Genomic DNA, 72,089 nt, shown 5'->3' on the forward strand with positions numbered 1-72,089 from the left:
TTGTTTTTTTTTAACATAAGCAGCAATTATACATTCAGGACTGAGCTAACAGTGTACATTTCCCACATGTTCTCTGTTGGATTTAGGCCCAGACTTTGACTTGGCCGCTCCGACACATCGACATGCTTCAATCAAAAACGTTTCATTTTAGCTCCATCCTGACATTCAGGCTCGTCGTGCTGCCGGGACGTTGGACCTCCATCTCCATCTGAAGTCCTTCACAGCCTCTGACAGGTTTTTATTTTCCAGTGTTGCATGTATGCTACACCAGCCATCTTCTCCATGATGCTGCCACTACCGTACATTACAGTGGGGACGGAATGAAGCGTTAATCTCAACTGATCTCATCTGACAAGATGTGATTTTGAGTTTAAATAAAATCTGGGTGAAATATGCTTGTTTTGAGATGTTTATTTTTTTTCTTTGCATTATATTGACAGAGGTGACATCAGGAAGTTTAAATGCTTTTGGTATTTTTTTTTCTCTACATTTTATTCACTTTTTTTTTATATCGGAAAGGTACCAGGAAGCAAAGGAAATGATAACCTCAAGCAGTCACAATATATTGAGGAGAGAGTTAATAATGTATGTAAATTAAGGTACAACAGAGGAAAAATACATTTTGTACGCTCACAGTGAAGCTTTTAGACTAAATTATAAATGGAGATTTACCACAGACTGAAAACTTTCAGTTAAATTGGGATTGCTAAAAATTGAAAAAGCAGATTTATTTTTTATTACATCTCAAATTAATTAGGTGAAAATGTTTGAGGACTTTCTTTAACAAACTGCCTCATTAGAGCACAGGCCAAAGTTTTTTTCAAATTAGAGTTGGGATGTGGAACAGTAAAACAAATTGTGGGCAATTTGTACTTCAGAAACTAATCCGAGAGATAACATAATTAGGCACAAGCACTAGTAAACAAATCATCTCATTATCCGTCCCTAGCACATCGTATTATGTCTACTACAGCAATATACATGATGATTCTTATTGGGTGCTAGAAAAAAGAAAAAAAAGTACAATATGGCTCTAAAATTCATGTTTTTACTGGTTTCATCAAAACTACAGAGTGTCCTAAAGTCAGCCTACAGTACAGATAACCAGGAAGCAGGTTGGGGTGGGGCGCTGGTCGTCTTCCCACAGTCTGCTTCCACTTTTCTGGCATGAAATAAAAACAAATCTCAGTCCATTGGGGTGCGCTCTCGCTTCTTCCCTTCCTTCTTTTGCTTCTTTGCATCTGCAAGAAAGGACAAACAGAGTAAATATAGTTATAGTCCTTCCCCATAACGGCTTCACCGCCAGAGGTGACACCTTTGAAATGAGGAAAAATCCTATTGTCTCCATGAAGAGGAGCCGCGCTCCGTCTCTGATCGTAACAACCGTACAGGTTTTAATCAGCTAGTTTGCCTCTGTGAATGTTTTGTACTGTGACCCACTTTACACTGATGAGACGGATCTGCTGGGTTTATGTAAAACAGGTTTAGTGTTGAGTGGCACCTGGCAGCCATGTCTTTTCCTTTGTGAGCTCTGCGTGTAAGCAGACAGCGACGTTACCTTTAAGTTTATTACTTCATGAAGTTTCTTGCATGTCAAATAGTCTCTTGTTTTATTCCAATTTCTAAAGATTAGTTTATCTAGAGGCAGGTGATTTTATTACTAGAGAAATATAAAAAGGTACACGTAAAAAGTTTAAGTCCGATCTCAAGAAACGCAGACATTTTATGAAACATTTATAAAAGGACGTGCATTAAAAATAAATCCACTTTTTTTTTTGTTTTCTGGTTCTCATCTCATGCAACAAAAATATCTGGCTGCAGCACAACGGATTTACCACATCAGTAAAATTCAATAAAACATTACAAACATTGTTGAGAGGTGCTTGAAGACTCTTCTGGGGTTTTTTTTTTATGTTAGTGGCACAAATAAAAGAATAAAAATGATCAAAAAATATGTGTAGTTCAACTGATTTAATCCTTTAAACAAGTTGGCATTTTTATCAGCAAACTCAAAGAGTTTTATTTTGGAAAACAAAAGGCAGAAACAAAACTTTTCTATGTATTTCTGAGAAATAAGAACCCACCAATTGGAAGGCTAACATTTTCTACTGCAACGTTAAGGAAGGACTGGTGTCTGTGACCAGTAGCTACACTCTGGACCAATCATCAGGCAACAACAGACCACCACAAATAGGACCAACAGCTATAAAGACCCCTATGGGGATTTAAACAGGTGAGAGAACAAAGGCAGAACATGCAAACTCTATGCAGGAAGGCCTGAGCTAGCACTATGTAGCACTCTGGGAACTCAGGACCTTCTTGCTGCGAGGAAACGGCGATAACTGTGCTACCGCGCAGCATCGTGGAAATTACTTCTGCATCCTCTCCCCTCTTCCTCCTCCCACCGGGAAGAAGGGCATCTTCACACCAGAAGGTGCGCACTCGCTCTGGACGAACATGCAAATAAGCAACGGGAAACTTGTTCAATTAAGGGCGAGTCGTAAATCACGTCGAACTGTTTATTTTCTTTTTCCCCAAGCGCTCGTGTCACCCGTGAGAAGTGAGATGGTGAGTAATATTGCCCGCGTTCTGGACCGGCACTGCAACAGAGCGTCGCTTTGCAAACTGAACGCAGCAAGAAAGTCAAGCGCAGAGACAAAGCAAATGAACTTTTTTTTTTATAAAACCACTGCCGTTCTGCAGTTGGAGATCTGGACATGACTTTAGGTCGTCTTCTTCAGTAACTGTCATGGCGTCTCTGGGGCCGTCTCTCCTAACACAGGGGTCATCGGATTTCTGTCGTGAAGCTTTTGGTGTCAAGACCGCCGTGTTAATGCTGTTCGATCTACTTCAGAGACATCCGAAGTCATTCCCGGGTCGGTGTGCTGGACGTTTCAGTGGTTTCTATGGTTCTGGTTCATTAGCAGTTCCCTGGAAAACTTGATGATGATTTAAATGGCTGAGAAGTTCCTGCTGTCAAAGTTTGAAGTGGCTTATAAAACATGGAGAACACCGCAGCTTCACACCACTGCCCTTTTGAATTCCTTCACCTTAATATTAAAATGTATTTTCTGTTTTTACAATGATTAATCCTTAAATCGCATCTTCCCTCTTTAACACTTTTTACCAAACCTAGCACAAACCACTGGCAGATGAGTGAAATGCCAAATGAGTCACTGTGCAGCACCTTCATTAAGGTCTTTTTAAACTTCCAACTAGCAGTGGAATAAATTGAGCGGATCTAATTAATGAGTTTCAATCTCTAATGAAAGAAGATGATGTATGGAATCGTCTGGAAACATGGTGGTAATATAGAAATACTTAAACCCTAAATTAATGTTCATATGCAGGGATTATGTTGAAAGGACACCTCCACACCTCGCAAATCCTTTAATAACATGCTGGCAGGCAGTTTGGAGCTGCAGCAACTTATGCTCCATCAGTGAGATGTGAGCGGCGCTGCCTCCACCTTTTAACATTCTCGCCGCGCGTCGCTCAGAAAATCTCCAGGAAATCTTTTCTTTTCGGCTGCCAGCTTTCCGCGGGGAGCAGAATTTAGATGCACAAGGTGCTCTCGAGCATGCAAATACTGAAATTGCTACGGCGCCCCGTTTGATTGCTTGCTTTAATTTGTTGGAATGTTTTCCGTCCCTTTCTCCCCCCCATGCCGACCCCTCCTCTCGTTTTTTGTGTCAGCATATTCTGCTCCCCGGAGAGGGAAAGGATTCGCTCTCACACGTCGTTCTCTCCGCTCCATGTGAGATAGGGACTCTCACTCAGGAGGCTCGAGTGCATTCTGCCACATTTGCAAGTCGGATGTCACAGCATCTCTTTGCTTTTCGAACGCAGTGGGAGTCAAGATGGTGTTACTTTTTACAGCTCAAACATGTCCGGAGCCAGACGCTTTCCTCCTGCCGTTTCAGAAAGACAGAAGTAAAAACCGGACGTCGTTTGCTTGAACATTTACTGTAGGCTAGGATTCAGTCTTTTTCAGGAATATCTTGTAAAGTTCTTTTTAAAATCTTGATTCGTTTTGACTGGACTGATAGAAATGCCTCCAGAAATCGTCAAGCGAGTGAAATTACTGACAACTTGGATTCTGTGCTTCTTTACTCTCGTCTTTCCAAATCCTCTCAAGGCTAAAATGTTGTCTTTGCACCTCTTTCTTCCACTTAACTTTCCTTGACTCAACAACCTGAACCCCCTGTTTTAACTGAAATCGATTCATTTTCAATATTTTAATTTGCAAAGCTAAAATGATGGGGACATTAAATGTCCGTTCTCATCCGTTGGTCATTTCGTTTCCTGGTTGAAGTGCTAAAAGGGATCTATTTAAGATAACAGACACATGCTGTAGCTGCAGTTGCCGTATTTCATGTTGATCACCACTGGGCTGTCACAGTGAGGCAGGAGATTAGAGCTAAACCCAGGGACCAGTGCCAAATATAATTAAAGGCCAATTTAGTTGGTTTATTAATGTAAAGTGATAACATTTGAGCCTGAACTTTGCCTTAACAGGAGCTTTATTTCCCCCCAGTGGTTCCTTGGCTCTGTGACTGGAACATCACATCTATTCGTTACAATAAAAATGTTAAAAAAAATGTTTTCTGAATTTGGATAGTTAAACTTGAGCTTTTTCCCCCTCTTGGCAGTTTCCAGGGCCATGGCTCGCTACCTTCTGTAACCAGGTGCTCTGTAAGCAGTCATACAACGTGCATTGGCTGTGGAAGCATGTTTTTGACTTTTCAAGTCTGAACACCACCTGCTTATTCAGAAGGAGGCACAAGTGTGCTCTGCACAATTTTTAAAGATTGCCATATTTATCCAAAGACTTTTGTTAAATTCAAAAACCAAATCTGGGGTCCAAATGTTCCCCCCCTGCTCCATGCTGCGCGCTCTCCTGTTCAGCTCAATGAAGAGAGATTTCTTCAGGAACTCGTGTCTCATTTCTGTCCGTGTCTGCTCTTTGTTTTGCTCCATGTGGTCTCTCTTTCGCCTGGAAAGGACAGGAAAGATACGCAACTCTGGGTCTCGTACGACTCCGGTGGGACTCTCAAGCGTATCCTCCTTTGGGGTGTGCAAATGACAAATTTGCCTCCTTTCGCAGAGACCCGCTGCCATCTCCAAACCTCAACGTTGATGCTCGGAATCGCTGGTTTTCACAGAAGATCTGTCCGGCTGCGGGAAGCCAAACATTTAATTTACTTTTTCTGATCCCACTGCTGAAGATTACATTTGTAATATCGTCACACTCTCTTTATTTTGAACCAAGTAGCCTTTCCGCTTCCCATGGCTTATCTTCCAACAGACAGTTACGAGAAATCACCCTTCCTGCAGACAGCTTCCCACCGACTGCATCTCTTCGTCTGGACCTCTGTCGTCCCTGCTTTGCTTCTCCTTTCACCTCAGCTCTCACACCTCTAAGATTGTCACTTTGCATCCAGGCAGTCGGCCCTTGCGAGAAGTGATGTAAACAGGTGGACCTGGAGTGTAACACAAACTCAAACTCAGTCTGATCTTCAGTCACACTTACAGAAAGGTTTACCTTTTCTTTTAAGTCCCAGTGCATCCTGGTTTGACTCTTACAAAGTCAAACCATGATTCTACAAGCTGCTTAATCAATGGGCGTACTTAGTTTTGTTTTTTCACCGACACTTTATCAGGCTAAAGTTTGCCATATGTTGTATTTTTATGAAAAGAAAAAGGGAAATTACACAGATGGCACATAGGTCAAATTTCCTTAAAAGCTTCTCAAACAACATGACCATAAAACCCAACTCAACCCAAACAGGACAGACGTTAAACGGTCCAGAGCTCTGCAAACCGCCACAGAGGATTTCACACCACCTCGGGTTTGAAATGAGCCTCCCTGATTGTGGTTATTTGATGAAGCGACAGTAAGGTTAGGCAAACTCTTTGTGCAAACTCTGTGTCAGCTGCTGAGCGTGATAAACGCGGCTTATTGCCATTGGCAACATTTCCAGACTCATGATAATTCTGTTTAGACAATGGGGAATTGGCAGTGGCTAATTTACATCCTTTTTTGCAGAATTTACAAGCAGCTCTGACCCACAGTGAATCCATTGCTTCTTGCCAGCTTCATACCAGACAGTAACGTATCCTACGAGTGTTCACATGATTGCATTTTTACCCATTAGGTCAATACTTGTTGCTACTGAAGTTTTTTTGATTACTCTCCATTTACCACAGAAAATCACAAGTAGAAACTCACTTTGTTCCAGAGTTCAGTGAGTTTGACATGGCTGAGGAAAGCTAAAAGCCTGTAATTACAGCTGAATAGTGAGTTAACTATCTCAGTCCGGGTTTAATCCTGTCACTCAAAGCTTCAGCTTCACAGTAAAGTAGGAGGATTTCCTTCTGCGTGACGGGGAATTGAATGTGAATGCAAATCACACATGACATTGCCTGAGATTAAATCATTTGCAAGGGTTTGTTGGATTTAGCAAAGATGCAATCAGCGCACGATGTCTGAGGAGACAAGGCGAGAATCCACTGAACTCGCACAGTAATTATCAGGAGAGACGGTGGAAGTTCAGTCCTGATGCAAGTCGATACATATTCTGATGCACAATCATTCTAATTAAAAAGAAATCCAGGAATCTTTTGACCAACGTGCGACGAGCAAAACAAAACCTCGTCATCGGCAGCCGCTGCTCAGCACTTTGGTAGAAGAAAGAGAGAAAAACAAACGGTAAACCCACTGAGCTAACATTTAAAATATAGTTATGTATTATAAGTCAAAGGAGCTTCAGTCTCCTTTGTTCTTTTCTGAAGTGTTGCTCAAAGTAACAGTGATGTAACACTGTGGTAAACACGGAACAGGCTCATATTTTTTAATGTGTTGTTGACAAAAATATAGAGGAGGAAAACATTTTCACAAGAAAAACAACTAAAGTTTCAACATTGCATTTGTTTATTGAAGTCCACAGATTTTAAACAACTTCCAAATGATCCGTTTGCTGATTTAACACTTTTTGATAAAATTAATAAATGTGATTTAAGAAACAGATTCTAGTTCAGATACTGGGTTTTCACTCTTTTTTTAAAAAAAAAAAAAAAAAAAGGTGCAAATTTGCTTTATTTGCAGAGCAATCTTTTTCAAGTTGACAACCTGTGGCGCTTCTAGACCAAATTTACAAGCAGGGGCCCGGGGCCCCACTTATTTTCTCTCATGAGCGCATAGGAAAAAAGAACAAACAAAAAAGTGAACCAATAATAAAAAAAGTACCCTGCCAGAGCTGCAGGTTGCAGACCTCTGATCTAACTGATGAAAACTCAATAGAGTTGAAGCTAAAAGTGCAACAACTCCATTTTTAATTAGAACCGTGAAGCTAAAACTGAAATTGACCCATGGGATTATGGTTACAGTTCCAGCTCAAATAATCACAAGAGATTGATGTAGTGTCATCTCTTCAGTACAGAGGCTATAAGTCGGGTCAGGACAGATCCTACAGGGACACTGGCCCCAGTTGGCCCCCATCCAGGACCGCTCATGTTGACAACTGATGCTACCAACACTGATCCATTTAAAAAGTAGCATGGTAAGCTTTCAGAAGTTCATTCTAATTGTGTTAGCTCTTGATCAGCTCTCAATAAAACAGACCCATAATTATCCAGCTCTGGACAATCAGATAGTCCTCCATACTTTTCCTACTTGTACAGAATGCCTGTAAATTTATATCACTAGAAACTGAAAACCTGCAAGATGCTATAGAAGAAATGCAAATAAAAGCTAATCTTGCACAGTTTGATTCATCGTTTTGCTAAGTCAGCCTGCTGCAAAAGCTGCTTCATTACATTCATTTAGATTCCACCCAAGCTTTGTTTTTGCTTTTGAAGCTCAGCAGTTAAACTAATTTTCTTTTCTGCCAGAGACAGACATTTGTTCCACATGATTTCTGGGAATCATCATAGCTTCTGACAGGCTTGTCGTGTCCAGCGAGGGCTCCCGTTTTATCCGGCAATCATTTCTTCGCTTCCACAGCTTACCTTGCAGCTTGGGCTTGGAAATTTTCCCGCATGGCTTGGTTGCCGTGACGGTGGCAGAGCAGGTCGCATCCATGAGCGCTCGCTTCAGTACCCCGGTCCTGTTCTTCTTCCCCGTCGCCAGGTCACACTCCCCCCAGTCCTGGAACTCGTACTTGCATTCCCCTGAAGCAAACGCAGGAATCAGATCTCAGCATTTCAAAGAGCAAATAAAAGGAGAGAATCTTGTAAAAAATAAAATGAATTTGACTGGAAGAACCTCTCAGAGCTCATGGATTTGTGTTTAATGGCTGCTTGATGAGTAACTGGTTCAGGTGGAGCTCTTCTCGACAACAGAAGATGATTCTCAGTGCAGAAGCAGACGGGACCTCTGCGTTTTGATCTTACATTTGCTATATGATGAAACCTAACAACAGATGGATGTAATCAAAAGCAACCTGGAGAAATAACACAGAAACAACCTATAGCTACATATGTAGAGAAAACCTCTTCATATGAAAGCAATTAAAGATGCAAGATTGCTTCTGAAAACGCCATTAGCTGCTGGTGTGTGCTGTAAAAGTGGGCTTACAGAGGATGTGTGTGTGTGTGTGTGTACATAAGTGTTTGTGTTCTATAAGGCCAAGCTTCTCATCTCTCCTCTTGCATTATTTTGCTGCCAGTCCGGCCAGGCTCCCTGGAGGCTGTGACACTCATTCGTCAGCTTCCTCTCACATGAAAGGCCGTGTCACCGCAGCCGAGATCCCAGAGTGCTCATCAGAGCTGGGGGGGGAGGAGAGGCGAGGCAGCGCAGGGCAGGAGAGCAGAGAGAGGGAGTGACAGGGCCATTGTTGCAGGAATCCAACAGGGACTTCCTGAGCAACCAACTTTGAAAGCCGTGTTCCCCTCGCAACCATGATTTATGCCAGAGACAGACAGAGATATCCCACTTGTAGCGGATTTATCGGGAAGCTGTGCTACATTTCGAAGGGCCACATGCAGCATGCCGGGTTGCAAAGGTATTCACACACCTTTAACTTTTTGACTTTTTTTTTTTAAGTAGTGCATAAATGTGCGCCGAGAGGGAAACTGTAAATTGTTTCATTTTCGTTTAGACGCCCCCCGCCGTTCGTCTGGGTTTGTCTCCACACGCTTCGCACATCTCGACACAGAAGTGTTTCTTCCTATTTTATTTATTAATATTTTTGCATAATATCAGTTAGATTGCAAGACAACTGTCTCTGGAGTTATCAGTTTTCAAGTCCTGGTCTAGATTCTCAAATTCAATTAGCTCTGGACTTTCACAGAGAACAAAATAAAACATGAATGGAAAACAGAATAATTTATCTACTGTCATTTTACGACGTCCTTCCAAATCTCAAGTCTTTTAGATCTCCTAAAAGCTTTCTCTAACTCTGAACAGCTTCCCTGTCTCTGCTGATGAAAATCCTCCCCACAGCATGACGCTGCCACCACCAGTGTCACCGTAGAGACAGGGTGGAGGCAGCGTCATAATTATGGTCTCTTCTTGTGGTGGTGACAGGATCATGCTCAGTTTCTAAGAAAGGAAATCAAAAATACTTTACACCCTTTTTGTATCACTTAAATCAAAGACTGCTATTTCTGCATGTAAGCTTCATAACTGGCTGTTCAGAAATGAATCAAAGGTTTGGAAATTATTAAATATGATTAGTTGAGTATTCTTGTTGTACTGTATAGTTCTTTATTTTACCTTCATAAGTGTAAGATATGAATGTAAATGTTTTTCTACAATTTTCTGACAAGTACTTTATCATTTCTGTTGTGGCAGAGAGTTTAAATCAGAGAGAAATAAACCTTTCTCTGTAGCAAGACATTGTTTCTGTCGTTACGCAACTGTTTAGCTTCGCTGATCTTACCTCAAATTAAAAATAATTCCATCGTCTTTTTTAACTATTAAATATCATAAAAAAGTTCAATTGAAGTCTATGAATGAATGTTTATGTGTACATAATTACATTAATTGGGGTTATGAAGTTTGTGTCCACTTTATATTAAAAGATATCTTAAATAAATAGAAACCAGGAATGTCATTAGGTTTAAACTTTTAAGCTTCACAGAGTGGCTGCGGTGCATTGTGGGAGCGTTCAGAGTGTTTGTGACCTCCGTCAGTCCGTCAGTCGTCCCCGAGGCGCCTGACTCCTTATTTTGGGTTCACTTAGTGAAAACGATGACTCTGCAGAATTATTCGCAGCTACCTCTTTTGACTTTATGCTGTGTTGTACTTTTAAAAAACTTTAAATGTCAATTAAAGCTGGAAAATAAAAACGGCTGCCATACAGCATGCAGTAAAAAAAGGCAATAAAATCTGTAATAAAAGAAAAGCAAAAACATTAAAGTGGAAATTTATTACAAATAGGCTTGTTTTAAATGGTAAATATGTTGATTAAAACTGACAAAGTCAATAAAACTGATTATGTTGTTGCTGCTGCTCCTTTGTAAACAACTTTTCTTCCAAGTTAGAATAAAAAAAATAAAAAAAAACGCCTTCGTATTGGAGTGATTTTGACAAAAGGTAAATGCCAGTGGCCTGACAGCTGGTCAGTATCTCCAAAAACTGCAGGTTAAACTGCAGTTTTGTCAGACAGGTTAAAGAAAAGTTGTTTTTTTCAGAAATTATTTGGCTTTTCATTCTGTCGTATCCGGTTATTTGTGCAGAAGAATTTAAACTGACTAGTGTTAGTCTTAAAAGGCCAAAGCCCATCTGAAATGAGACTTTCCCAGGGCTTCATTCATCTAGCAACCACCACCCCTTGAAGGCACAATAAAAATAAATTATTATGGTTTAAAACTTTCGCTCTCTGAAGAGAATAATTTGCTTAGCAGTGCAGAATCTAAATGCTGCTGCAGGCTGCACTGCGAAATTGCAGACTCCAAATGTATTTTTTTGTGCAAGCAGACCTGGAGTGTTGTGGTATATCAGAGTAAGCAGTGATGGTTCTGAATGTGTGCGGCGTTAACATTATGGGAAATCCTGATCCTGCAGGCGCTTCCAGTTCAGGACGGGTTGTTTTAAAAGAATCCGTTCCAGGTCAGGATGCCGCCATGTTGACTGGCCTTCCAGCTGGTTCTCATCACATATGTTCCAGTAACTGCAGCATCTTTACCACAAACATGGGAATGTTGATCTATTTCCATTTAATCTTCTCTAGCAACCTTCCTCTGAAGTCTGGATCTATGTAACTTAGTGCTATCCTTTCAAAACTTTTGCTTTTCATCATTCCTGATGGTTTGCTTCCAAAGCCTTTCAGGTTTTAACTTGGGAACAAAAGTCTCCCAGGTTTTGTCACCGTTAGAGATTTCAGCTTCACAGATCTCACACTGTGATCTCCCTCGGTGCAAGAACAATGTGTTGGACAACTTCCGCTGTTTAGATAAGCTAGAAATATGAAAAGGCGAGTGAATGTGCCTTCCACAGCGGCGACACTTGTGGATTGTCAAAATTTGTCCAGAGATTTATGGACCTGCCAAACCCCATTCATGGTGGTTCCATTTACACAAGGTAAAAACAATGCCTGCTACTCTGCTGTGCTGGTAATGACGATGTTGGATGGTTATTTCCATGACAATGCATCATATTCTCAGCAGACATTGCTGTTGTACCTCTAATTAGCTAGCTTATGCATTCCTGTTCTGAAAATGAGGCCATTGTTTGTCTGAATGACACGTAACAATGGATTATGATGGGGAGTGGAGCAACAAATGGAAATCATGTACTTGTACAAGGGTGGGATTCTCTGGGTATGTTAGTCAATAACTAAAATATGATGAATATTAAGCTGCGGGTATTTTGTTTCACAATTTCTAGATTTGATGTTAACGTGAGTAAACTAATGAGGAAATGAGCCTTTAAAAGAAAAATTCTTATGTTTTGCTTTTTTTATTTTCCCAGAATAAAATTCCATCGAAAAACAAAAAATCCCTCAAGGCCAAAGTATTAGTATTGTTAATGCTAAACAATGTCAAGATAACAGGAGATGAATATTATTATTATTATTTAACAGACGTGAACAACACCCAGTGAATAGGTGCATGTAGGACAACAAGTGCTCCAGCAAACAGCAGGAACTGAGGAAGAGGAAGTTTATAAAAGCCGTGGAGGTAATTAGAAAAACTACAACCAGCTGAGTCTAATCAACAAGATGGCTGCAGCTGAGTGAGAGGCAAAAAAAATGACAAATGAACGACATCATGAACAAAAGGGGATCTAATATACAAAAAGGAGTAAAGAAAAAACAGACACAATACAAAAAGTAAATATCAAAAACAAAATAGAAACAAAACCAAATGGAACCAAACGCAAATTTCATACAAACTCTAGTATAATTCTCAGTGAAGCATTTTTAAATTTATATTTTACTTTAACTAAGTTGATCCAAATTTCCCAAAGGGAGTCTATGACTTTTACGATTTTCCCAGCCTGTCAGAACATATTCTGTTCTATAACGGTAAATATTATAAAGTCTAAAAAACTGCTGGGACTGTAAATTCATTTCTTTGCTCAGAAATCTTAATAGATTTGGATCCACTGTCCACGTTGTGACAGCAGAATTGTCACCAATTACTTTTGTAAAAGCAATTATTTCTCAACAAAGAACTGAATAAATGTACGCAAAGTAATAACTGCATTTTTCTAGACGTATTAGCGCGAGACAACATTTCTGCAATTCAAGATTGATCTATTTTAGCGCTTTGCCACTGATGCTAACAAAACTGTCCACATCTCTGGACTCAAGAAGAGATATTTCACCTCCAAACTTCTTCTTCCAGTTGCAGGGGATCTTGCAGCGCTGGGTCTTGATGGTCTGCTTGCAGTCGGTTCCCGTGCGCGTCCCTTCCCTGGTGCCCAGGCCGCAGTCACCCTCGTTGGCGACGCACACGCTCCACTGCCAATCCCCACAGTCAGATTTGCGCTCCTTCCTTCCTGTTCGGATAACAGACGTTGGAGACGCAGATGTGCTAAAAGCTGAGAAGCTTCTCGTCTGAATTATTTTGTGGTTCGGTGCGACAACACAGGAGAAAATCAGATTCGAGTCTCGTTTATAGTTTTAAAGTAAGTAGTTTTTAAATTGTATATTTTTGTCCATGTCTCTTCCAAACAGGTGCAAAAATTTCAACTTTTATTGTGTGTATTAGAAAAATATATTCTTTGACTTTTTTATTTTTTATTTTACAAAAAGTAATCCAAGATTGAAGTTCTCCTTTTTGTTCATCTATAACTTTCTTCTTACATCAATGTTTTTAATGCTTACATTTTAAAATGAAAATAAAAACAACATTAATTTCCTCTGTCTGCTGTATTTTTGTAATTGCTTCAGGTCTTTGCACTAATTTCCAATGCAAATAAACTTTTCCCCTCCAATTTAAACCAGCTTAAATTTATTTCCTTTACCCAGGAGGAACATTTCAGACTTATTTTCTCTTTGTTGCAAATCACAGTTTATTCTAAACTTTCACAAGAGACCAATTACTTCAACCTAAAACTTTTTTGGGATTTTATTTATTTATTTTTTTTTTAAGTTGTGCCCTGGTAAATTAATCACCCAGAAAGTGGAAGTCCTGCATGTGTATTTCTTAATTTGGTCCAAATTGCTTCGTTATATCACAAGTGCGCTGACAGGTTGCAGTAATCACCTTGTTTTTCCGCTTTCCCTCCTTCGGCTGCCATCACCGTCAGCACCAGGAGCGCCAGCACGGCCACCTGCGTCCACAGCTTCTGTCCAGTCATTCTTGAAAACAGACACATGAAAAGTATTGTTAACAGCCTCCCCAAAGAGACAAACATGGACTTTAAAAGGTCGATGTTTTGGGGGAACATGGAGGTGAGCAAGAGTCGTCCAAAGTCTTTAGAGAGCCGAGGAAAGCCTGGAGCGTTTCCAGCTCCTCCGTCTTATCTGGAGCCACTGTGCCGGCCTCCAACATCAACGTTTTGATTGTCAGCACAGCAGTCGCAATGACAGTCACACGTGTGTGTGTGTGTGTGTGTGTGTGTGTGTCGATCTGAGCTTGTCACTGTCACATAAAGCCATCACTCCGGTCCCATTTAAAACCTCCGCCTGCCCTCAGGCTACATGGAATGCAAGAGTTTAAAACCTGCTTGAAGCTTTGGATTGTATCGGTTTTAATCGGGTGATGTTGGAGGCCCGGTGGTCAGCACCACTGCCTTACAGCAGGACTGGTTCTGCAGGGGCATAAGATGCTCTCTCCACGTACCTGGGCTCCTCTCACAGCCCAGAAACACAACGGCTAAGCTAACCTGTTAGCGAAGTGGAAACATTTCACACAGACATGAACATTAATAGTGTTTTACTTTTTGTTTTTCATCCTAGCTGAAGAGTTCAAACATGCATTTCAACAAATGCATGTTTGAACTCTTAATAATTTTTATTTATTTCGGTTCAAACTAGGCATGAATGTATTTCCAGATTTTCTATTGATGTTCCACTGATTGGTCAATAGGTGGCAGTATATAGCATGACTTATGGATGGCAATATAACTTCTTATGCAAATAAAAACAATAATGAACTATTTTGAGTACCAGAACCAAAAACATGTTAGGTCTTTGTACAACTAATTCAAACTGAAGATGTGTTGATAAGGAATATTCAGCTCACAGAAATACACTTCACTTCCCTCACTGACAAAATGATATTCTGGTCTGATCACAAGCGTCAGGTCAAGTTTCTAACCACAGCATTTTTTAAACTGATTGGCAAATCAGTTTAAAAAAAACAAACAAAAAAACTCAGAAAACTCTCAATCCTTGTTCCTCCTACTGCTGTCAGTCACTTACAGAATCACTTGCAGAATCGCCTCTCATGCCACGTAGGTTATCTTGCTGTTTAAAAGAATATGAGCTTTCTGACATTTAAGATGATTTCTATTGTGAAAGAGACTTCAGAGACATTAGAGGCTTCAAAAGATTTCAGTTTGTGGCAGAGTTTCAACCTCCTGCACCTAAACATACAGCGAAATCTACTGTGCAATGCTTTAGATCGAAATATATTTCATGTGTTAGAATGGCCCAGTCAAAGCTCAGACTTAGATTTTTATCAGAAATCTTTAGCTAAGACTTCACAAATGCCATCTGTGCAGTCTGACTGAGTTTCAGGTGTTTTGCAAAGAAAAATGAGACAAAATGCAGCTCTGCAGAGGCACAACCATTAATCACTTCCATAATTTACATTATAACAGGAGTGCGAATTATTGTTGTTGAAAGTTTAAGATATGGTACATTCAACATGTATATTCCTCTACCAATAATCAAACCTAAAGACTTGCCCGTTTTGGGCTTATTAGATGCAACAAAGTGCAAAGTAGCCGTGAGGTTTACGAATGTCGGGAGATTTCACAGCTCCGGCGTCCAGAAGGCTCGCTGACCCGTTCTGCTTTGGCTCCAGGAAAGATTCTACTGCCACGGCGATGACGACAGAACCAGAGACGTCGAGGAAAAAGCAGAACGCGTTTGGATTTATGTCCCCTTGATATCCATCCCCTCCAAAGTGCAGCCAGGATTACTCGTTTACAATCCGTCAATTAAGGAATCAGAATTGCAAACTGCAGTAAACTTTACCTTTTCTTGATTCTTCTGCTGACTTTGAGAACGCCAGGAAGCTGCTGAACGGGACTGCCAAAAAGAATCTGCTGCCTCTGTAAGCACTGCCCTTTCCTTTTTCCTTATTTGTTCTTTTCTTAGTAAGATTCTCCGGCAGACAGGGCTCTCTGAGAGGGAGACAGCATGGGACTCGGGCAATTACCAAGAGTCTGACACCAAAAATGCTCTTTTCCTTTCATGTTCTCGTAGAACAGTTGAGCCTTGCAGGGAAATAATGTGCATTTGTCATTTTTAATCTGTCAAGAGCCGGGTCTCGGTCCTCTGTGATTTCATTCTAGCACTCTGAATAGACATTTGACTTTTTGTTTCAAAGATTTAGTCTGACTACGCATATATTTAAACCTCAAATTCAATTACTGCCAGTTCTTTAAGCACACCTTCTTATTAGAGCTCAGGAAACTCATATTGCTTTGTAAGGTGTCGCCGGTACTTTTTCTGCTCCTGAAAAGCCATTTGAATCCTCCGCATGATGGAATTTATTCTTTTCTATTTTTGGCAGCTCGCAGGAAAATCCAGCTTTGATTAAATACTCAGGCTCTGTCTCCTGCTTTTACTTTAACATTGACTGTGACATAGTCCAAATCGCTCTTCTTCATGAGCAACAAAAAATAAAAAAAACTCCGGTGGAAAGAAGCATATACAATGACTTCTAAGAGTTTCATATAGAAAATCCAATAAAGGCCTCCAGATAAGGATCCGCTTCTATGAAAAAGGAATTTAGTCTTTCAGAAGATAAGAAAGCTTTTTCTCAGTTAGTCACAAGCAGAGCGAGAGGGTGGAGAGCAGAGGAGGAACAGTAAGGGACGACAAATGATGACTTTAAATGAAAACAGTGAGTTCTGCATATTTCCGCTGCGGCTGGAGAGTCACATGGTCTCCTTCTCCGTCAGGTCAGTAAACTAAGACAGCTTTTCTAAAGCATTTAACAAAGTTGGTGTTGGGATCACGCATTGTGCTGAAATGTGTCGTCACTCTGTGTCTGATTTTAATGTCAAAGAGCTGTTTGGTTTCTGACGACAGGCTGAAAAGCCTCTCAGAAAGGAAAAAGCCAAGAAACCAAACTGTGTACAGAGGGACCCATAAGATACTTCCTGTAAACTACACAAAATTATGTTTTTAATAGTAAACAAAATCAAATTATGATTGATGCTGAATGCTACCCAAAAGAGGAAGAGGAATTTGTTTATTCTGAAAACCATAAATAAATACCCAAGACGTTTTCCTGATTTATAGCTGGAAGTTTGTTTTTTTTTATTTTGTCCAGAGTTTCAGCCGAGATTCTGATCCAAATCATAACTCGCTAAGATATCCTAATGACCTGCCTAAGTAGCATGACACAAGATAACCACACTCATTAATCACGACTAAGCTTTCAGCGGATCCCAAAAAATATAGGAAATTGCTGCAGCTGAAGGTGTAGCAAAGCGAAACACTCATAAGTAAATGTCACTGAGTTTCCTGAAGATTGCAGGAAGAGAGAAAACTTTGGGAGTTTGTGTTTTTAGTCAACCTTTTGTTCAGAAAGATAAGACGCTCTGTATTCAGGTGTATATATATTACACACCACGATGGTCTGAGGCAGATCAAAGCAAAAACCCAAAGCTCATTAAAGGAAGCACTGATAGCGTGATTCCTGGGGATGTTCTGATCACAATCTGTCGCAAAATAAATTGCAAAAACTAAAAAAAAAAGGAAAGAAAAACAAAATGTTGCCTCTCCTGCTTACTCTGGAAGTGCCACAGTCTGAAACCTAATAAATAGTGTTTACATGCCACAAGCACCGGAGGCTGAGACATTAGTTTTGTGCTGTTCATCTGTGGCCAATCGACTGGACTTGCAGAAGAAAAAGCACACTTACACATCTGAGTTATACGCTCCCTCTGCAGAGGCTCATTCTTCTTTTTCTTTCTTTTCTTGCCTTTTGAAGCTAATCTGAAATCATTTTCATGAGGCTTTCAGAACAACAGAGCTCTAAATTACAGGAGGTGGATTTTGGCTCCCATTGCAAAAATCTTAACCATATTTTGTCATTTTAGTGACTTCAGGTCAAAACTGAGACGACCATGAAAGAAAACTCTTAATAATAATAATAATAATAATAATAATAATAATAATAATAATAATAATAATAGACACGGTGATGCATTCAAGCAGAAAATTATTAATCGGCAATGACAACTTTCTCTGACACTATATTTCAGTTATTTTTATTGTATATGGATTGGTCAGGATGCTAATAAGTATTGTTATTAATAAACATATTTCTGCTTAATTTCAGGAAATAACCTGAAAGAAGATGAACAGATGAGTTAGCCCTCACTTTTCTCTGTTTAATTTAAGCACAGACAATTAAGAAGAAGCCAATACTGTCACATATCAATGACAAAACAAATAAATAAAATAAATCTCCATGAAACACTCTGCCAATCTAAAGCGCTGCTTTCAGCAGAAACTGTTAGATATGCCGTTAAAAACGGATTTTCTTTTGCACATACACTGTAAATACGTCACATAATGCATGTTTTTCCCCCTCAGTTTCCGATATCAAAATCAAATCAAACAACTTTTCATGTTTCAGTTAAAAACTGAAAACATTGCAGTTTATCAAATGCAAGAAGATTGACAATAGTTTAAGTAAAATTTAAAGTTTGATCGAGTTTCCTCCTGACAGGTCGGTCGTGAGTCTGGTTTGCAGACGCACATATTTTCAGCTGTACCCACAAATTTTCTGTGGGACTGAAAAACATTGACTTTGTTACCCTTAAAGCAATTCCTACTTAATCTGACATCAACTTCTTCATTACGTTTTTATAGCATTTGTAATTTCGTTGATGGGGGACAGTTTCTTGGCTCCATGAACTGACCAATCAGAAAAAAACAAGCCTTCTCACAGGGAAAGGAACTGAACAGCTATATGGGGAAGTTGCACAAAGAAGTCATAAAAATGGATTTTACTGAACTGTGACTAGCGTAAAGCTACTTTAATGAAATCCCAGGATAAAAATATAAAGATGTACATGAGAAATGATACTTGATGAATCAGTTACATGACCCAATAAAAAGGGAGAGAGCTGTTAGCTGCATCAGCTGAGAGAAAAATATATTTTAACTATCATTCCACTACGTCCTCTGGTTTTGGGTTCTTTAATTGAATCCATTGAGCTCTCAGATTAGAATCGGATCATGAAATAAAAAATGCAACCCTCTCTGATGTGTCATGGCCGTAAGCTGACATCTCTGAGGCTGAATGAGGGAGTTTTCTTATTTGTGGTGGTTTGAGTCACTACTTTTGGGCTTTGTCATTTTTGGATTGTGTATTTTATTTTATGTTTGTCCTGTAACTTTGCCTCCACAGGCTTGGTTTAATGTTGTTTTATTCAGTATTTTTGGCTCATTCTTAGGAAATACGCATTGCTGTGGTTTCCTGCGTTATTTTGCTCTTTGATATTGAAAGTAAACTGTTTATTAAAACTTATCTCGTATGAATACAAATACAATATTCATGTATGCATTTAATATTTCTGTGTAGCAGATAAATTATGCATATTTTAATTTCATGCTAAACTTCAGAACATGTAATTTCTAAAACCAAGACCACCATCTCTGTTTGGCTTCAGTCAAGTAATAAAAGCTCTGTCTCTATGCATGGTATTTGTTCCATCTCTCCTACATGCACATAGTAAACAGTACAGAAAAAAAGGTTTCGATTTAATCTGACAAGTATGAAATGATTTGTTTTGTGCCCTTTACTCCCATAAACCTGAATAAAATCCTGCAACACCGATTTACTTCAAAAACCGCCAAATTAGTAAAGGAGCCGATCTGTGGAGGGATTCAACGATCCAAAGTAAAAAGCTGCAAAGGAAAAGTTTAGGTCAATGTACATTTTTGAGTTAAAATGCTCAAGTTCAGACTCCTGGCAACTATTCAGGACTTTGTGATAGTGTTACATAGAATCCCATTAAGAAACATTAAAGTTGATCGTCATAATGGGAAAAATGGAAATGTTTCAAGGGGAAAAAACATACTTTTTTATCAGGCAGCACTTCTCCACTGACAGAGATGAGAACTTCCATTAATAAGACATTAAGATATTAATAGCATACAGCTCAACAACAAACCTACATTAAGAATAAACCAACTGCACCAATGTGTATTTTGCAAAACGTGCGCAGAAAATAAAAAAAACTAAGCAAGCTGCAAACACAACATCTGAAACTGCTGCACTGAGCATTTCTCCTCCATCGGCATTTCCATCTCCTCAGCTTCCAGCAATATTTTGCTTTCCACTTGAGAATACAATAACAACAAAAAAGCCTTATTTAACTCCAACACATTCAGCCCACTTTTAAAACTGAGCAATGCTGTGTTTATGAAGACCAAAATCACCAGCTGGTCCCGACTTAGGAACTAATTAACTTAGAAAGCAGAACTGGTTGGAACAAGTTTTCTGTTTGCTCCTTTGTAAGCTGTGCATATGGCGAACAACCTACAGGATCGGCACCATCACTGCTCTGAAATCTGCTAAGATCCAGCTTGAAAAGAACGCCCTCAGCCACCGGGCCTCTTCACTGCAACAGCTGTGTGGATGCAGCGCAACAATGTAATGTTAGACATTATTAGCAATGCCTGAATCAGCTGAAGAGACAACCATCAGTAGAGACTGAAACGTCTCTGTTGCACTGCAGAAAGCAAAGTCGTCGTTCCAAAACTGACCAGAATCAAAATTCGGTGATCATTTGATCGTTGCTCGTCAAAGTGTCTTCTCTGGTCCATTTTCAACGTTGCTTTAGGGAACATGGAAGACGACAAGAGGGACAACTCAAGAGCCAAAGTCTTCAAAATGAACCAGGACTCCGATCGTACACTGATCTGATTCAGGCTACGTTATGACTCAGGAGACGATAATTGACTGAAGAGTTGAAGAAAGAAAAAGCGTAATACATGAGTCACCTGCCAACTCCCAGTTCTGACGCATCGATAAAACTGATAAAACAGGCCAGATTCTTTTTATTTAGCACAATAAATAAATCATCCCAAATGATCAGTGACGGGCTTCAAGAAATGCTGCAAAAGCTCATAAAATCTTTTGTTTATGACTAATCTAATGTTTTTTATTAAGAAATCCTGAATGGTGGATCTCAACACTAGTTCCTAACTTTAGGTAACTGATGTGCTGATCATATTTTATCCCTGCCAGGCAAATCTTTATGACTTGTTGTCAGGCTTTAAAGCGTTTAAATGGATAACAGGAGAGGAGAAAATATTCACATTCTCTTTGGGAACTCAAGAACGTCAACAATGTGAATGTGTCCATGTCAGGTTTAATTATCTTGAGCATTAAAACATGCAACTGTTTTAGATCTTAAATATAAATATTCACAAAAACACTCCATAGTAGATTTTTACAAACCATTTGTTTGACAATCCAATAGATCTAGTGAAATGAAAGCATTTCACTTGAAAACGGCATAGATGTATAGATGTTTCAGTTGCTAGGTATACCTGGCCAGTAATTGTCCATCCATCCATTGTCTTTAAGTTGTGTGTAACCTGGAGTGCTTCCTAAAAAGTCACCGTTAAGAGGATTACCCGAGACGCTCCGGCTCATCCTGAGGATCCCAAGGTGTCAGAATATTCAGCACGGGTGACATCCAGAGGTCACCATGATCAGAGACTCAAACCATTTAGCTTGTTCCTTTGGATGCAGAGGAGCCACAGTTCTCCTCCAAACGCATCCTGGACGATAAAGCTTATCTGTGAAGCTTCAGCCAGACTACCAGCTTCACGGTAACAGAGATTGCAGCGCCTGCATTACGGCGGACAAGATTCCCGTCCATTCGTCCACTTCTCACTCAATCCTAGGATGACTGAGAGCAAAGATCCAGGATACTGGAGGTAAATGTCCGACCAGGGGGGGCCGCTCTACGTTTTCTGGTGTGATTTTTGTGAACTAGATGAATATAAACTTCCATCCCCTTCCAGAATGAGTAACATGCATTTTATTTTGTCTCCTACTTTAACAATCAATTAATCGACCAACTTATTTGCTAATTGCTCTAAAATTCTCCACTCTCGTTTTCTAAAACATTCTTATTCGCCACTTAGGAATCTAAATGCAAACACTGAAATAAACAAGTTTAATATAAAATGTTTGTTATAGCAGTGTTTAGTGCGCAACAATTCAGCCATAGCAACGGAAAAAGATAAATAACAGATTTGATGTGTGTGCTGTAAGAAGGATCTTAATTTGCTGAATAAACTGAAGGATTCTCTCGATTGTCACATGGAAAATGACGCTTACCTAAGAATCCTCACGATCAGAAGATGGATTAGTTAGTAAGAGGCACAACAGAAATGTTGGTGTGGCTTTTATTGAAGTTGCTGCTGAAAAACAAAGGTGTCTGGATTGACACGGGAGTTGATTGTTTTCTCCTCGACAGGTAATTAAGCCAAACAATATTGATTCAATTTGTAGCAAGCTGGTGGTTGACATTTGAGATGGTTGTTATCTCCAAGCCGACTGCTAAATGTGATAATTGTTTTTTGTTTTTTTTTGTATGTTAGTGTTGCCGTGGCTCATTAAAATGTCAACTGGACAAGCATTTATCTTCTTTTGCGAGGATTTTTCGACCTTTAGAGAGTGATGATTAAATTAATGTGGATAATATGGGAAGGGGGAAGAAGAAAAGTTATTTCTTTGGATGGCGATGATTTGAAAAATAAACAAAATGAAAAGAAATCATTCATGCTAACTCATGTTTTTCTGCGGTTCGTTGTTTATCTTCATTTACAAAGACGACAGCAGTAAGTTCTCGGGGAAAAGTCAGGCAGAAACATCGCTGTGACTCAGAAGAAGAAAGTAAAACGTCTCGTACAGCAGCAGCAGGCACACTAATGAGACTTATTCACCTGTTTTTTCTGCCTGAGCACTTTCTGAACAGAGCCAGCTCAGATGAAACGAGAAGAGTATCGACGACAGAAACGTGGAGGGGCTTTTGAAAGAAGCAGAGACGCAAATAAACAAAACAAAAAAAACAGGAAAAAAGAGCAAAATAAAAAATATAAAGGGCTGTATGCAGAGGCACAGGGCAGAAATATAAATAACCGTAATCATGCAAGAGAAAGCAAAGAAATCGCCGCCGAGTCCAATAACGCCTCCAGGCTTCATAATGACTGTCATTGAAGGAAACCGTTTCCTCTTGGGGCCGAGGGATTCCTTAATTGAGGCGCAGCACCGTTTCTCATGTGTTTAGGTGCAGATGATTAGAGCAAAATGCCAGACATTTCTGACTTGTGTTTTGTAAAGGTCAGACAGTGAGGAGGGGGTGGAGAGGCTCCCTGCTATCGCTCAGAACAGGCCCTGAGGAGCCCCCAGGGAGCCACGCTCCAGAACAAAAACACCATGTGTGGCACGCTGCGTGTGTGTGTGTGTTGAAGAAGGCCAGGTCCTGAGAACAGAGCTAAGTTTTAACAGCAGTGCTGGGCCTGCATAATGATGAAAACATAATAATAAGGGCGAAAAGCAGTCGGTCTGTGAGAGCATCGGAGCTGAAACGGCTCAAATTGAAGAGTTGGGTTTAAGCATGAATGCCTCCGTTTCACTGATCACATCATCCGAACCTCCAAACATCCACTTGTTTGTTTATCCTCACGCTCATCTCAACGCGACTTTTTGTTCCCAGCTCTACTTTAAACTTGGTCTAATTTGGCAGTGTGAACGCCATATCATGCAGTTGAAACAAAAGTTTATTTAGACCCACTTCTTTTTGTTTCAAGTCTGGTAAAAATACCAGAAACAATTTCCGTTTGCTAAATGCCACAATCTTTATCAAAGATTTATTTAATAATGTCTTCAGATTCAGAAGTTTACATACCTTCCCTCAGTATTTAGCATTGCCTTTAAGCTATGTGATGTTTAAGATTTCCTTACAAAAACTTCTCTAACTGGGTCTAACCTCTACTCGGCTACATTCGTGACCTCTGACCCGTTTTTGTTTTGTTTTTTTGTCGATGCTGCCACAACGTTTCACCATGGAGACGGTGTTTAACGTTAGCAGCTGTGCATGCAGGGCCTTGGTCTGGTCTGATCAGAGCACTCTTTATTTTCCATCACAGAAAATGTCCATGAAATGCACTGAAAAAGAAATGAGTACATATGTGACTGTAATCTGAAAAAAACATTCAATGAGTGCTTCACTGGAAATACAGGGCATCGAGATGATTAAGTAAAGATGATAAAAACTTGTTAGCCATGCATTGGTGGTTTCCGTTACTGCTGCTTCGATTGGCTCCATGCACATCATGCACCAAGGGCCGCTGTCCGAATGTTGTGAGTTACAATTTCTGGAACTAATTTTTTAAAAAAATGCTAATATTCCTCCACTATTCTTCCTCAAGGAAAATTATTCATTGTGCAATCAACACACCTCAGTTGGAGATCCTTTAAAAAAAACAACAGGATTCAGTCACAATCAACACATGAAATTCAAAAGCTACTCACAAGCTTATACCCTCTGCACACATGATGCTGCATGGAGGGTGAGAAAGACAGAAAGTTTGACGATTTTAGATAACTGACATAAATGTGCCTATTTTCATCCCATCTATTAATCTGCATTCCTCTCAGTGAAGACAGCCACAGAGAGACACCTGTGCACCGCCTCGCTCCAGGGGACGCCTTATCACCGCTCTTTGTCCTCTTCCCGCCCTCCGCCCCGTCTCCCTCACCCATTTGGATGCTTTTTGTTTTGCTAGAAATAGCCAGGCTTGCTCCCTTCAGATGCTGGCAGGATGGCTGGTGGACCTGTGCAGCCTTGATCCCCCCTGGCAGCGCGCTGACAGCCCAGGAACAGAACTCCATCCCACTCTTTTCCTAAAGCCCCCTCGCTGTTAGCATCAACAGTCGCCACCCCCGTCTCTCCTCTCTCCTGCCTGCTCTCCAAAGGCGCCAATTTAGAGGCGTCTGTTTAATTGAGTGGGCAACGTTTATCCTTAAGTGTATGTGTGCACGTTCCTCCCAGGAACCGACTGAAAGCACCTTGAATCACTTGTTCATTAAAGAATGCTGGATGAGAAAGCTTTTTCACACGGCGTGGGCAGCCCTGTCCGCCTTTTGATTAATCCATCCAGCCTCCCTCTCCTCATGTCTGCCTCCCCCTCTCCGGCTTTCTGTCTCCTCAGTTCCTCAAATCTTGGGAACAAACTTAGCTGAGAATTACACATCAGCTGTCGCCTTCTCCACTTGTGCGCTGCAGTGCAGATGTCTAATAAATGCACCCGTGTTATTCATAGTCCTCTTGGAGGCTGGAACAGACCAACTGCGGCTGCGAACATTTCTCCCATGTGAGAATCGAAGCTTTAGGAGGCGCACATGTATGCAGTGGAAAATCTAAATCATAGTATCATGAGAATTAACACCATATCCTTGGTCCAACACTCTCTGAATCGCCTCATCAGCGTTTCTTTAGCTCTGCTGAGGTCTGACGACAAACCATTCGTTTGATTCAGGTGCGTCTGAAAGTCACAGGATGGACCTGGGCACCTCCACCCACTCTGAGATTTTAATATGATGTGATGCAGACGCCGAGCTCCCTTACAACCCTCATCAAAATGCAGAGAGAGGAGGATGGAAGGATGGATATGAGAAAAATAATGAGGGGAAAAAGACACAATCCAGGCAGGAAGGAAGGTAGAATGAATGGATGAAAGAAGAAAGGGATGAAGGAAGGACAAACAAAGAAATAACAAATGTACAAAGTAAAGAAAGAAATGAGGAAAAGTATAAAGAAAAGAAGAGAGAAGAAAGTAAAGGAGCACAAGAAGGACCAAAAAAGAAAGGAAATACACAGGAAAGGAAGGAAGGAACATGAATGATTGATTATTGGTATGAAGTGGTGAATGTGGCAAAAGAACTAATGGCAGACAACTGAGGAGAAAACTAAAGCAATAACTAAACATGGCCAAAAGAAAAATGACTACATATAAAACTTAAAAACAAAGACAAACACAAGCAATATGACTAAACTACAGGAGCTGCAAAAACAGTCAAAATAAAGAACTGTAATGTGTCGAAACCTATTCAAGAACAATATCATGCAAAACGTGTTTTAATGCAGTAGTCAGGTGTTTCACAGTGTTTACAGCAGCACCATGCTACTGCATGTATTCAGCTCCGTAGGAATGTTTTATTTTGCCAGCACAGAAGCTGACCATCTGAGAGGTCAGCTTCACGTATCTGAGCAAAACCTCAGCAGGAGCACGAGAGGAAGAAACGGCCACAGCGCTGAGATTTTCATTCGGTAAATTTTAGAATCACCACTGCTGTTAAATTTCCCGATTTCGTCACCCGCAGCAGGATTCGCTCAACTCCGCAGAAAACAAAAGCTTTGTTTCAAACGGCTGAAGCGAGCCTCAATCCCCGGCTGCCGCCGTCCGAGGCCTGATGTTCTGCCTCACTCCTACGCTCTACGCAGAGCGGAGGTTCATGTGATTACCTCCAGTTTGTGTCACCTCGTTCCAGCAGGCTTCACTTTTTCCCACGTTCACATTTCAAATTGGTCTCAATGAAACCGACGCAGCAGCACTGCATGCCACACATAATAATAAGCCGTTATTTCGTTCATTACAGCCCTTTTGAAGCTAGCGTCTAAGTCTTTCACATGGGAATGTACCGACGCAAACTAAATAACTCCAAGGATGGAGGTTTAGTGAAAAACTTTCCTCTGGGTTTGACTTGGAGATGAAAACCTGTTCAGATCAAAAATAAGGATTGCTCAGATCTTTGCTAGATCATTAGCCACAGAGGTGTGTGTGTGTGTGTGTGTGTGTTTGTAATACCTTGTGGGGACGATTTTCCTGACATATACTACGTTTCCCCTCGTGGGGACCAGGCTCCGGTCCCCACGAGGGGAAACCCTGTTTTTGGGTCAGGGGTCAGATTTAGGGCTAAGGTATGAATTGAGTTTTGGTTAGGGTTAGGGTTAGGTATGTGATGGATAGGGTTAGGAAAAGGGTAAAGGTCAGGTTTAGGCTGTAGAAATGAATGGAAGTCAATGGAAAGTCCCCACAAAGATAGCAACACAAACATGTGTGTGTGTGTGTGTGTGTGTGGCCCCAGGAGAGTACACACCCTCAGTGGTTATATCAAACTATCACAACTTGCATCAATTTAATAAAATACTGGAAAACAGTGGCAGACAAAGCATTCTTTTGCATCCATCCATTATCTATACCCACTTGTTCTTGTAGCGGGATTTGTCATTTAAACTAAAAAAAACAACAACTTTTCTATCTATCTGTTGCAAACTTTTGGATCTACTCTTATAAAATCAATCAAAACTTGATTTAGTTGGTTTTTATTCAAGCTTTTCTCTCTCTGCACTCAGTAAATAACCTTTAAACACAGGAAGTTTCACCAAAACATCTTCGCACCTGGGTCGACTCATTCACACCGAGTGATATGTTTGGTTTTTCCATCTCATTATCTGGAAAAATATATAGTCTGTCGTATAGTTGCGCAAAAACACACACAAAAAAACATACAATGCAAAACTGTCAAAGAATTAAAAAATGTTGCAATTTGCCTGCAGAGCTTCTGGTGTGTTTGCAGCGAAGCCAGGCAGACAGTCGATGAGGCCAAACAGAGACGTGTACTTGATGAGACGCTTTTTTTTTCTACGTCCTGACGCGAGAGGAGAAGAAAAAAAGAGAGAAAAAGTGAGGGTGGATTACGCTTGTTCACTTTAGCAAAACAAATGCTGTTGGACAGATTTGACAGTTCTTCCAGCTGTCAAGGAGAAGAAATGTTGACAATATTATTGTCACTGCAGGGAAAGACTTTAGATAACGTGGGTGTTGTGCTTCACATACCTATCATTAGGACAATTTTTACTGTGGCGCGTGTTTGAAGTCTTTATATCCTCCACCATAACCTCGTGGCCCTCTTTTAGGCCGTGTGGTAGCAGAACACAGCCTGACTGAGCATTACAAAACCTGGACGGAGGCAAACAGGAGTACAATCTCCTCCAGGCTGCGGCTCACCTCAGATCACACGGCACCAGCAGGAAGAGGGTGGGGGGGGGATAAAAAATAAAAATTTACAGCTCAACATCTGTGAAATGCACGTCACACATCCCCGACCTGTCGGACCCCCCGCATGTGGAGTCGAAAACACCCTATTGGTTTTGCATCTACAGCATCTGCTCTCTGCAGCGGCGTGACGAGCCACATCATCTGGAAATCCATTACGTTTCAGGGATGGCCGCCGCCGAGTAAAACCTTTTAATGGCTAACTTTGGAGATTTGGTGAGAGGTGATTTTCGACAGCTTTTTCTTTTTACATTTGCACTTTTGTCCTCTTCTGTTAGGAGTTTTGTACAGATGGAAAGAAGTAATTGACCTGAGTAAAATGTCAGGGACAATTTCAAATTTGAAATTGGTGTCAAAAACTAAAAGAAAAAGTGAGAAAAGAAAAACATGCTAATGCTATAAAAATAAGGCCTATTGAGTTAAAACATCACATGGTTTGTAAGGATCCCGGTCCTAATTAAAACTAGTATGTAGTGAGGCAAAGTCAGAAGTAAAGATAAGCTATAAATCTTTGTGTTTGTGTTAAATGTTGAGCAGACCAGCACAACTAGAGGGAAAATGAGTTGCAGCTGAAAGATATTTAATGAAGTATAAAGCAAGTAAATATATGAAAAAAATCAAATGTATTGGTTTGTAACCATTTCAATATTTATTTAAAAAGTCTATTTTTAACTCAGTGAATTATAAGTAAACGGTTACGGTGGTTTGTCAAACTGATGTTAGAGTGTAGTTGGACTCCTCTGGGTTAACCGGTCAGATGTTGCGCGTCGTGTCCTGCAGGTTTCAGACGCGTCGTTTGTCCCCACAGAGTTCATTTAAATGGCTAAATCACCTCCTCAACATGTGTTCAGGTTCCACACAGGCCGGGTAATGAACCGATCACTTGATTCAGGTGTGTTGTCCCAGTGTGACGACTAAAACCTGCAGGGTGGGCCTGATCCTAACTGCAGTCACTTTGTCTACGGTTGTGTCATTCTGCCTACCGACTGCTGCCAGGTTCAGCTGACAAATGCAATGTCCCACTGCACTTGTACAACATGATATTAGCTCCACTAATCACTGGTTTTAATCTCCCTTTGCATTTTTTTGGTATCAAGATAATTATCATCTGTTAACATGGAGCTAAAAGATTTGGCCTCCTTTCAAAAGTGCACACTCTTTGGTGCTTCAAGGTCAGCAGACGATTGTATTTAAAATTTCTACTGAATACTAAATATGTAAGGACTCTCAAAGTTAAAGGAAACCTTCATAAGAGTCTAATTTTAAGGCAGAGACGTTTTTTTACAGCAGAAAATCAGTTACATTTGAAATGACAGCTGTAAAGCTGCTCAGGTTCAGATAACAACTGGTAAGAAACGACTCACTGGTCACTTGTGAAGACAGAATAAAAAATGTGAGCCTGTTCACCTCCACACCTCTCCAGATCAGTAAATCATTATTTCATTTCTTTTACAACACTGAGTGGGTGATGTTAATAACTTCCCAGTCCTACCTCCAGTTCTTCCGATGAAAGGTGAAAAAGCAACTAATTTTAGACGACTGAATGGTGCAGAATTATCACACGTGTCGAGACCAGTCTGCTTTTCTTATTAACGTAGAGCAGGCATGTTACTATGAGGGGAGCTGCTCTGGTCTCCTTAGATGTAGCTGTCAGCAGAGGGCTCTCATGATCTATCTGTAACGCCTCTGACCTCTTCTGCAGTAAGAGTGTGGAACATGCACACTTCCTCTTCCCCTGCTCATGCAGACCACTATAAAAAAGTCATTTCTAAGAGTATTAATCATTTGACCGCATTTTTATTACACTTAAACACGTTGGTTCAGTCAGTCATGTTCATTCCCCGTTCATTTTGTGTGTTGTTCAGCAGTGGGGTTGATATTTCTTACCTTTATTGAGTTATTTTATTTTTTTGCAAATATTCACTGGTATTTTAAAATATTGTTTTGGGTTGACCACAACTCTGATCTGTTGCGCCTTCAAATTAAATCTGCCAGGGATAAGAATCACTTATTGTCATGAGTTGGCATCCAGTTTTAATTGCTTAGCTGCAGCAGCAACGGTAAAGTTTGGACATGTTAGCATGCTAGCAAGTTTAACAGCTAACAAGTTTTTATCCGTCTAGATTTGGAGTCTGGTCTGTCGATCGAAGTCCCAATGGTTACAACATTTTGTGCGACTTTTTGTCGTTCGGCCTCAGGTGTGCTAAACCTTAGTTTGGTTGTAGTGTGGAAATCAGACTCACTCGGTGACCTCATCAGCTGCATGCTGGCCTCCACTGGGGGAAAATAGTTACTGCCTGAGGGCGAAGACGCCGAGGAAATGCAGAACTGATTTTTAAGGGAGATTTTCAAAGGTAATTTCATCCGGTCTTCGTCGATGGAAGATGTCAGCCGTATTAGGGCTTCATTTGAAAGTCTCATCCATGTTGACGGGGAGTTTTAGGGTGCGCATCTGCACAGAAATGAGAAAACCCGAGATCCTCCGTTGCTGCTTGTGAATCTGTGTGTCTCCTCATCAACACTCCTTCTGGCAGGCTTTGAATTATCTACACTCATTCCTGCCTAAATTGCTAAAATATGTTAGAAGTTGATCAAACAGAAACAGTAGAGTTTCCTCGATGGGCTGGCGGGGATCCGACATGAAAACAGAGAAAGAACAAAGGCTTCCCGACGGTGTTAAAGATGCCCGGACCACAGAAGCCCATCACAGTTTATTCCATGAAAGACATGAAACACCTGCCAAGTGCAAAAAAACCTCTCAAACGTCAACAACCCAGCCTCCTTCACAAATGGTGTCAAAACGCAGACATTCTTCCGTTTGAGGCATGAAGCCTCCGCTTCACTTCAACTTTATTCTCAAGCTAAAATGCCACAAAGCATCACAAATCATACATCGCATTATTTAAATGAAGTCACTTAATTTGTTTTGGATTCTTACTTACACTTTTTGGTCTCTAGTTGAAGCGTCATGACCAACTTATCAAGAGATTATCAAAGTGATGCATGTTTTTATGTCAAAGTTCATTTCTTTCCAGCCCCACACGTTACTATTTTTTTAATTTTTTTGTTTTGGCTGATGTTTCTGTTGGATATTATTGTCCAATGGATGGAGACATGGACGGACAGACGGACAAGGAGGTACAATCATCCCCACCTGTTCACACTTCAGACTGTGAATAGACTGAAATCCTCTATGATTCTTTTCATAGACGAAATCTGAAATACTAAAAAGAAAATGTAGCTTGGAAAAGGTGAGATACTTTTACTGCCATTTGCAAAGCAGCCAATCCAGGAGCTGCATTTTGTCCCTAGGCTCTGATTGGTTCCAACGTGGATGACTGTAGATATTGTCTTCTGAAGGTTTCCACTGTCCATATTGATGCATTTTAAGGTATTTTAGCTGTTTGAACTATTAAAACAGGCAGTTTTCCTTTTTTCATCATTTGAGTCTGGTCATCACAAATGTCAAGGGCATTAATTATTTTTACTTTTTCAGATTTTGGGGCTAAGAAAACCCCCACTTTTGCATTTTCTTTTGTTCTGCTCACAGCAGCAGCATGGAACCTCGCCTGTTGCCTCTCTCTCCGACTTTTCCCGGCATCCGCTTTATACCCTGAAAAGTCACAAATGCCAACAGGATCTGCTAGGAAGCTGCAAACGCCGATTAAAGCAACCAGTGAGCAACAAATGCACTCATCACATCTGCAAACGACCTCAACAGGCTGCTTTAAAACGCGGCGCTGTCTGTGTGTCTGCGTGTTTATGAGCGTGTGGAAGCAGTCGGCGCAGTCACACAGGAGGGCATGTGCAGCACCACAGACATCCACCGCCTGAGGTCTTCTGACGTCAGCCGGACCGGCTGAGGGGAATTCAATACAAAGCCTCCACACTGCCTAATATATTCAACGATGAAATTGCCTGTCAGTTGTTAGCTTGCGGTTACACTGATTGCTAGAGGTGATACATTCAACAACAAGCAAACTAAAGCATGTTTAATTTCTTTCTTGGTGGAGTTTGTGCACAAATTGTCGATCTTTTCAGATTTTTTCCCCTTGTAAATAAATTTTGGAAATGATATATAAATCATCCATGTGTCTCTTACTGTTAAACCGTCACATAAAATTCAGATGAAACAGTTTAAAAAGTTCTGCTGGAAAAGAGGAGAAAATGATTTTCGGAGGTTTGATTCTCCCAAATAATTACCCCCCCACTTAATGAGCCTATTCAGCTATTAAGAGTTAAAAAGCCTAATATTTAAACCCCATTTTACATTGTAATTCTGAACCTTTAAAATTAGCATGTACAATGAGGCATGGCTTATTCTCTGCGAGCCAACGTCTGTGCTCACACAGTCCATTTCATTGTTTGGAAAATTACACCTCACAGATGGAAACTATCCACCTTTACCTTTCCTCTGGAAAAGCCCATTTCCTCTCATAACAACTCTAACAGCCATATACATCTGTCCAAAAAATATATATATTTGCTCCAGGTTTGTTTACCAGACCATCAGTGAGCTCATGTTGAATGTGACAGAAGATCTAAATAAGTTGGGGGGTTTATTTTGCAGCAGGGACAGATCCAATCATTTTCATAGTAAAGGCAGCAGTTTCACTGAGGAGTTTCTAAACATGCAGTAGATGGGAAATCACATTTCCCCTCTGCAGAAAAACATTGCACAATAAAATATTTAGCCCTTCAAGAATCTATTGTAAATAATAGAAATATAATCAGAAAGATGATTAATGTCTTAAAATTTGTCTTTTATATGTTATTGGTCAAAACTTCCTCAATCATTTACACAAACTTTGCTTTTAGATTTAATTTGGTCCAAGGTATTACTGTGTAGCGTTTGCTTTCCAAAGAAGTTCCCCCTTCTGTGCTTAACCGTGTCTCTCTCCTGACATCACTGAATCAATTTCTGCTCCAAACTTATCGTGCTCATGCTGTATTTCCTCAATTTAAAGCACGTCTGGGTCAACAGGCCCTGCCGTTCTGTCTTTAGGTCCGTCTCTTCCCGTGCTGGAGTCTTGAAGAAACTATTGTTGCTATTGACTTTGAAAACCACTAGTGGATTAAATGCAACACGTATCTTTCCAAAGACTTGGAAATCTGCTTCATTTCCCTACATTTAATCGTGCCTAACTGCTTTTCCCATCGTGTTAACATATATGGTAACGCTGGATGTGATAGTTTAGTCATAACACTTAGTCCATGTGGCAGATCTTTGTGTATTATTTCAGTACTTCTTTTGTCCACAAAAACAAGTGAAAAAGCAGCCAAAACACAACCAGTAAATCTAAATTACTATTGATCAAGCCCACTTTGAATGCCTGCAGCAAACCCTGGCTCCTTGGAGCTAAAGGGTAATAAAGTACAATTTTAGCACAGGCAAAAAAAAAAAGACTAAAGTCTCGAGAGGAGGTAGAGTTTGTCTTGCAGTCCAAAAAGTTGTGGACTTGATTCCAGTTTCCTCCTGCCACCGAACCCCGACTGTCCAACTGATCTGTGAATGAATGTGTGTGTAACTGGGATGAAGTGGCTCTAGTGCAAAGAGCTGAGAGCGATCGGTGTGGGAAGAAAAGAGCTGAATGAATTCAGTCGACTTGCCAATAACTCAGAGTGGAGAGAAAACATTCCAATCTGCCCCAATAAACCAGCAAAGTCATTAAAAAGTATTAAGTCAGTAAATCTTTGAATAATGCATCATGAGCAGAAGGGGCTCACGCAGCAAAGTCACCGGGTTCAATTCCCCACAGCACCGCAGTTTGCATGCTGGTAGCCGGAGAGCATTGATGTCCTTGTCACAGTCCTGACATGTTCTTCTGGTCGGTCAGTTTATTGTCTCCTGAAGCCAAACATGGAAGAAAGAAGGACCTCAGGGCTGGGAGCCCTTCAGATTTACGCTGAACTCAGATTCGCTTCTGTATTTTCAGATGATAAGGTCACTTTGCTGCTAAATTTAACTTTTTAATTCTACAAATGAAGATTTTTTTTAAAGTTCACTTGCGTAAAAAAAGAAAAGAAAAAAGAGCAGTAATGTTGCTCCTCATTTAGTGATATTTGTACCAATGCTCACATGCACTTTCTGCACAAATGTTTGCAAAAAATAATCAAACTTAAGTGGACGACTTTCACCACAACATGAGCAGTTCAGTCCCAGAGGGGAGAAGCCATGTTTATGTGAAAACACTACAGCAGGGCAGAGGGGACACTTATCCTTTTAGACACAAATGCTATCTGAGATTGGAGGGAGGCCAAACAAATACTTGTCATGGTCTCATTTTCATGTAAAAGCACCAAAGGCAAACTGATTAACATTTTTCTCTGCAGACCTTTTCAGTAAAATATCTGCAAATACTGTCAACGTTTATGTAGAAACTTTATGCAACTCCTGCTACCATCAGATAGCATATTACACTGCAGGGGATGTGTATGGAAAAACTGCATTTTAAATATAAATGAATCTGACATTTGGCTGTTTACATCTTCATTTTAGGAGGGATGAGAGAAAATAACCTTCGAGGAAGGATGTGCTAAGGATCCCATGTCCTTGAGCGAAAGCAAAATTATCCAATCAGAAGCATTCGATAAATGGGCATATTAGCTTTGTACAGTAAAAGCAGGATGTTTAATGAAAAGATTAGCAAAGATGAGACCAGAACAAGGCAACATGGCGGAAGGAACCAGGGAAGCAGAAATGAGGATAGACAAGCTTTTATATAGAGGGAGGAATGGAGAACAACATGAGAACCAGACCAGTCAGAGGAAACGGTGCACAGCTGAGGAAGAATGCAGTCAGAGGCAAATGAGGAGATGAATAACAGCTGCGCAGCGAAGTAAAGTTTATTCATAAAGCACTTTTCACTGACACAAAGGTCCCAAAGTGCTGTGCAACATAAATCACAGTTAAGATACACAAAGTACGAAACCGAGCAAGGCTGATGAAAGGTGAAAGGTAGAACAGAGGAGGTAAAGAAATATAAAAAGGCCTCAAACTAACTTTAATAACAGAAACGCTAAACAAAGGAAGCAAATCCAAAACAGAAGCGATGAAAATAAATGAACACAAGAGGAAAATCTAAAATGCCGAGATCTGAGCAAATAAACAATAAAGAAATGATCAAAACCGAACATCAATGAAAGCCCAAGTTCAAACACCAGCATCCGAACAGAAACCTAGAAAAAAAAAAAAAACCTAATCCATTTTTCCTTTTATTTTTCGCCCTATTTTCCATCACAACTCTAGTCATATTTTTGCAACCACTAGTGGCTGTTTTGTGTCTCTTCATGGCCACAAATGTAAAAATGCCTGGTTTCACTGCAGCCATTATTCCTGGCTTTATGCGTCAATTTGTTGATTTCATCTCTCCTGAGGTTTGTGATTTTTTAAAATCATTTTTTAACTAACATGTTAGTTAAAAAATGCAATTATTTAGTGTGGTATTATTGTAGAACTATGTTTTTTTTTTAACTTTTACAAAAATTTCAGTACATATCCTGCTGTTTCTAAAGCAGATCGAAGGACAAACAAGAGCTGGGCAGATGCATGACGACTTGATAAAGTTTAAACGCACAAAGGGTAAAGCATGATGCAGGAGAGGACTCAACAGAACAGGAGTGATGAAGGGGATGAGAAACAGCTGGAGCTACGTCCAGAAGAGACAGATGACATAATGACTGGAGTGAATAAGGAAATAATCAAAGTTCAAACACAGCTGAAACCCAAACACTCCTGAACTGTGACACTTTCCAGGCAAGAATATTTTTGCAAGGCAACGTAACTCCTCCAAAGTTTTACCAAATGGGAGTAAAAGTTTTAAAAGCCCCAATTACTATGGTGGTAGTTTATAGAAAATTACTTGCTTGCTTTTTGAGTCAGGTCCAAGTGGACATTTAAGCTATTACCTATGGGGAATATTGTGGTCAGATTCATTTATCATCTCTTTTGGTTGCCCCCGCCGAGTGCAGACCTAAAATGATTCAAGGACTCAATAATAGAAATTTATAATATGCTTTTGCCTCCCTCTCCCAGGCTGCTGCACTGCCGTCGGCACGGACTCAGCAGCATGTGAACCGCAGCTTTTCCTTGCTCTGCACAACTCTAAGCTCCAGCATGGACACAGGGCAAGGTCGCAGCTCCGGCCCAGTGTTTATGGTCAGATGGAATGTGAACTCTGGGTGAAACAAAACGGAGAAGTTATAATGAGGCATCCCCCCTCTGTTTGCTGTTTGTTTGGACAGACCGGCTGTCTCACAGCACAAGCTGTGGAAGGAATACTAATGCACATGAGTAATGATTCGCTCTCCGTTCCTCCAGATCTTATTTGCCTTTCCTCTCTTTCTTTTTTACCTTTTGCTTCCTCATGGATAAAGTGTTTACAAGAAAAGGACTCAAAATGCATAATGCATGTCTTACCAATGACACATTTAAGGGTATTTAGTCCAAGAAGATGACACAGTTCTGCTAGACGGTCCTGTTCTCTGATCACTCACCGGTGGGTGGACATGAAGCCATCCTTTCTGTTGGGAACCAACGGCCCATCTAATCCTCTCTTCATCCATCATAGGTATTTAACTAATCAAATCCTGGTGCCTCATCATTTGTGCTGCCCCACGGGAAAAAGAAAACTTCCCACAGCAACAGCAATCCCCCCAACAGGGATGATTAAAACCAGCTGAGACTTAACCAAGCATTACACCCCACAGAGAGGAGGAAGGAACTGTTTTTAATCTTTTTTTGTTATTAACTACTTCAGATTTGTCCCTTGAAAAAACTGTCCAGATTATGTATATAAAAATAAAATATAAGGAGGAAAAAAAGGTTTCAATTTTTGTCAAATTATCAAAAATTTGACATTAAATGTGTTGTGTTATGTGTTGCAGTGGAGTGGAACCTTACTATTTATATCATGAAATAATTGTCACTTCCTTTAACCTTAGCTTTGTGTGTGTGTGTGTGTGTGTGTGTGTGTGTGTGTGTGTGTGTGTGTGTGTGTGTGTGTGTGTGTACAAGCATGCAAATAGCAAAAAGAAGTAGAGGAAAATTATTTACAGAATTGATATTGCCTCATCAAAAAATACCTGGAGTCTTGCTTAGATTTTTTGTTTTCCTGCAACTCTGAGAAATCCTTGGATCTCCCATGGCAACCATTCAAAGGTACCCGAACACTTGCTCTCACAAAGCACCACCCATTTCCACAAAGATCCTCCTCCAAGCTGCAGCCTCCAGCTGAGCTTTCACCACACAAAACACCCCTCCCCATGCATTCCCCTGCCAGCTCCTTCAGACTAGTGGCAGCAGCAGTTGGCAAACACCTGGTGGAACGGTGCATCTGCTGTGCTCATCATGCAAACCGCTCCTGTAAGAACGGTTGTAAACGGCACAACTCAGGATAACAGTTACTTGATTGCGCAATGCGTATCTGGAAAATACATAATACAATCTGGTCATTTTTGTGATTTTTAGTCTGTCTGTCTAGAAGCTCAAGAGGTTGAATTTTATCAGTAGGCTCTGCATCTCGGTCTGAGCAGCTTCAATGTGAATAGCTCCGTTTTGTTTTTTGCCTCTTTTATAGCCAACACAAATTTTGACGCCTTGTGAGGTTAAAAATCTCTCTGCCGAAACAATTATAATATCACTAAAACTCTGCTGGCGGGCTGCTGCTCACTCCCACCTTAAACACGGTCGCATTCTCCAAATTATACGAGGGTGCATTGATTGTGCCGATAGATTGCAGCAGTTATGTGGAGCTTTGGCAGCCTATTGGCTTTATTCGGTTTAATACCTTCAGGGTTTACTTGTGAACAATTTAGCAGGGTTCTGCATTAGGAGTTGCTGCATGCTTCCAAGTCGATGCCTCTGCAGCATTTTAACAAGAGCTGTATTCACAGAGGAAGGATCACGTGTGTCCCATTAAACTGACTGTTGCAGTTAATTCGCTCTTGGAATCCAGATGTTTTAAAAGTGATCTTCGACTGCATCTTTGGTACCTTCTGCATCCCAGGTGTTTCCCCATACTGACGTCTCAACCCTCACAAACAACCTTCAGTACTTATATTCCCCCAGGACAGTTTTGCTAAAAAATATAACCCTATTACACCCATGTGCGGTTCTCATTCTGCATTTTTGCTTGTCTCAAACAGTTTGAATGTGGGCCCAGATGAACAATATCACATCTTTGGCTGATATCTAAGAAGAAATTCAGCATATATTATTAAAACATGGATCAGTGAATATGTCAAGAGTCAAGTATGCCCTGCTGTGTTCGATTGCAGAGCTTCACCTGTGCAGAATCACCGTTTTGTTTTCACCGCACTTCTGTTTGACCTCACTCGTTTTATTTTCAGCAGTAACAAGTATTCAACAGAACAGTCTCTGAACCCCTACCTCCGTCCGCAAAAAAACTGCCAGTTATATTGCCACAACCAAACAACACAAAGAAAAGTAAGTCCAAGAAGCCCAAATAGCAGTTTGCTACTTCATATTTGATTCCAAAGCGTAAACTCTGCCCAGATTTCTGCATGTTCTGATATAAAGTACAGGCTGAGCAGATACAGTCCTACCATTCTCTCTTATATCAAACATGTCGAGATGTAGGGATTAATAAATACGTAATGCTTTAGTGCTATCTAGTTGCTCTTCCAACACTTTTCAGTTCCCCTAGGTAACATCTTCGTTATTGGTTTTCTGTTTTTAAGAACAGAAAGACAGCGTAATCACCTCAATTCAAACTAAACGATGGCCAAGGAACAAGGAATCACTCCTTTAAAGGTTGTGCAAGAGGCAAACCTGTAAATATAATGCATGCAAGTCTTCCAAAATGTCTCCACCAGGTTTATAGAGACAAGGAGAAACTGTAAATTTCGCCAGCGCAGTAGCCACTGATCTAGCTTTCTGTAAATGTCTCCACCGCCAAATCTATAGAAGCAAAGAATGAGACAGAAACCTTTAATTCATCCATCTTCTGGCAAAAAGAAATACAAAATTGCAATCCCAAATCACCCCAATGAATAAATCAATCAAAAAAGAATGTGTGGACTACAAGCCATTGTCTTTCTAGATTGAAAGCTTCTATCAGTCAACCTCTGTTTTGAGTTGCAAGAAATACCAAAAAAAGGAATCTATTATCCTGGTGGAGTCTGAGAGAAGTCCTTCCATTAAATGTAAACCTTGTTTTGATGTTCATCTTATTTCTGGCAAGTAAAATCACTAAGTGACTACTGCAGTGGTGAAATTATACCGGGCTTAAACTAGGTTTGTCTGATATTGTTGGAAGTAAGCATAGGTTATGAAGAATTTGTTTGAGTTCTAAGGTAACAGAAAAATCTAATATATTAACTAAATATTACATTGCAGCAATATGTTTACTTCTTAGGTATCGAACCTTACATGCAGCCTTGAGACCTTTACCCTCTCTCTTTTTTAGTCATTTATTGGGAGGTCTGGGAAGTGTTTGTCTGGATCTGGGCATGTGTACAGGTATGGGGCTGCAGAACGAACCACTAATGAGCTGACTCATTACAGAGGAAAGGAAACATGACAGCGAAAAAAAGCACCCTGGAGCTAATCCAGAGAGACCAGCGTCGAGGTGAGGGGGTCAGCTGTGTGTGAGTTGGTGAAGGTTGATTACACACACTCAGTAGAATGTCTATTCTAACACGGTGAAGCTCTAGATGTGATTAAAAAATGGGAAAAGTGGAAAAACTGGAGATATTCTAGAAAAAAATGTAAAGTTGAGAGATAGTAGGGATGTACTTCAACACGTACCCTTTACAAACTTAAGAAAAAATCAGAGCCTTCTCACATTACAGCTCAAGACAAAGGAGATCAACAAGACAGCATTTGTGGTTCAAGACACTCAATGTGTCACACTTGATCATAATGATCAGCTGCTTAATTCATGTCTGAGAACGTTTAATTTTGACATTATTGTTAAGTGCTTTAACAAAATGTTTATTTTTAAAAGCAAAGGAAAGAAGATAACGTGTACACGTTAAAGATTTGAACATACTAATGAACTACAACTCTGTGTTTAAAACCCCTTTGTAGGAAAACTTAGCTAAACATGGGTAATCCTTTTTAATTTACCCTTTTACAGTTGGAGAATTTGCTTTTATTTTGGCCAAAGGAGCACAGAAAAGCAAACAGCTGAAATATATTGTCGGATATTCTTTTAGTTCACTTTTAGTTGCCTGCTATTCTGTCATTTCTGCAGCATGTCTTTGGGAACTGGCTGCTAGACGCATGGCTCATTGACAGGTCTCTTCTTTGGATTCTTTTCCACCTCCTCCTTTCCTCCATTTCTCTCTTTTTTTCCCATCCTCCTTTTCGGTGGAGGCCCTCTGGACCCCATCCTGTTCATCTCACATGTGAAGGGTCAGCGCTTACCTCACAAAAAAATAAACCAGTCTCTCAATGTGAAGACCTTTGTGTATGTCTGGAGTCCGCCTACCCTTCTTCCTCTCTATTTTTTCACTTACTTATGCCCTATAGAGAAGAACTGGCTCCTTTCATGGTGCCTCCCTCCCCCCTGGAGTGGACTTCTGTGGCCCCTAACAGCACATTTCTATGCCTTATTGCTCCGGCTCCTCCATGAAGACCAGTTCAATCAAAGGGGTTGTGAGAACACAGAAGGAAATGAACTGACTTTGTGCTTAAGCACATTGACGTATAGGCAAGATCATGTGGTGAGGTACGTGGGGCAAGCTATTAACAAGAGAATAGGCAAGAATGTGCAAAATGTCACTTAAAGGGCTCTGAGGGTCCATCATGGAGGGAAAATGCCAGGACCTGCTTGGTAGTAAAGCGGTTTTATAAGGTTGACCCTGCTGGTTGTCGTCCAGCTTAATCCTCATTGTGCTCCAACTTCCTGCGGACCAAAGCAGGTTTCTCAATCTCATCTCCACTTCATGTTTAATCACTCCCCTGGCCTTTCATTAGGACCACACCGTGTGTTGATTGTAGAGAAATGAAGCGGACACTTCATTTTAGGCAAGAATGAGCAAGAGGAAGCTTTTGTCCCCTGAAGGAATGCTCATAAGACAGAGAGGAACCCTGTTTGGTCTGACTTTGGTTGCTTTACGAGGCTCTGAATAACGCCATGGCAACGCAAGCAGAAGGTCTCCTGGATCACATGGCGCTGATGCAATTCAGAAGAGAAGGGTTTGTCATTCTAGTCAGGCCTGACCCAAATTACAATATCCTGAGAAAATAAAAGTGGTCTTCATCTACCAGCTTACATGCACAAGCCGACTTAATTGGGTTTGCATATTTTTTGGCTGATAGCAATAATAAACAAACATATGGATGTTTGAAGTCTAATCACTGAGAAAACGGGCCTGTTAATGATTTAACACAACACTGTTTAGCCCATGGCTGCCGGATTATTAGTGCTTTCCAATTGTTTACCCGGTTTGTCTACAAGCCATTCTCCATCTGCGACCGTAATTCTCAACGTTTAAGCTTAATAATCTTTCATTTTCATGTGTTTATTATCTTTTATCAACAGCCTCAAGGATAAATTAAGCTTGACATGGACTAACGGCAAAAACCAATTAGCAGCATGTCCACACAGTTGACCAAAAGGCGAGACGTCAGTACAGATCCAAAAGAGAAACTTTCCTCGTTTAGATTTGGTTAAAGTTCTTTTTTTAAAGTAATTACGGACACGGTTTGAACACCAAGATCCAGATGGGGAGCCTTGAAACCATTTGCAAGAATCAAGACTTGCACAAACTCCAACACTGAGAACTTTTCTGCTTTCTGTGGCTGGTCAAGTAACAATCTCACCAGCTCATCAGACCTGTAAAAGCAACGCCTCTCTGTGTGCATCTAAAAGAAAATCAGAATCCACTTACTTTGCTCTGGAGGTCTGGTAGTTGTATGTCAGGGTTTTGAAGCAATAGTTTCTCAAGACTCTTTATCTGCACCTCTGTCCTGCTGTCCTTTCTCTCCAATACTATTTCCCTTTGTGGGCTGAGCAAACGATGGTTGTGCAGGCTTTTTTTTTTTTTTTTCTTTGGTTAGTACTGCTTGGGTTGAGGGGAGGGTTCTGGGGTGGGGTGTTAAACTCTGGGTTTCCTGACTCGTGATCAAGAGCTCATTACCCCCCAAGGTCACTCCAGGGACGCCCTGCCTGGCACTCCCCGAGACACCGGAGAGAAGAGGGGAGAGGCAGGATGAGAGAGAGAGAGAAAGGGCAGCTAAGAGCCCGAGTGCACAGGGAGATCCATGGGGACCAGGAAGAAGGAGCTGGCAGAGAAGAGACGCAGATAAACAGAGGGAAAAGTGAGACAATGAGCGACACTGATCCAAAGGCCAACGGAGAGGGCAGATAGTCAGCAGGCGTGGGCAAACACAACGGAATGCTGCACGAACCAGTGGAGTCAAACCGCGCTGTTATATAAAATATGGTGTTGTTCCATGGACAAGTGGAAGACAGCCAATCAATGGAGTATTGACCGAAAAGAGAGAAAAAAAAAACTGAGCAAATCTCTGGGTTTGTCTAGTACGAAACACTAATACTTTGTCACATCATATCATTTTTAGTGTTTTTTTCTTAAAATACAGATTCATAACTTTGAATTTTACACCAAGTCTCTTACAGGCACACATCCTGCAAAGTCCCGTCCCACTTTCTCGGCTCTCGGGTGTCGGGACGGGCCTTATATAAGCAATAAGGGTAACACTTTATTTGAAGGGGGGTGAATAAGACTGTCATGACACTGTCATAAACATGTCATAACACCTGTCATGAACATGAATAAGCCTTCATGAATATTTATGACTGTTGTCATAAAGCATCATTCAGTAAATTATGACACTTTTAATACAAAGTTGACATTATTCAAAATGTCTTTGTTATGACAACTTGACATTAACCAGGAAATCATTACTGTTTAAGCTTTACCTTTAATAACATAAAGTTACCTAATTTTTAAAGTGCAATCAGTAATACTTTTATAACAAATTTATATCAGTAATGATTTCTTGGTTAATGTCAAGTTGTAATAACAAAGACATTTTGAATAATGTCAGCTTTGTATTAAAAGTGTCATAATTTACCGAATGACACTTTAACAGTCATAAATATTCCTGATTTCTTATTCATGTTCATGACAGGTGTTATGTCATGTTTATGACAGTGTCATGACAGTCTTATTCACCCCCCTTCAAATAAAGTGTTACCGCAATAAGTGAGCAGGTGATTAAACAGAAATCTAGCATCAGATGTGATTTAGATCTAGCAGATGTTAGCTACTTAAATCAGTTGATTAATTGAAGTTGTTAGCCTCATACTTTGAGCTGCTCATTAAATGATCTAAATTTGCCACCTTCCTGTTCTACTCCTCTCCGATTCCTTCCCAAAGATCTTGTAAAAGAAGCTTGTCAATAAATACAGGATGCTCTCAGGGTGTCGGGAACGGCAGATGGCTGGAAATGGCCCTGCAGAGCGTTTTGTTACGGCTGTGAAAGCCTTGATTGACAGATTACGACACACCCAATCAATAACATGTGCCATTAGCTCTGTCCACAAAGCCCAGTATACTGATGTCGGTTTGCCTTCATAAACTCTCTGAAGTCCACACAAAGAGGAACGGCCTCGCATGCGGCTGCCTCGCCACCCTTGGGGTATTGATTGAGTGCTTTGGATGTTTTAATTCTGCAGTGGATCAGGATGCCTCCAAGAGTCATAAAACACACCTCTTTAGGACCGACAGATCAAAGATTGCTCTTTAGAAGCTATGCACAGCCGTTCATAATGTAAATATTGATCACTATTGGAATTTGTTGTAATATTTACTGAAGTTGGACTAAGATTTGAGACATACAGTCCAAGTCTTATTTTCTGCTACGTAATTTTGCTGTTAAAAGTATGAGGATGCTTGATGTATTTCAAGAGGCTTATATTCATATAAAAAAAAACACAAGTCACACTACTTGATTTTTTTCCCCCCCTCAGAAATAAAATGTAATTTTGAAAGAGAGCAAAACAGGTGCAAAGTTGAAAAAAAAAATATTACTGGGCGAAAGGGCAGTATCACAAAAATGATGAGTAAGAAGGTGCATCCAAACAAGCTTTCATTCTAACTAAATATAAAATGAAAGCAGACACCAGGGTTAAACTGAATCAACTTTTGACAAGATGATCAAACGGCAACAAAAAAGGCATTTTTTAACCGTTTACGTCCATCTCTAGAATCACTACAAAAGATTTTTGTTGGGTGTAAATTATGAAGTGTTGGGAAGCGGAGGATCGTATTGCACTGCTGGGGATTCCACCATCAACTCCATGATGGTCAGTAATTAGTATGACTCATAGCCTCCTGCTGATAAACCCACACTCATCCACACTTCCTGTCAACTCATACATTATAGATTTCAAAACCCCACTCAGCCCCACCAACATGCACAGAGCTTCTCTGGCGATATTTTACCCCGACTGGGAATCCCTGCTTTGTATTCACAGCACTTAAACCTTTTCACACCAAGGTAAATTACAAACACAAACCTAAATGTACTTGCTGAGGTTGTAGAAAGTGGGCTGATTTCACGCAGACTGGAAAACCAACCACTTACTCTCTCAGGCCTGCAGTTGGATTCACTCTTTTATGATAATTAACTTAGCTAATGTAGGTTCTTGGCACCAATATATCATGAGGCTTACAAAGCAAATCATAGAGAATATGCAGGATATACATCTCAGACAAAGGGGGTTTGATGTATGCAGGTCCAAGGAGAAAAGAAAGGCAAGATAAGAAAATCAGAGCATTCTAGCAAAAGGACACTGCTAAGATGGCAAAGATGCAGCAGAAGCAAGAATTCAACCATCTTTACCAAATCAGTTTAATAAAATTACCAACAATAGTCACAATATTCAACTAAATTTCATTGTAGTTTAAATGTGATCCTGTTATCTTTTGAGCAATAAGCCAAACAACGCAAAGTGATGACAGCTCTGAACTCTGGGAAAGCTTTTCTTCAGCAGGGACAGAGGTGCTTATAATGTCTGGAGAACTTCATTTTCCGGAAGGACAACAATCCTGCAATGCAGCGGTTCAAATCAAAGCAAATGTTAGAAAATGGAACAATCAAAGCCCAAACTAAAGACCAATTGAGAGAACTTCAAATTTAGCCATCAATTTTGCAAACAATGGTGTAAACGTTCAGTCTCTAGTTGTGTGACAGCGACAGAAACGTGACTGAACTTTTGCAAATATGCACTACTTAATATTCAAATCCAGACTAAAAACCCACAGCTGCTTTTGAAATATGTTAAAACTATAAAACTAGATTTGATTTTGATTTATTTTTAGTCACAGAATCACAACGTGGAAAAAGTTTGCACAGTTTATGAGGATGTACGCTGGGCACTGCATGGAAATGACAGTACACTCATGAATAGTCACCATTATCTGCCTTTTTTAGTGTTTTCCTTGTATCAAAAGATCAAAGAAAGCTCCACCAGAAATCAAACTAACTAAACACAGAAACCATCTTTATATTAAGTCCAACTGCTGCCTCACTTTTATTCCCCCTAACTGGCTGCTGTCATTATGAGTCTGAACTGAGCAGCGGTCGGAGCTTCAGCAGCGCCTTTCATCCAGCACATGTCCACCGGCAGTTCAATAACGGGAGTGGCAGTGACTGGGCTCCTCTTTGGTACGAGTCTGATGAAACAGAATGAAATCAGCCTGTCAAAGTCGCTCACCACATTCCAACTACAGATTCCGACGGCTCTCCCTCTTCATCCCGTCCTTCCTTAACACAACACACAGATGAGAGTGCCAGGAATTGGCAGAAAAGTCATTTTTCTACACCCTTTTTTTCTTTTTTTTCCCCAAGAAAAAAAGCAAGTATTCAATTTGTGCAACAAGTCTGGGAGGAAATGAAGATTGAATTTATGTCTTCAAGAGAAAGGGAAAATAACTGGTTGAGAATCAAAAAAAAAAAATTTCTGTTGTGAGACAATCAAACGCAGCATATTGGCTCTTCTTATAATATCATATTCATTCGCAGTAAGAACATTGTGCACAAGCAACAAATAGAGCAGCAAATGCCTTGATAGTTTGCCTCAAAGAAAGTAACATGCTGCGCTTCAAAGTACAGACGCCGACGACACACACACACACACACCGACACACACACACACACACACACACACACACACACACACACACGCTGATCATCTGCAGTGCCCTAACTGGCATTTAAATCATAGGTCAACCATATTCTGGGCTAATAAAACAAGTCAAACACGTTTATTTTCACTTTGATCGAAAGTTAGTACTGAAGGGAGTTTCCTGAAACATCTACCTACTTTATTATGAAAAGATGCAAGAAGTTTATGTAGATTTTAATAAAAAATAAAATAAAAATGTTTTCATATTGTGTATGAACAGCACTGTGATAACGTACATGCCACCTTACAGATTTCTGCAGCTTCTGCTCTGTTAAGGGAACACGTCGATATTTTTTTATATTAAACTATGACAGGCTAAGTAAGCAAGCAACGTCGTTTTTAAATGTATATTCCATTCATTGAAAGAAAACTGAACAGCTCAGTCTTGCATGAAATCAATTAAAATGACGGCAATGAGAAATAATGAACCGGCTTAGTTTTTATTTCAGGTTAGATTCGATGGCACGCATAAACTGAACCGATTTTATGTCAAAGTATTAGTTTGAGGATGTAAGAGGTTGCAATCATTTTCTTAAAATTTCTCCAAAAATTGTTTTTTTTTTATCATCATCTTTAGCTAAATTGTTAAGGATGCAATCACATTTAAAATTGGGGGGGGAATGATCACTTCTGTCATGGAACTATAGATGTATTGATAAGTAAAGTGTGCAGTCCAACTGTACCAGACAGTAACTCAATTCCAGTTTTATGCCTATGATTTATAAATTGACTTGATTCCTCCAACTAATAATGCATGATAACTAACAATCACCTCAGTAAATGTGAAATTCATCAAATTCTGAATTCACACTCTTTGTCTCCACCTAATCAGTAATAAACTAATTCCACTATGTTCATTCAATTTCACAAAATCCTCAATTTCATTTATAAGTCAGAAGCTTTTGGTTGAAAACATGCATCTTTGAACAGTAAATTGATTGTTTTTCCAAATAACCTTTTCTGGGGTTTTTTCACTATATTTTGCAAAGTCAAAGACGATTAGATTTTGCAAACTCTGAAGCAATGAATCACCGTTTGTTCATTCAGGACTGCACGTACATTCATATTCAAGTCTTTATGGGATATTTAACCTCATTTCAAAACAATTTAATGGTTATTAGCAATGACACACTTGCAACAGGTTTGTAATGGTTAGAAGGACGATCAGACTGAAACTGAACGACTGTTCCTCCAGTTCCAGAACGCTTCTTTCTAAATGTCAGAGTCTGAAAACTTGGAACCGGTCAAACCAATAGAAATCAATTCCAGTACATGGTTCAATTTTCAGCCCACGCCTCTGAACTTTCTTAGCTGAATAATAATGCAGCTCAGACCAGATAAATCAAACTCAGACTCTCCCTCCGTGTATAAGAATGTCAGGGGGGGAAAAAAGCCTCTCCTGGTGAAGCCCCCTTAAAAGACCACAGAACTTAATTTATGACTGACAATTAATCTGAAGGACCCAAAAAAACCACTCCAGCACGGGCGATGGAGCATGACGGCGCTGGCGAAAACACCCCTTACCCGATTCGTCTCCAAGCCAACACTCTGGCCCCGTCGCCCAGCATTTATCTGCCTCCATACGCTTCCTTGAAAAACTCATTAATCTCTAATGGCTTCATTTGGTGTTCCCAGTATGGCTTGCGTATGTTCTCATTAATGACTTTTCAATCTTGCGGTGTGGAGCAGAGGCGAGATTAGAAAATGTCGTTTTTAATTTTATTTCATAAAGTCACTCCGTCTAAGGAGAGTTTGTGCCGCATGCGAGGTTTCTTGGACGTAACGATGATGTTGCGGAAACGAAGATAATCAGTGTCGCTTAGTCGCCTTGTATGAAAAAAAAAAATAATGAAAAATTTGAGAAATAGAACCATGTTATAAATATTGCATATTGGAGAACATAATAGGACATTTTTACGTGACACACAGTTATAGTCTTGTCCTCAACTGTTGTTGGGATCCTAAATGTTTTCTTTTTTTCTTTTTCTGTACTCCATATTTCATTTCATTCTGTCCAATTCAGAATTTCAGTTGTCAAAACAACCCGGAGCCAGAAAAATGAAAGAAAGTGCGTATACTTGAATGGATCTCAGATGGCAGGTGCACAATGGCTTTGAGGCCTATTAGCGAGGGAATCGCTGTGAGAGAAAACGCTACGCAGACGGCACGACGTGGGCGACACTAAGAGGGAGGTGAAGAAAAACCTAAGTGACATATCATTTTCCCAGCTCTTTTAGGAGTAACTTTGTGTCATTCAAAGAAGAAGAAAAAACATGGAGCTCTGTTCTTAAGCTCAAAGCGCCTTGTGTGTTCTCGGCAGTCACCTTTAACAATAGGATTAGTGCCAGGCTGGATAGTGGGGGGGGGGGAGGCAGAGGAGCGGGGGATGAAAAAAAAAAAAAGGGCCAGGGATCGCTGCTATCACTGATGGAGCCTGAGCCCCTCAGGGTGCTCCTCTCTCTCGTTTTGATTTGTTTTCTTGTCATCCAGTCTGTAGCCAGTGGGCTGCGATATGTTTGCTCGGCACTGGCTCCAGCCTTTTATCTGCCGATTGAGAGACAGAAGTAAGAGGAATAGCTCTGTGACCATGCACTGAACCTGCTTTGTCCAAAGTGGCTCTGACAACAGATCCGCTTTGGTTGCTACAAATCTGATGTTCCTGAGCCTTTGTGCCGATGATGGGAGTTTTTCCTCTCACACATGCAGCACTTTGTGTTTGTACCCCTTTGAAACAATTTGTATTTTGTCACATTTCTGTGTGTCTTTTGGGGATTTCTGCAGTAAATCAACACATTCAAAAACCACTGAAGGAAACGACATGAAAACCTTTGAACGCAACTTCCTACATCAACTTTTAGCAATTGTGCGATTTTCCAGCACTTTCTCCCACAAGTGCTGGAATCACATGCTTGGTTTGGTTGCATTTACCCAGAATCCCCTGCACTACAGTCCATTTCCTGGTCTCCAGCCTGCTTGACATCCAGATATCCATTCTAATCCCACCAGAGTTCAAGTCAACCAAACTGAGGCCTGGTGCTTTAGGCGGACCAGAGTTTGTTCTTTTGGATCTGCATCAACACACATTTACACCTTCATAAAAGAAGCAGACTTTCTACACAAACAAACTAGAGTTTGCTTAAAGCAGACTAAACAGGGCTGGTGTGAATGCATCCTAAATTACACACAGAGGTGGATTTATTTAGGGGTATCCGAGTTAATATCACTTTCATTTGCAGAAAACTTTCCTTACACTTCACAACACGCCTCTAGTTTATGTTTGCCTCTCACAGAGATAATTGTGGTTTCAATGTGGTAAAATCTTAAGTTAAATGAGTATAAATACTTTTGTGAGCACTTCATACCCACTTCTGTGGGATGCAACTTGTCCTTACTGTGGCTTTCTTTTGCGAATTAAAGAAGCAGCAAATAACGTCAGAGTAAAATACCTCTCTCACTCACCCTGCTCGCATTTTTTAAGTACAAGGACAGGCATAGAATCTCAATCGATTGGAAAATAAATTACCAGCGACATCCTGAGCAGAGGGCCGAAGATTAACTGTAACTGCGGCTCAATCTTCGCACAAACGTACGCAACTTTGAAGAAAAAGAACTTGGCTCTGCATCAGAAAGTGTTTGACTGATGGGAAACTTTATGCATTTGTCTCAGTTTTTGACTTTCTCTTGTAACAAACATTTGGTGAGACAGCTTAAAGGTTTGTGATTGGCAGGGGGCCCTCTGCCTCATTTCTCCACTTGTGCACTTCTCTGCAAATCATCCGAGCGTTTAAACACACATCAGCTTAGCAGGCGCTTGTTCTGCCCTTTGCAGGTGCTCACTGTCAGTTCAGGAGGAGGTAAAGTAAATAAAAGTCCACATGACAACAGAGCTCAGACCATCTGCAGCCGGCACTCTGCAGACTGAAGCCTTACTGTTCATCCATAGCTACACACATGATGACAGTGCGTCATCATCAAGTGAAGGGCATGATTAGAAAACAAAAACAGCAGGGAAGTGTCACGAGCTATTAAAATCCCACAACGCATGCACGTCACGTCTACCTGCAGCATTTCAAATGATTTCCTTTAGTTGATAAAATATAATCAGTCTTGATTGAATGTTGTTTTCTTGTTTGTTAATTAGGAGTGTGTTTATCGGCTCGCAAGGCTTAACGATGATGCAAAGAGGAGGCCCTAAAGCAGCACAAAAAAAAGAGGTCTACCAGACGACATTTCAGAAAACTTCAAACAAATGAGCACATGCATGAACGTCTGAGAAAACAGGATCAATTCTGGAAGACATGAATGAAGTAGGTAATGTAACATATGACGCTGCAAGAGGAAGAAATGCTGCTTTAGTTTTCACACATGGCTGTTTGACTTGACTAACAATATTTCCAGCAACCTTTTCGTAAGTGGTAAAGTAGTTCAGTTGAGTTCTCTAAGCCAGCTGACAACCAGTGCACAGCATCACTACTGATGTCACGAAGTGGGGTTGTTGGTGGTGAGGAGAGACGCAGAGAACCCAGGTTATGGTGAAGATAATGAATTTAATGATGAAAATAGCTCAACAGTCCATACAGGCAGCACGGCAGAGACTAGCTCACAGCTAAGTACCGGTAGCAACTGATTCACAGGACTAGACACGAGAGCTGACACTTCCAGGACTTTAACAGTTCTACTGGCGAGTGACGGAAACAAACACAAACCAGGACTTAACAGTTCTACTGGCGCGTGATACAAAGCAAAGACGATGACCAACGACGACAAGGACCCGACGAGGAACACAGACAACAGGAGGGTTTAAATACACACGGGGTAATCAAGGGAATGAGACACACCTGGGGAGCAATCAACGGGGAGGACAGGACAGAGACTCACAGGAACACAGGACTGAACACAGAAAAACTCAAAATAAACAGAAAACCACGGATCATGACAACTGATGATTATTAACCACACAAAACCTGAAAGTTTACTTGAACCTGTACCTGAAAGACAGAGTTAACTTTAAAATCCTCCTGAAAAACTTAAGTTGGGCTTTTTTTTTAAATTTCATATAGAAATAAAAAGCAAAGAAAAAAAGATAAAGCATAGTTTTGGGCAATAATTAAGGGATTAAAACATATAGATAAAATCAAACTTGACCAAAAGTAATTGATTTTCAAACAAAAAGTTAAAATTCAGAAAAGATCCAAAATGTTTTCTGAGTTTTAAACATTCAAACTTGTGATCTCCTGGTAAACGATAAACATCTACAGCTTTCTTCAATATCGTTCTCTCCTGAAAGGAGAAAGCAGACGGCTTTGAAGTACGAACAGCTTTCTGTAACGAAGCGGAAGCTTCTCAGACGAGTTCAAACAGATTGACCACATTTCTAAAGAGAAACAGAAGGTGCTCTGCCACCTTACTGCCTTAAGTGGAGGAGTTAAAGTCGTGTTCATAATAGAGGGCAGAACAGACCGGGTTTCACTTAATGGCGGGTCAGATTCCAAAGTCTTCCATTTTTAATGCAGAATTTTGCCCTGCTCTAAGGGGGTTCATCATCATTTGAAGTGCACGTCTTAAAACGGTCATTTTAGTGGTGATTTGGCTTTGGCTGCAAAGTTAATCCAAGTTAATGCAGTGCTTTGTCTGACGGTGCATGTTAAAGCTATTCCTCCTAAATGTAGCTTATGTTGTCAAACTGCCTCATCTGGCAGCAAAAGCATTTTTGGTCACTTTCTGTTTCTTTATTCGATTCTGCCTGAATGTGTGCATGTATTTAGTTTGCGAGTCTTACTTCTAAGTTCTGTCATGCACACGAATATTGATCCCAGGATGAAAAATTGACCGCTGTGCGCCGCTTGCATTCGGACGTCACGTTTTCTGATTGCCTATATTTGAAAAATGGCTCAAACAAAGCAGCTGCAGGGATCCATGTTTCATTCATGTTTTAGTTAGCTGGATTTTTTCAGCTGAGCAGAACGAGGGGAGCGCCGGTCACATCAACGCCGCCCAGCATACAGATGAGGATGTGTCTGGTCTGAGGCGGGAGCTCTGTGATTCTCCCTTAATGAGGTTCAGCAAAGCCCAAGTCCAAGCAGGTTAAGCTGGCCTTGTTGACCTTTACACCTCATAAGCATCAGTCACTGCAGCCTGACAGACTGCAGAGAGCAGACCGACGCTCCAGAGACTTAATTTGAGGATAACCCAGATTTCACTGGATTTTACAGTTTTCATACCCCTTAAGTTTTTTTCATGCTTTTTTTTTCTGCAAATGAAACCCTGAAAACTGTGGTGTGAATGTTTTTCCATCTTCCCTGGGTCAGTACTTTGTAAAAGCATCTTTCATTTTAGTTACACTGCCAGCTTATATCAGGAACTGTGGTACCTAATCAAGCTTTAAAAACCCTGACATATTGGTTGAAAGCCAAAGAGAGGTTACTTTATCTGTTTTGTTATGGTTTCCCGTCTTTATTGTAACTTGTTGTTTGTGTTAAATAGGTGACGCCTGTATTATAGTCTGTGCTTCCCTTCGAGGGACATCTCTTGTTCTTATACCTGCCTTAGGACAACCAATGAAAATTAGCTGTTGAACTAACTCTTACATATTTACATTGCTGCTTACTGCTGGCATGTTGATTAATGTGCATTGTTTTAATTTAAATAAATGCATAAATTAAAGTATAGAATATGTCTTTACCAGCTTTGATTCAGGTGAAAGGATGCATCTAAATGTTTCAGGATTGCAGCTAACCCACGTCCTTGTATATAAATCAGTCCTTCTCAAGCAACGTTAGCCGCAGTCAAGAGTTTTTATCTTGCAGTTCTCTCTCTGTTTCGCAAATGAATCACATGATGGTTGATTAGATAGAAATTCATTGAAGTAAGCCTCTCAGTTCTGGTGCAATGCCTTGATAAACTTGTAGTCTTCCGCCTCGGGCATCGACTGCTGGAGGGGGCGCTGCTGCAACCAGAAGAAATAACTAAATACAATGAAATGACTAATAGCAGAAATGTGCATTCCTGACTGATGTCCTTTTCTCCTGGTCTGTATTGAAAATAAAGCATTTAAATAATAAAACCTGCCTCCCGATGCCTCCGTTATTCCTTCCTGATGCGCCTCCCACAGCTGGTAATTAAAAGCAGTGAAAATTGAACCTCTACCCATCGTGACAAACCTGAAACAGCTGTGAACTGATGATATCATCCGAGTTTATTTCTTGTGGAGTGTTTCCTCTGTGAATAGGCTGAGAAGAAGCAACACCAGGCATGAAGTGGTTTAGTTTGAACAGCAAGTGAGTCTGCTTAGCTTTTCTGTCAGTCAACTTCCTTCATTTCCTCCCTCTGCATAGAAACGTCTGAATAAAAAATGTTCACATCTTCAGACATGTGAATCCTGTGTTGTCCTTTTATTTATGTAAATCATCACAGAAACCTGCAAAGAATTATGTTTATTTCTGGGTTCGCTTTAGTATTAGTCTGTGTTTAATCTGCCAGTCATTGATAATCATACTTTATGCATTCCCAGGACAGAAATGTATACAGCTCTAAACTGTAATCAATAATTAAAGAATCTCTCTACTATCATTTTTTTAATAATTATTTTTCTTCATAAAAAAAAAAAATCATTCCGCCAGACATCTCCAAAAACAAAAACATAGACACTTTTCCAACTCTGGGATTTATGGTGAAATCAACGAGCGGGAACGAAGGTCTGAAGGGTTATGTAGTTGAAAGTATTAGTCTAGACTGCCTCATTCATTGATTCTTTGTCTGACTGATGTTGGTGCAAGTTGTAGTCCATGACCCCAGTCATGGTGCTGATACTCTGATCCTTACTGGGCTCGGTATTGATAAATCTTTTGCACTGTCTACAGTTGTGCGAAAGCAACCCGTTCATCGGATTTTGCACGTTGCCATGTCTCATCCTAATGCTGCTGTTTACGTGGCATTTTGTCTTTGGTTTCCTAGTTTAACCCAATTGTAGGAAGACCAGAAAAAAAAAAGATTTAATAATAAAAACTAGATAAAAGACATCAGACCAGGGAAGCCTAAATGTACAGAGAAAATAAAACGACTAAGATGCAAAACAATTCATGCATATCACATGTCCAAATCACAACGAGCAGCACAGACAAGTGAACAGCTGCTGACGAGAGAGAGCAGACTCGAACAAACAAGGAACACAGCGTTAGTGAAGATGGCTGTCACAGTAATGGTGGAAAAGAAGCTACGTTTGTTTGTGCTTCCCACATTTCACTTAAATGGAGCAAATCGGTTCTCAAGGCAGAGATGATGCTTCCACATTGATCTCAGATTCTGTTTACGCCATGTTCAGCTGCAGAGCTCCAAGGCTCACTTTTAAAAGTAGACTTTTTTTTTATGTGTCTTTTTCTAAAATCCGTGACTGTAATGGTGCTGATAAAATAAACGTATCAAGATAAACAGATCAGTAAGCATCCCACCCCTCCACCGTTTTAAATTGGGATAAAAATATTCTTAAAACTTTTAGCTAAAGAGAAAAATTTACTGTTTACGGGAGAATTGAAAAAAGGCATTTTTGCAATAAGGGAACCAACTGAAAAAGCTTCCTATTGTTTCAACTGAAAACCTCTCCAAGTTATTAAACAGGAAAAAAAATAAAACCCAGCTCTGCCAAAAAGAACATCAAAGTGGTTTGAAGTTATTAAACTTAATTCAGATTTAACATAAAATTTGCATGAACAATCAGTTGATCCTTTGATATAAAATCCATGCAAATTTGTTTTATTATCTGTTTATAGTCAAATGAAACATAGACACACACAAAAAAAGTTAGCTTTTTTATGCAAATAGTAGCTACCACCAACTTCTGAGCTAATTTGACAACTGCTGCAGCCAGACAAAAACAAAGTAATTCAGATTACTTTTTAGGTTATAAAATGTATTTACCAGTCTCCCATTTTATCTCCCCTCTTTATTTCAAAATAAGATGCTTTTTAAGTTTAGTACATGCACAACTCACGGCTGGAGCGCCACGTTTGGCCATGACCATGACTGCTACTGCAGAGCCGAGGTGAAAAGCACAACCAAGCACTCAATAAGTCCTGACCCATGTCGGGAGTGTGGCGTCGTAGAGCGGGAAACGCCAACACATCGACTCCACATGCCTTACTGTTTCATCAAAACGAATGCAGCCACAAATATCTCCTTCTCCGTGGATCGATGGACAATTACAGACTCTGCTGTGGTTTAAGCACCTCTCCCTGGACGACGAGTCCACTCCTTGCTGCAAGAGTCATAAATAGATTGTGTGTATTATAGACTAAACTAAAGCTATGATATCAAAGCATCTGTAGGTCATGTTTGTTTCATTTAAAAAGATGCCACGTAAACTTGCTGTGGTGGTATTTTTAGAAAGTAGACGTAATGCAGAACAGAGAAGCCTCCTTCAACTAGATGTGACATTCATTAGGCTTAGGCTGCCATGCTGTTAATAATCTTTGAAGAGAAAAGGGGGGGAGAGGGAACCTCAAAGACTTTCAATTGTTCCACCTCGTCCACGATAAACCTGTGATTTTTCAAGCTTAGCGCTCAGGAAGGCCTCATTATGCAATTTCTATCATCAAATGCTCTCAGTCAGGGCCTCTGTTAAAGAGTTGCTGTTTCTCTTTGTCTTGAAAGAAACCGCAATAAAAAAAACCCGTCTTATCAGCTTCTCCACTTGCCCTACAATCCACAACTTCCGAAACCATTTTTTTTTCTCCGCTGCTTTCATAAGCGTATTAAAAGATGTCAAGACATGAAAATCATTAGCCCTTGTTGTCTGACATTTAAATGCAGCCAGTTCTCTGAGTCAGCCAAGGACAGAGTCTTCTTCTTGTCGAAATGTCAGACTAATAAGGCACAAAGAGCCACTGTAATCCAATTTAGTGTTCATCTTTAAGCAAAGGATGCAATCAAAACATTCAGGACGTTCGTATCGCAGCAACATGTCCAAACTTCTTGTCTTGTGTCTTCAAATGTTTTTTGTGTATTTGTTGGTTGCTGGGGAAAACATTTCTTTATTTATATCACAACGGTTTAGAAATGGAGCATACAGGGTTATTGTCCATCCTTTGTTGCCATAGTTGAAGTTTTATCATTTTATTTATTGTCCTGTCTGGTGGTTTAGTAGCAGGTCCTGGTTTACAAATGAAAAGTGCCGAGACACTCTGATCAACCTAAAAACAAAGTTCAAAATGCTTCAGCAATTCCAATACTTATTCTATAGGAAGTAGTGTTTTTTCTAAATATGTTAGTGCGCGTTTGTGATGCTGCACTTCAAAGAGGAATTTATTTTAAACAGCAATAAATATGGAGGCTGTTGTTTCCATTTAAGAAAACGAAAGGCGTGTAGCATATTATAAATAAATATGGGTGAAAGTTGTGTAGTTCTTTCTAAAAAAGGCAGATTTTTTTTTTTTTAATAAGCTCTCAATGTAATAAAATCTGATTTTGGCTGCAAACGAAAGGTCGTGAAATGTGAGCAGGTGGGATCTGATGACAGATGAGATGTGGTGGTGGAGCTGCTGGTGGCCTTGATGGCAGGTCAGTGAGTCGGCATCACTTCTCTGCCAGATCCGTCTTGTACAGTAATAAGGATCTTTACAGGGCTGCTGACTGCCCAGATTACAGGATTACTTCTGTCGTGGACTGTTTGACACCAGGGGGAAAGCTCCAATCCCATTTCTGGCAATGGAGATTTATATTAGCCAAATCCTCCTTGCGGCTCAGATAAGATACATAAATATAATCTCATTGACGCGACACTGGCGGAAATCCTTCGGATGCGTGTCGCTCCAGGGATGATAATTATTCCTGAAGTCTCCTCAGAAACGTCGTGTCAGGCAATGCCCACCTGAACAGATGTTTCTGATTCATCTTTGAAGAGCTCTCTGTCCTTTCGTGACCATTAGGTCACTTACTGACACATTGATGTGCATCACATGCTCTCCAGTATCTTGCCACGTGCTTTTACTTCTCCCCCATCAGGATCACATACTGACATGCGAGCATATGTTCACTCATCGCGGTCAGTCGACAGAGGGAGTGTGTGGCCTCCAGCCAGCAATCCATATCTTATCATTTACACCGCACGGCGCCATGTGGACGATGGGAATCCGTCCCATGAATGATCCTATAATCATGTGAAGGCACCTTTGGGCATGTTGCTTGGAAAGGAAGCTCATCAATCTGAGCCCTAAGAAGCCCACACTGATTTCTGTGGAAATCAACAAGCTTGTGAGTTTAATGTGGATGAATATTTGTGTCATTTATGGACTCAAATTACAGCCGTACGAAGAGATAGGCATGGATCAGAAGAAGTGAAAAACTTGCAGCACATGAAAAGATGGAATTTAAAATCAACAGAGTGACAGGAAGTAGGAGAGTTAAGCACTAGGAAGTGTGATGACTGAACAAGGAGCAGGTGGTTGATTAGAAATGGGGTGCAGCTGGGAGGGAGGGCAGGTAACTGAAGTTCAGCTGAGGAGATGAAGGAAATGAATGATAGAAACACAGAGGGAATCAGGGATGTCAGGATGTTGGGTCGCCCTGATCTGAGCCTAATGATCCTCATAAACCCACAGAACCAGCACGATTTTCATGTGTCCATCGCTGCCTTGTTTGGTTCTGAATATATTCAAGTTAAAAGTCTAAAGAGATAACACAAAATACTGAGAACAGACACTTTCTCAACTATTGCTCCGATATTCTTTGAAATATATGGCCAGAAAAAAAAAAATAACAAAAATGTGGGTCATCCTCATCAGCAGACTCATCCGGCTAAAACATAATTGTCATCACTTTGCTTTGCTGAGTTAAGAAGGAAGCCTGGAGGGGAAACGGGTGAGCAAAGAGACGCAGGGAGCAGCTGTGTTGTGGTGCGCTGCTCTGTCCCTGATAGGCTGGGCTTATTGGATTGATGTCACTCCTGAACATTTCAGTGGGCTGGCCTATTGTGTGCAGGTGTTTATGTTTGTTAGCGGTGTGGGCACGACTTAGCCGAGGTTTTCCTGCGAAATCTGGAGGGCTTGGCGACCTTCCAGAGACTCAAGGAGCCTTCTGAGCCCCCCACGGGTTTCCAGCAGCCTCTCCAAAAAGATCAAATTTACCTCCAATTCACATATTTGCGTTTGTGGAAATGTCAGGGTCTTTCTGCGTGTGTGTGTGTGTGTGTTTATCGACGTGTGTACTTTCACGTGTGGGTGTGTGTGAGCAACATATGCAAAGTGTGTCTTTTCAGGCTCCCACATGCCTCCAAATAGATGCCGAAAATAGCTAGGAGGAAAAAAGGCCTAAACTCTCATACTTCATCACGCATGCCTGGCAGCGGCTGCGTGAGCCTTAACTAAGGGGTGACATCAACGTGCCTAAACAAAAAAAAAAAAAAAACATTACCTGGTCTTCAAGACGGCCGCGCAAGCTTTTGTGAAATTGTGCATTTAATCCAATTTGTAGCGGGAACTCAATTAAAGTGTGAAAGCAGAGACAAAATGAAAGCCTCCTCTGATGAAATGGATGTGCAGTGAAGAGGCTCGTCGCTCATGAGTCATGATGTGAAGAGCATGCAAATGACTTAGGTCCGTCACATTTTAATCTGAAAGGATCAAATAGAGAAATCCCTTCTTTCTTCTCTTACAGTTGTGACTAAAATCTGAGATTCATCTTATAAAGTCTTCTCCACACTCCGCTCTGACTCAGCTGATGCCTGCTGGCTGTAGCTGTTTGCACTGCAGCGTTTCAGTGTTTGGTGAAACGTTAATGTCTAACACATATTTGTGAATCTAATTTCCTCAAGCGGCACTGCTTGGGAATAACTGTGTGAAATATCGATTATTACAGAAAGCAATGATTGTGACTCTTTTAATGAATGCTTAAAAAAATGTAATAAGAAGTGTTCATTTGTGGGATTTCTGGCTAGGTGAAAAAATACGGAATATAAAAACTGCTTTAGAAAATATTTTACCTCAGTAGAATAAGCCAGTTTGCTCCTGCATCCATAAACAGTTTGAATGAATGTTGATCTTACATTTATCCCTGATTTATATATTTCACATATTCTCCATTTATTATATTGCGGCACTTTTGGACCTCCATAAGTCCCGCTGCTAGCAGCCCATCTGTAGCAGCCACGTCACACACTCAGGCTGCAACAAGCATTGATCTTCACACAAAGCTGCTCATACTGGGCTGGGAAAACCTGACTTGGCAAGTGAGCGACGCTGCAGCCTCTTCTTCCTCCTCCTCCTCCTCCTCCTCACTGATTCTGTCCTTTCAGGAAACACACAGAGGCTGAAAAGGCGCCTAAGCCCCTCCGAGAAGGGTTTTGTGAAAATTGTTAATGGATGCAAATTGGTAAATTTAAATTTATTCACATGTCATCCAAGACATTTATTAATGTAAGCAGAGAAACGCGAGACAGACTAACGACACGAGGCAGGCGGAAACAATAAGGCGATAGCCCAGGGTGGTATGAAACTCTTCCTATATTTCTTTTCCTCAGCTCTGCTTTATTTATTCTGCTTGACATATAACGCTTTCATCAAGGTGCACCTGGTGATAACCAATCAGTAGCCATTCTGTCGAATGTGAACAGATGGTATAAACAGGAAACGGTTAGCTTAGAGCGGATAAAAACAATCTGGAGAAAACTTTCAATCAAAACATATTCTTAGAAAAAACTAGATATAATCGAATGAGCATGTTTTTAAGTTGGCTGGAGTTGATTATGTCTCTTTAAAGTAAATAATATTTAGTTAGAGAAACAAGGTGACCTGGTGCCCCCAAGAGGACACTGAAGGAATTACAAAAGCTGATTTATTTTATTTATTTATTAAAATGAGAGGAAATCTAAATGTGCAGGACTGAGATACCATGTTGACACAAATCTAAAAGATTAAAGTGTTTTGACTTTGAAAATGTGCTTCTTTTTTTTTTAGCTGAAATGAGGAGATTAGCAGCTCCCTCGTTGTGGACCTTCAGGCGGAGAGGCAGGTCTCACACAGGTTGTCCGTCTTGTTTGTTTTCCTGCCTGTCCTCATTAGATGCAGAGAGATTGACACGGCCATCCCCTACGCTCACAGCCCGGCTCACCCACTCCCCACAAATGAGACGGACCTCTCCGGCTCGGCGTAGGCAATAATGAATCACTATTAGCGCAGGTCAAACCCGCTGACAACCAATTTACGGGGTAGAAGAAGCTTGACCTCCGGATAAATGTGAGGGTTTAAGAGCTTCATCCTGAGGTGATGCAGATGCTTTTTTTTAAAGTAAGTTCAGATAAGATTGCATCTCTCCATATTTACCTTCACCTCGAGCTATTAAGAAGCCCTCAGCATAAATCCTTCAAATAACTTCAGCAACATAATCTACTCTTTCTCACTGTTTGTTGCTTTTGCCACAAGTGAGAACATTGTGACACCTAGTGGTGTTAAATGCTTACAACAGTTTGTACAACCAATTAGTCATACTCCTTGAATCTTTTTTCTTTTGACCACAAACAAAAGAGGAAAAATGTCATAGATCAAAACAAAGTAGTGATGAAAGCCAAAAGTTATTTTCATCTAGACTGAAACTTCTATCGTTTCTTGCAAGACGGCTGAATCAGATCGGATGTATATTGTCTGTAAATGATCATTTCAATGTAGTTCATTGATTAAAAGTAGGTCTGGACTTTGACTAGGTCATTTAAATCCAGTCTAAAATTTTTGCAGCATTTAACAGGTTTCTTTCCAGGACACACATCAGAGAAAATCTAATGTTGCACTTGACATATGGCTCATAAAGATAACTATAAGCTTATTTTACAATTTATAATAAAGGATTTGCTAAAGTTTTCAATAATCTGCATGCAATAATGCAAATAGGCTTGTAAAGACATGACAGTGTGCTTGTCGCATCCAAGTCGTATACAGCCTACCAATAAAGTTACCAGTTTTAGTGGCCAGCTGAAGTTAAGCTGAGTCTGTCTCAAAAGAAAAAAAAAAAAAAAAAAAATCATACGTGGAGGGAGAACAGGAAGCAGAACATCTGCTGCAAAAATCAAACTCTCCTGTACGGTGACAAACAAGCCATCTGTGCTGCTTGTTTCAAGTCCAAAAACCACATATTTCCCATCATCGCCAACGGAACCAACAGAGCATAGTTAGCAGAACTTCTGATGAGCTGAATGTGAGGCAGAGTTTTACTTTGAGGCAAAGAGAGCTCCTTCAGAAACAAGTTTAAGGGAAACGGTAGGTTATAAATATAATCAGACAATCACAGTCTGCATATTTGGATCTAAATTTCACATGAAAAATAGCAACAAAACACCAAAATTTGCTATCTTCTCATTGCTACACTTTGTGGTTCTTGTAATTAAAACAAACGCTCGCAATGTCTTTTCAATTCACCACGTATTTGTTGATGGGTTACATTAAATGATGAACTTTGTCATCCAGTAGGTTTCTATTGCTCTGGACATGCTGAATCATACATGAAGTGAGAAATGAAACATTCAGCATCACGACTGTTTAAATTATCTCGAGCCTGAATCAATTATTTACACCTCAGATTTATCCTGCAACTCATTCTGCCAGACCACTGTCGAACCTGCACCTCTAAAACTCAAAGCCGGCTCTTATATTTCGGCAAATGTTGGCACATATTCGCTGTAAGACCGCTCACTGTAGCTCAAGTGATTGTGGGGCTTACCTGGTGAGGAGTGAGCGGCGCTAATCAGACGCCTGAGAGGGGAAACGGGAACGCAGCACAGCAGGTTCATCAGGCCTCACCTCGGTGACGGCGGCAATCAGACGGAGTTCCTTCTGCCGTCACTGATGGATGGGGGAAGTGAAACTGGACTCCTACCTGAGAAAACGAAAAATAAAGTCAAACACATTCATCAGGCTTTAACTACACAAAGCTATTTGGTACCAATTTATAACAGGATGTTTCTTCTTTAGAGAGTCACTAGATGGTGTTGGCTGTAGGTGGGAAGAATAGCCGCCAGTGTTACAGCAAGTCTGAAAAAGCTTCTGACTGAAGACACTCTGTTGTTGCGTGACGATGCTCGTTTATGAAGACTCATTCTTCGTAAAACCAGAGGAAGTCTGAGGAGACTGAACTCTCCACAGCAGACGTTACGTTCAGAAGATACTTCTGCTCTCTCCATGCCTGTAGAAAGCTTCACCGGAATCTATTAATGATTTTTTGTTTTAATGTCTCGACAGTTTATTCAGTAACAGAATCAAGAATTATCATGCATTATTTATAAGGAGAGTCTGATTGTAAAGTGGCAGCAGTTATTTATGCTCCATTGTTGCAGTAATGATATCAGCCAGAGAAAGACACAGAGTACATCCACAGTCTTACAACATGCTTGGATAGTATTCTCGGGATTTAGCTGTTTTTTTATTGCTCATGCCTACATGTCTTTCCCACCAGCAGTTTTACTTCAAAAGTCTAAAACAAATATTGACAGGCTGGTATCAGAATGACACAGCAGGCTGATCTAGTCTAGAATAAGGCAAGAATCTTGCAGTGTTTCAGGAAACCTGAAATTTGAGGTCGTCTCATAAGCAAAGTGAGAATGTACAAGCCTTCTTTCAGCCAGCTGACAAACCATGTGTAGAGTTAGGGGGGAAATCCTGTCAATTAAACTCACTTTTCCTGGCATCTAATTAAAATGAGTTTAGAAACAGCATGACAAAGAGCTGAAACGTTTCCTGTATCTCTTCATCGCAGTAACCCAGGGGTGTCAAACTCAATTTCACCGAGGGCCACTTCGGCATATTGGCCCCCCCTCAACGGGCCACATTGACGGTACAAATCAGGAGGGCATCCCTGCTAAAACACACCCCAGACAAAAGGTTGACTTCCCTCATTCAGTTCTGTAGAGGTTTATAATGAGTCGATGGTCCAGGTGTGTTAGAGAAGGAACCATCTAAAGCTCCAGATGGTCTGGAAAATATAGACTTGGGCACCCCTAGCATAAATGTATAAAAATAAAGTGTTAAAAATACATTAAACACCTCATATTGTTAAATAACTGATTTTATGTATTGAAGTTTTAAATATTACATTTGAGTTTCCATGGATGTAAAATTACTGCTCAGTTTAAAAATTACAATATTTAAATCAGTGTTTAAAGGTGAGCAAACAAATAATAAAAACAAGTCACATGGGCAGACATTATAGACTTTACGCAAAGATTTAGTCTCAGAGGCAACTGAAATCTATTAATTTTAAAAATCCTTTCTGAATATCATCTCATGGTCTCTGAACTAAATGCGTCTTTCTGACCGGGAGCTGACAGCGTGTTGAAGAGTTATGGACCGGACGCTTTGGAGCGGCTGGTTAGGAAGCACATTACAAACCTTTGGTTGAAATGGCGAGTTCAATTCAAGTTTCCATTACAGACCAGAGAAAACTAAAGAGAATGCAACGTTGTGTCAGTGCTTCTCAATTCCAGTCCTCAGGCCCCCCTGCTCTGCATGTTTTAGATGTGCCTCTACTCCAGAACAGCTGATTCAAATGATTGCATGACCTTCAAGTACTGCAGAGGCCCGTTAATCACCAAAATATTGAATCCAGGTGTGTGGCAGAAGGGAAACATCTAAAACATGCAGGGCAGGGGGGCATGAGGACCGGAATTAAGAAACACTGTGTTAATCCATTTGAGGAGCCAGAAGCGGATTTAACAAATGGAGCCTTCTGGGTTCACGTTACCCAGGAGGGCGGCGCTCTGGAGGAGCTGCAGACGTAACATCTGCCCGTTTCGGAGAAGCGAAACCACGCAACAAAATAATAATAATAATAATTATTAAATAAATAAAACACCCAGAGTTCAGTTGATCTGTTTGGATCAGACAGATCCAACTGACTGATGAGTTAGCGCAGAATTTTCTGCAGATGGGAACCAGGAGGAAGTTGTTCAGACCCCAGCGGGTGAAGTGATGCTAATTTAAGTGAAGTCGCTTAATTTAATTTATTAAAAGTTATTGGGGCCTCAGTCAGTGGTTTTTGTCACCACGAGAAAAATGTAGATGCATTTATCTGCTTAATCTGTGATGGGATCTGGATTCACGGTGAATATTAACTAAACCGCATAAAATGCAAATAAATAGCCGATGTTAATATGAATGTAATTTCACGGATAAAAATAGTACATGACCGATTTTTTTATGTTGTCGGTCAAGATAACGTCTAGCGCGACCTGCCGCCCTGACACCAACTCACACACATCTTCATTCACAATCTTACTTGTAAATCGATGTTTCTTTTCTTGGACGTTTTCATGTTAGCTTGTCTGTCGATGTCTCAGTTTTATTCGCTGGGAAAATCAATAAGCAGCTTGAGGCGACTCTGATGCTCTCTAGTAGCGAGAAGCCGTAATGTTGGCTGGTAACAATCGGAATGCATTGTGGGAGATGTAGTTTGTAGTCAATTCGTGCTCAAAACCTGTTTTAAGTCAATCATTGGTCTATAAAATGCTGGGGGGCCACATGTGGCACGCGAGCCTTGAGCATTACGCCATAGAACTGCCAAATGGTAATTGAAGTAAAGTAGCTTCGATTTCAAAGAAGCCTACATTGAAGTCGATTGGCAAATTAACCATCACGAAAGAGGAAGGCTCTTATTGTCTCAATGCACCTCAAGAGATGCATAACCTACAAAAGCCATTACTGTCTGGTTTTGAACCAGAGACCTATTGCGTGTAAAGCAAACGTGATAACCACTACAATACAGGAACTGAACTTCCTTTCTTTGTTTCAGTTTGAGGTTCCAAAGTTGATGATGTGAGATCCAACGCATGAAAATTTTAACTAAGGGTTGTACTGGGATGCCTGGAATCAGAGTACAGACCATAACACCACAGAACTCTTGTTGACCTTTGCAAAATCTGTTTCTGTCTGGGATCGAACCAGAGACCTATTGCGTGTTAAGCAAACGTGATAACCACTACAATACAGGAACTGAACTTATTTGCGTTGTTTCAGTTTGAGGTTCCAAAGTTGATGATGTGAGATCCAACGCTTGAAAATCCTAACTAAGGGTTGTACTGGGATGCCTGGAATCAGAGTACAGACCATGACACCACAGAACCCTTGTTGACCTTTGCAAAATCTGTTTTTGTCTGGTTTTGAACCAGAGACCTATTGCGTGTAAAGCAAACGTCATAACCACTACACTACAGGAACTGAACTTGTTTGCTTTGTTTCAGTTTGAGGTTCCAAAGTTGATGATGTGAGATCCAACGCTTGAAAATTTTCACAAGGGGTTGTACTGGGATGCCTGGAATCGGAGTACAGACCATGACACCACAGAACCCTTGTTGACCTTTACGAAATCTGTTTCTGTCTGGTTTCAAACCAGACCTTTTGCATGTAAAGCAAACATGATAACCACTACACTCAACAGTTTCTAAGGTAGGTTAGCTCAGCAGCTTAGAGCACCCTGCTGGTAATCCTGAGGTCAGCGGTTCAATCCCAATATGGGGCAAAGCATGTCTAAGGTCCTTCAGACAATCTACACTTCAATATAAACAAGGGTTCAAAAATAAAATCTACACTTCAATATAAACAAGGGTTCAAAAATAAAATCTACACTTCAATATAAACAAGGGTTCAAAAATAAAAAGAATTCTTTACCATTAAAAAATGTTTAGTTTTTGTCACTACAAGAAAAATGTAGATGCATTTATCTGCTTAATCTGTGATGGGATCTGGATTCACGGTGAATATTCACTAAACCGCATAAAATGCAAATAAATAGCCGATGTTAATATGAATGTAATTTCACGGATAAAAATAGTACATGACCGATTTTTTTATGTTGTCGGTCAAGATAACGTCTAGCGCGACCTGCCGCCCTGACACCAACTCACACACATCTTCATTCACAATCTTACTTGTAAATCGATGTTTCTTTTCTTGGACGTTTTCATGTTAGCTTGTCTGTCGATGTCTCAGTTTTATTCGCTGGGAAAATCAATAAGCAGCTTGAGGTGACTCTGCTGCTCTCTAGTGGCGAGACGCCGTAATGCTGGCTGGTAACAATCGGAATGCATTGTGGGAGATGTAGTTTTTAGTTAATTTGTGCTCAAAACCTATTTTAAGTCAATTATCGGTCTACAAAATGACATGGCGGGCCACATGTAGCCCGCGGGCCTTGAGTTTGACACGTGTTCTAGGTGCTTCATTTTTTCCTGTTGAGACTGAACAGAATGAGAGAAGGCAGTAAAGGGTTAAACTGCCTCTTCTCTCATTCTGTCTCCACCTTCTCGGGTGACTCAGCACAACAGGAAACAGGAAGTGTTTACAGTCAGACTCGTACTTCTGTCAGTTTTTCTTCTTTTTGGTTTGCTTTTGCCTGTTTGTGAATCTTCATTCGCTCTGTAAGGTCTTCTGCCTCTGACGCAGCTTCACCTCTCCTCCCTGCAGACAGCTAACAGTCTGCAGCTGCTGCCTCTGGCTCTCCTGTGTCTGATCACTTTGCCCCACTTTCACTTTCAGGGTAAACAAGGAGTGAAGAGTCAGAATGGCAGGCAGGCTGTCTCTGCCCGAGGAGGACCTGACCTGTCCCATTTGCTGCGCCATCTTCAGGGACCCGGTGGTCCTCAAGTGCACCCACAGCTTCTGTGCTCCCTGCTTGCAACAGTACTGGACCGGAAGGGGGCGAAGACGGGACTGCCCGCTGTGCAGAACCCAGAACCTGGACGACCCCGTGCCCAGTCTGACCCTGAAGAACCTGTGTGAGTCGTGTGTGCAGGAGGAGAGCCTCCCTGTGGAGGAGACGGGAGGGGAGCTGTACTGCGATCCAGGAGAGATGTGCCCTGTCCACAACGAGAAGCTCAAGCTGTATTGCTTGTTGGACAAAGAGCCCATCTGTGTGGTCTGCCACACCTCAAGAAAACACAAGCAGCACGACTGCTGTCCTATCAGCGAAGCAGTTCTGGATGTGAAGGTAAATACTGCAAACATGTTCCCTTCTAATGTTATAAGGTCTTATGCATTAGAAGCTTCACTTTTAATTACTCATGCAGGAGAAAATGAAGTCGGCTATTAGCTCGCTGCAGGAGAAGAGGGACGCATTTGACAAAATGAAGAAAAACTGTGAGGATGCAGTCACACACATTCAGGTGCAGTACCTCGTCTTCCCAGCCGAAGATATTCTCTCAGCATGATGCTGCCACCACCATGTTTCACCCTACGGATGGTGTGTTTGTGACAATGCACATTCTTAGTTTTCCTCCATGTAAAGTTTTGCATATATCCTATCTGGCTTGTGGTAAATTACAAATTGGTATTTTTAAACAACTACTTCTTGCAACTCGTCTTTAGCAGTCAGATTTCTACTCAATAGGTGACTTTTGATTAAAAAAAATTAAAAAATGGTTGTACTGGTACAGATATTCAGATTTTTTTGAAAAACAAAAAAATCCAAAACTACATAGAAGCCCCAAACTACTCTGAAGCTTGTGGTTGTAGTGAAAGAATATTTTCTTTCAGGCTCAGGCTCAATTCGTGGAAAGACGGACTCACGAAGAGTTTGACAAACTCCACAGCTTCCTTCGTGTGGAGGAGGAATCCCGGATGGAGACGCTGCGCAGGGAGGAGGAGCAGAAGACGGGACAGATGAGGCAGATGATGGAGGAAATCGAGAGAAGCATATCGTCCATGTCTGAAACTATCAGAGTTTTGGAGGAGGAGATGGCTCTGGAGGACCTGTCTGTCCTTCATGTAAGCTAGTTTACGATAAGAACAGGTGTGCAGGCATGCATGCGTATTGCTTCCAAGTCCTAAATGACTATTTTTTTTTCTTTTTTCAGAAATGCAAAAGTACACTTGCAAGGTAAAAAGACACATTTTCTGTTTAAATGTTTTCCTTTCTGCTATTGCACTTCACTCGCATAAAAAAACAACAACTAATTGTATCTTTTGCAGGGCAAATGTTCCAGTAGGAGAGCCAGTCATGGCTCCAGCTGCACTAATAGATGTGGCCAAATACGTCGGCTCTTTAACATTCCAGGTGTGGGAGAAGATGCATAAAATTGCCAAATACAGTGAGTCTCTGCAGACGTGCTAAACCTATAACTCTTGGAAAAGCAGCTACCTTTGGGTATATTCCTGATCGGGGACTGTTACCTGAACTCTGCCATGTTCTCTTCAGCTCCAGTCACTCTGGATCCCAACACGGCGGCCCCATGGCTTGTCCTGTCAGATGACCTCACCACGGTCCACGACAGCGATGAGAAGCAGAGGCTGCCCAACAATCCGGAGCGGTTCGACCCTGACACGGCCGTTCTGGGCCGGGACGGCATGGCCTCGGGCAAGCACGCCTGGGAGGTGAACGTAGGAGACAACACGGCGTGGGTTGTCGGCGTGGCGAAGGAGTCCATCAAAAGGAAGGAGAAAGTGTCTTCAGTCCTGAACAACGGCTACCTGTGTGTGTACTTTTACCACAAGATGTACTTTGCCGGTACTTCTCCTTTGACTCGGCTGAGTCTGAAAAGAAATCCGCAGAGGATCAGAGTGCAGCTGGATTGTGAAAAGGGCAAAGTGTCGTTCTATGACCCGCATAACAACACGCATATCTACACCTTCAAACACACCATCACTGAGGCGGTGTTTCCCTACCTCTGGGTAGGCTGTCAGAAGTGCCCTTTGACAGTTGAACCAGTGGATGTTTTCCTGAAACTTGCTGATTTTTAAGCTTTTAACTTAGGCGACCGTTTCTATAACTCTAACTTTTGTTGATCTGAACTCTCTGACATTCAGTTTAATGTTTTCAGGGTACATTTACTCAAAAAGCTAATTTCGTAACAGAGTTTTGGTTTTGTTTTTTTGTTTTTAATGATGATTTGGATTTCTCTTTCTAACGATGGTGGTTGTGTATATTCATTTGCAAATAAATAACCTTCAGTGTGTATGGCTGAAATGTAATTATGCTAGTGTTAGTCAGATGGGCTGCATAATCATGTTTGGGTTTGTGTTAACGCCAATCAAACTTTATTTGCAAATGCTAACCATATATTTATCAATAAAATTCTTAAAATAATATTTTATTTGATGTTGCATTTACTTTTTAATGGAAAAAAAATAAAATGCAAGTCATTTACCTATTCTGTGTCCAAATTTAATAATCAATCGATTTTTAAATATTTTATTTTATTTTATTTTTTTTAAATAATAAAAATAATCACATTTAAAATAAAAATAAAGATGGGACTTTTTTTTAAAAAAATGTATCCCAGGCAGTGACCTAATTCTATGGCAGTCATGCAATCTGACAGGAGGAGGCGCTGTTTCTTATATACATAAATATAAAAATCTCCGCTGTACAACAAGCTGAGGTTTTAAGAGTCTATATTTAATTACTGTTTGCCGGCAATTTTGTGTTTTTATTGTGATTTCAACTCTAAAAACCAAACGCAAAATAAATTTAAGTGTCTTCCCAACAGTTTGATAACACAAAAAAGAAAAACAACGTGTACTTCGATGTTTTACTTTATATTTTGAAACAAAAACAAACCCACTACTTGTTATTTTGTTTTTTCATTAGACGTACTGAAAAATTAAATTACCAGAACGCGCAGATAATAATTTCTATTTTTCCTCCTTTAAAAAGAGGGCGGATTTCTTTAATTGGCTGTCAAATTAATACACATAGTGGAAAAAAAAGAGAAAAAAAGCCCTGCACATTTGAGGTAACAACTACACTATAATTTATTGACAAATATGTCTTTAAATATGTAAACATTGCATGTGCATTAATTTCATATTATTCTGTAGACTTGTTTATTTTACGTCTTTTTTGTAATAAAGTTTTTCCATACTCGCCTGAGTAGAATAAAGGTCGTCGTCATTAACCTTCTGGAAAGTTACCTTCACTTTTCACCAATAAAAACTTCGGTCTTAAAATCGAGTTTTCTCTTTGCAGAGCCAGTTGACTCCTCAATATTTCATCCACGGTAAGGCACTAACGGTAGGTTAATTAATTATTACCGCGTTTCTATTTTATTTAGCTAGCTCCAGCAACAGAGCTCGTGCTACATTGTAGCTATTAGCTTAATTAGAAATTAGTTCAGCTCATACATTTATTTTGCTGATGCTACCTTGGTATGTTTTCAAGAGCTAACTCGAAGTCATTCACTGCAAAACAAGATAAAATGTCTTTTATATTTATCCAAGAGCTCTTCCTAAATTATTCATCACATCTTTTAACTATTTTTGCTGTTTATTCCAATGTGCCCAAAATTATTTTCTCCAATGTCAAATAGGAAGTCAAAGATGTCTGATGTTTCAAGTGGGAGACGAAAAAAAAGAAAGTTGGCACCCAAAGCCCCAAAGGGCCCATCTGACAGTCCCAAAGCCATGATGCTCAATTCATCCCTTCTCCTCCTGGAAGTGCCTGCCGACACCAACACCAGCCTCCCGGTGTGGGATGCCGTGAGATCCCTGAAAGTCGGCGTCACCTGGACGGTCAAACCTTACGGCATCAGTATCAACTTAACACCTCTTCCTGTGAAGCAGGGGGACGTCACCGCTTCCTGTGAGAGAGAAAACACATCCAGTGTGGCGGAAACCTCCAGCCTTCAGCTGCAGATCCAGAACACCTCCTGTGTGTTGCTGACTTTCTCCCACAGCTGCCTGCCAACGCCGCCCCACACAAATCAACCAAACCAGAGTCTTGTCAACCCGATTTCTGTGTCACTGCCTCTCCTCATCACTCATTCTCCACCAGGATATCAGCCTGGCACCATTGCAACCATAAAGCCCCCACCTGCTATCCAACCACCTACAAGTGTTTCCGGCGACCTTGATGTTGAACCCAAGAAACCTGATCTCTTATCGTTTCACACAAAGGTCTCCCCTGATGTCTGCATCTGCGATAACTTCCTTCTGGGTGCATGTGATGCAGGGGTAAAGTGTAAGATGCACCACACACCTTACCCTTTCCACTGGCAGCTGTGGTCTATAAAGACCCACCAATGGATCGACCTCTCACCTCGCGCTCAGGTCTTACTGGAGAGGAGCTACTGTTGTGCTGAACAGAGCGACGTTACCCTCATAGACAAGTGAGTTTTGGTTCAACTACCAATAATTTAGACATCAATTTATGGATTCTAATGACTGTAATTGTTTTGAATTTCCTTTTAGGGAAAAATACCACGTCCTGGACTTTGAAACAATGGAGCTGGACGATCTCTCAGAGTATGATGCAGTTAGGCGACTTACTAACTCAGAGAACGTAGAAACAAACCCTCACTTTCCAAGCAAGAGCAAAATCTACTGGTGTGAGGGCATGAACTACAAAGAGTACAGCGCGGTAACTTTTGCTTTATTGGTTTTATTAATTCTCCTTTGGTTTAAGTTTGCAGTGTATCAAAACCACAGTTTTCAGTTAATGGCTGTCCAAAACAGCTGTGCATGAGGCAGGGCAACAGGGTTGAGCAGTCATTCATTTACCTCTGAAGTCGAAACTTGGAGCTGGGAATGACTTATTTTACAAGTTAAGAGTAACTTGTAAAATACACATGTATTTATCACAGTTTACTGTAGTTGAAGTTACGATTTGTGGATTGATCAATATGAGGAACCCACTTTGGAAGATGAAATCCCCATTAAAGGAGCTACAGCATATAAGGTTAGAAGATGGGTTTCTTGAAGATTGTGACATTAATTTCCATTCAGTATTTGTGTTTAAAGTCAGTTTTTCAAGATTTTGAATGCAATTTTATTCACTTTCAGAGAGATATAAATTTGAAAGTCCTCAACAAGAAAATTAAAAGAAACATATTTAAAAGAAAAATTACACCAGGGGCAGAGTATATCCAGAAACCCCTGAGGGATGTTATATTGTAATCCAACTGCTGCTGAAAAGCACTGATATGATTGGACCCTCTTACCTTTAAAGCATAGCATCGGGTTTTTCTGCTGTAGATTTTCACCTGCTCCAGTTTTGACCTACAGCTTTCAACTTACAGCTTAATTTCACCGCCGCTGTGTGAATGACTGAACTCGAAGTACGCTCATGTTCATGTCTTTCTAGGATTTGTCTGCCCTTCTCCTGAAAAAGATGAGTGAAAAGGAGCTAAAATGTTCCTTCAGCATCGGTAAGCAGAAGTACGAGGTGGACTTCACCAGTATGACCCAGACCAGAATCAGCACCGGCTTCCAGAGACAAA

The 72,089-nt window shown here is 40.6% G+C and overlaps 3 protein-coding genes and 1 non-coding gene across 4 annotated transcripts in view; 2 read left to right on the top strand and 2 right to left on the bottom strand.

The window, feature by feature from the left end:
• Window positions 1–422: 422 nt before the first annotated feature.
• Window positions 423–41,790, bottom strand: ptn (pleiotrophin). The gene is made up of 5 exons (XM_007555263.2): window positions 41,592–41,790; window positions 13,660–13,754; window positions 12,776–12,949; window positions 8,011–8,172; window positions 423–1,241 (listed from the first exon to the last, which is right to left on the bottom strand). The coding sequence occupies exons 2-5, from the start codon at window positions 13,751–13,753 to the stop codon at window positions 1,186–1,188; spliced, it is 486 nt and encodes a 161-aa protein (XP_007555325.1). The 5' UTR covers window position 13,754; window positions 41,592–41,790; the 3' UTR covers window positions 423–1,185.
• Window positions 41,791–64,803: 23,013 nt separating this feature from the next.
• On the bottom strand, window positions 64,804–64,876 carry trnav-aac (transfer RNA valine (anticodon AAC)). Its single transcript has one exon. It is a non-coding gene; the product is annotated as a tRNA-Val (tRNA).
• A 1,308-nt stretch (window positions 64,877–66,184) lies between these two features.
• On the top strand, window positions 66,185–68,961 carry trim35-14 (tripartite motif containing 35-14). The gene is made up of 7 exons (XM_007555265.2): window positions 66,185–66,296; window positions 66,415–66,865; window positions 66,945–67,040; window positions 67,411–67,641; window positions 67,731–67,753; window positions 67,846–67,964; window positions 68,072–68,961. Exons 2-7 carry the CDS (start codon window positions 66,440–66,442, stop codon window positions 68,611–68,613), a joined length of 1,437 nt encoding a protein of 478 aa, XP_007555327.1. The 5' UTR covers window positions 66,185–66,296; window positions 66,415–66,439; the 3' UTR covers window positions 68,614–68,961.
• Window positions 68,962–70,186: 1,225 nt separating this feature from the next.
• Window positions 70,187–72,089, top strand: part of LOC103140278 (TCDD-inducible poly [ADP-ribose] polymerase-like) — a 3,916-nt gene continuing 2,013 nt past the window's right edge. The window contains exons 1-3 of the mRNA XM_016673072.1: window positions 70,187–70,979; window positions 71,062–71,230; window positions 71,954–72,089. The exon at window positions 71,954–72,089 is cut by the window's right edge and continues 52 nt beyond it. Of these exons, the coding sequence (XP_016528558.1) occupies window positions 70,192–70,979; window positions 71,062–71,230; window positions 71,954–72,089 (1,093 nt within the window). The 5' untranslated portion in view covers window positions 70,187–70,191. The remainder of the gene's footprint in view (window positions 70,980–71,061; window positions 71,231–71,953) is intronic.

Source organism: Poecilia formosa, unplaced genomic scaffold (genome assembly GCF_000485575.1).
Source record: "Poecilia formosa unplaced genomic scaffold, Poecilia_formosa-5.1.2 Scaffold69, whole genome shotgun sequence".
NCBI lineage: Eukaryota > Metazoa > Chordata > Actinopteri > Cyprinodontiformes > Poeciliidae > Poecilia > Poecilia formosa.

Excerpts from the sequence above, each read along its gene's own strand:
- ptn (XM_007555263.2), bottom strand. The coding sequence starts at position 13,753 with ATGACTGGACAGAAGCTGTGGACGCAGGTGGCCGTGCTGGCGCTCCTG. Across the intron at positions 12,950-13,659 it reads AGGGAAAGCGGAAAAACAAG|GAAGGAAGGAGCGCAAATCT; the intron begins GTGATTACTGCA and ends TTATCCGAACAG. Across the intron at positions 1,242-8,010 it reads TTCCAAGCCCAAGCTGCAAG|ATGCAAAGAAGCAAAAGAAG; the intron begins GTAAGCTGTGGA and ends CCTTTCTTGCAG.
- trim35-14 (XM_007555265.2), top strand. The coding sequence starts at position 66,440 with ATGGCAGGCAGGCTGTCTCTGCCCGAGGAGGACCTGACCTGTCCCATT. Across the intron at positions 67,642-67,730 it reads AGGACCTGTCTGTCCTTCAT|AAATGCAAAAGTACACTTGC; the intron begins GTAAGCTAGTTT and ends TTCTTTTTTCAG. Across the intron at positions 67,754-67,845 it reads TGCAAAAGTACACTTGCAAG|GGCAAATGTTCCAGTAGGAG; the intron begins GTAAAAAGACAC and ends TATCTTTTGCAG.